This window comes from Chrysemys picta, chromosome 2 (genome assembly GCF_011386835.1).
Source record: "Chrysemys picta bellii isolate R12L10 chromosome 2, ASM1138683v2, whole genome shotgun sequence".
NCBI lineage: Eukaryota > Metazoa > Chordata > Testudines > Emydidae > Chrysemys > Chrysemys picta.
Genome location: NC_088792.1, coordinates 156,010,911 through 156,080,914, shown reverse-complemented (window position 1 = coordinate 156,080,914; position 70,004 = coordinate 156,010,911). Strand labels below are relative to the sequence as shown.

Genomic DNA, 70,004 nt, shown 5'->3' with positions numbered 1-70,004 from the left:
GACACAGTTGGGACCTGTCTACACTACAGGTCTGTCGTGCGTTTGTAATCTGCTGACCCCCACATGTTGTTCAGAGCCTATGGACAACACAGCTCCTAAAGGTACCTTTGTTCTGTGCTTATCCCCTATGTACCAGCAGGGCTGGACGGCCTTTCTCACTGTGCTCTGGGGAGCAGGTCCTGGGTACTAAGGGTCTGAAGAAGCTCTCAAGGACTAATTTTTTAAAATAATTGTTATCAATGAATTGGGAGAAAACATACAATCACTGCTGACAAGATTGGGGGGTGACAAAATACAGGCAGAGTGGTAATTCCTGATGGGGAGAGGGCAGTGATATACAGCGATCTGGCTCATTCGGCCAGCTGGACCCATTCAAAGAAAACAAGTTTGAGCAGAGCCCAATGCAAGGTCCTATACGTGGCAACAAGGCACGCCGGCTATACCTCCAGAATGGGGACGTGGATCCAGGAAAGCAGTGACTCTGAAAAGGATTTAGGGGCCAGCGTGGAGAAGCCACTCAACATGAGCTCCCAGTGTGATGCTGTGGTGAACAGGGCTAAAGCCATCATTAGACGTAGGAGCAGAGCCGTGAGTAGGATAGGGAGGTGACACAGCAGCAGTGAGACTGCTATTGGAATACTGCCTCTAGTCTTGGTGTCCTCCTTTGAAAAAGATGGTCCTAGAAATTGGAGCTGGGGCAGCAAAGAGCCACCAAATGTTCTGAGGGCTGGAGAAAAATGCCTTCTAGTGAGCTATTGAAAGAGCTCAACCTGTTTAGCTTATCAAAAGAAGATTGAAGGGGACTTCATTGAAGTGTTGAAGTGCCTTAATGGAGAGAAAATACTGGGTATTAAAGGGCTCTCTAGTCTAGCAGAGAAAGGCAGAACAAGACCCAATGGCTGGAAGGTGAAAAGAGACAAATTCCTATGACAAATAAGGCACAAATATTCAACAGCGAGGATGATTGAACACAGGAAGAAGCTACCAAGGAAAGTGGTGGATTCTCCATCTCTTGATGTCATTAATAAAGACTAGATGCCTTTCCGGAATGTGTTTGCCCCAAAAGTAGCTATTGTGGTAGACAGGAGGCCTGTGATATGCAGGGGGTCAGATTAGATGCTCTAACGGTCTCTGCTACCCATAAAGTCTACTCATTTCTGAGAAACCGAGTGTAGCATTGGGAGCAGCTTGTGATGTTTTACTGTCTAGCCGGCTTGCTTCCTAGAATGAACACTCATTGAGCGGGGTGATCCACAGGGAGTAGCTCAAACCTCCAAAGTGTCAGCCCTGTGGCAGGACATTAGCACTGCAGGGGAGGGGTGGGTGTGGCAGTGACATCACAAAGGCCTTTTGCAGGACCTCAGCCTATTGGCCAAAGGTGCAGGGGAGGTGGTGACCTCACAGAGGGATGCTGACATCAGCCAGGCAGGACAGGGGCGCAGGGCCAGGGAAACCTCAGAGACCCCTGTGGCTTTGCTTCAGCAAGTCCCCTTCTCGAGATCTCTCTTTGAGGTCTGAGAGAATATTTGGGTTCATGTATGTGAGCACCAGGAGGAACCTCTTTTGAGTTTTCTCCTTTCTTTTTCCTGATTTCACTAGAAAACTGACGTCCCTGTTTAGAAGGTAAGAGCCTCCGAGAGGTTTGGAACCTGTTGAGTCTGATGCATCTGGCGCCAGCTGAATTTTAGGCATGGAAAACACTAGCTTAAGGTGGCCAAATTTTATTCCCCACCTGGGATTTTGTCCCTTAGAATCTCTGGGGACATTAAGGTTTGTCCTTTTTCTTTTACCTTTTCCTCCATCCCTCCCTCCTTTCTCTTCATCTCTTACTTATTTTGTCCTTTCCCCGTTCCCCTCCCACCACCAGGAGGGGGGGGTGTGTGTGTCGTGGGGGGTGCTCTACAACTCCCACTGTGGGAGGTCCACCGAAAAATGTGGCGTTGAAATAGTGCTCAGACAGTGATCCCCAGCGGTGACCTGGGCCATCCTTTGGGCTCTCTGGTGAGAACCCTCATCCCCCCACCCCTCGGTCTCTACCCTGATTGGCTGAGCAGGGGGTTATTGACAGGGAGGAGACTCAGGTCCCTGTTGTTTTCTTTTAAGACCAAGTAAATAGTCATAACCAGTCATATGTTCAACAAATTTTGCTGCTTCTCTGCAGTTCATTATTTTCTCTACCATTCCAGTTCTCCTAAAATACTTGCTGAATAATTACTATGAACTCTTGCTGGTCTGGAACTCACTTGAGAACACTTTATTCAGGTCATTCAATGTCTGAAATTCAAGATCCGATGGTTAGTTTGAAAATCAGGGCTCTTGGGTCCTATTCCCAACTCTGCCACGGACTGGCTGTGTGACCTAAGACAAGTCAATTCTCCTTTCTCAGCCTTAGCTTCTCCCTCTTTCAAGTAGGGATAACAATCCGCTCCTACCTACCTCCCGACAGGTGGAGAATGGGGATCTATTGGAGAGTGTCACTAGGAGCAGTGCATAAGATGAGGTGTCCTATCACGTTTACTCAGATCAGATTAGGACATAATAGAATGGCTGAAATAGTCTATTTTATTTGTATTTTATTATGTTGCAATTGTTAAGAGCAGCAACTACTTAGCTCAGACTGAAACATCTCATCTAATTTTTGAGATCTAAGTGTCTCCTCTTTGTGTAGCTCAAACCTCCAAAGTGTCTGCCCTGTGGCAGGACATTAGCACTGCAGGGGAGGAGTGGGTGTGGCAGTGACATCACAAAGGGCTTTTGCAGGATCTCAGCCTATTGGTCAAAGGTGCTGGGGAGGTGGTGACCTCACAGAGAGATGCTGACATCAGCCAGGCAGAACAGGGGTGCAGGGCCAGGGAAACCTCAGAGTCCCCTGTAGCTTTGCTTCAGCAAGTCTCCTTCTCGAGGTCTCTCTTTGAGGACTGAGAGAGTATTAGGGGTCACGTACGTGAGCGCCAGGAGGAACCTCTTTTGAGTTTTCTCTTTTCTTTTTCCTGATTTTACTAGAAAACAGACGTCCCTGTTTAGAAGGTAAGAGCCTCCGAGAGGTTTGGAACCTGTTCAGTTTGATGCATCTGGCGCCAGCTGAATTCTAGGCATGGAAAACACTAGCTTAAGGTGGTCGAATTTTATTCCCCACCTGGGATTTTGTCCCTTAGAATCACTGGGGACATTAGGGTTTGTCCTTTTTCTTTTACCTTTTCCTCCATCCCTCCCTCCTTTCTCTTCATCTCTTACATCTTCTGTCCTTTCCTCTGTTCCCCTCCCACCACCAGGAGGACTCTGTGTGTGTGTCGTGGGGGGTGCTCTGCAGTGGGAACAGGGACAATTCTCCAACTTTGGGCAGTCAAGAGCCTGGGTGAGATAAGGGGCTTTAAAGCCCTTTGTAAAGGAGAAAGGGGAGTTTCACGGTGTTGAGCACCAAGGAATTCTAAACTTTGCTAAAACATCTAGTCTGCAGAAACCAGAAATGGTTGGGGCCACATTGTAACCATTGTCTTTTTTAAAGCCCATTGAGGGATGTGAGTCCCACCCTTTTAGGTATCTGGGGTGCTGGGAGAAGAGAAGAGGTGCCTGTCTCCATTTTATGGCCTCAACAAACTACGTGCTGTGCCCCAGTTCTCGTCAGAGATCCCTGAAAAAGAACGTCTTCCCATCCATTAACATACCTGGAAAGATACTGGAACTCCTTATTAAACAATCAGTTTGTCAGCACCTACAGGACAATTTGGTTCTTAGGACTAGTGAGCATGGACTTGTCAAGAACAAATCATTCCAAACCAATCCTAGCTCCTTCTTTGGCAGGGTTACGGGCCTAGTGGAGGTGGGTAAACAGTAGATGTGATCCATCTTGGTGTTAATAAGGACATTCTCACAAACAAACTAGGGAGATGTGGTCTAGATGCAATTAGTATAATATGTGTGCACAGATGGTTGAAAGCCCGTACTCCAACAGCCCAGAACCAAACACTCCTCCTCCTGGGCAGTGCGCTCTGACCTCTAATGGTCAGATGCTGCTTAGCACTGTCAGAGCAGCTTTTGCTGGGGGATTCTCCCAGCACTTTCCAATAGTGGGAAAGTATGAAATCCCCATTTGACTGCTGGGGACAGAGCCTAGAGCGGGGAGCAACTAGCCCAAAGTCCCACAGGTCAATAGGAAACCAGCAATGTCCAGTGTGGCCCGAATCTCACACGCTCCTTTGTCTCCTTTGGGTCTCACAGGAGCTCATTGAGGAGCTGCCTGATAACTCTCCACCCGGCGCCGTCCTCGCTAACTCCCTGATTGCTGTGGGCAACCTCAGGTACCGAGACCCTCCGGCCCGGTTCCCCTAACCCCAGTGCTGCTCAGGCCCAGGGCTGGGAGTCACTGCCCCTCCCACTCCCACTCCCAGGTCACCGCCCAAGGGTGGCTCCTCTGGCAGAGGTGCAGGGAAGGGTCACTCTCTCCTGGCTGGGCTGTTCTTTTCACTCCAGTAACATTGCAACGGCTTTGGGGAGAGGCTCACTCCCAGGATCAGATACAGGAGGGGCAGCAGGGTGCAGGGAACAGGTGCTATTCCTGCCCTGCCACTGTCTGTCTGAGAAACCTTGGCCTTGTCATTCCCTGGCTCGGTGCCTCAGTTTCCCTTCTTGCCAGCCTGTGCCTATTTCCCTGCAGTTTAACCTGCGTGTTGGTGCCAGTCCCATCCCCGCACTGCACAGTCTAATACCGGCTCCTCTCTCTTCCAGCACCATGACACCTGCTGTGGAGCCAGAGCTGGAGACCCACCTCCTTCGAGCTGCCCTGCACGCCGTCTTCACCCTGGGCATGGAGAAGGACACCGCCCAAGTGCAGGTAGATCAGCTAAAGTCATGGATTGAAGAGCCAGCTGTCATCCTGCCATGAGTCCTTGCTAATTGCCTGCAGTGGGATGTGAAGGAGAGAGGCCAGGATATGTGTTTGGGGGTCACACCAGTGCTTCCCAGAGACCCCACTTCCCATCCTGTGGCAAGTTTAGCCCCAGTTTCCCTAACTCTGACCCATGGCTCTCCCTTGCTTTCAGGATCTGCCTAGAGTCTTGCCAGACCTCCTGGACGCCATGCTGGGGAACCTGCTGGCAGAGTCCCCAGACACCGACAGGCTCCAGTACATCTTGGAGGTGAGCCCGATGAGAGGGGTGGGGGCAATTTTACCTTCACTCTTAGATCCATTTTCCAGTCTGTCCTCCTAGCCGGGCCCCCAGTGGGCATCCTTGGTCAGGGCAGTCAGTGCAATGCCTCCTTTCCCCACAGCACATTAACTACTGGATCGTGTCCAGGGTGCCGCGAGAGAGAGCCAGGGCCGTTAAGAGCAGCACGGCCCTGCTCAGATTCACCATCACCCTCCCTGAGTTTGACGTAAGTGATCTCTGACCCCAGCTTCCTGACTCCAGGGGTAGGTGATCTGGCTCTGACGGGCTGTAGGATCTGCTGCTGCAGGGGCTGTGGGTTAGGAGTGTTCCTCTTGGGAAGGCAGAGTCAGAGCAGAGAGTGAGCCTGGCTTGAGTCAAGTTCTTCTTGTCCTAGTTAAGTGGTGACTCTGGGCTTTTAAGGGGACTGTGCTCCAGGTTCATGCCTCCCTGTCATCCTGGAGCAGCTGGGGAAGCAAGTCCTCATGGAGGGCCCTGTCCACAGCCCTGTGCTGCAGGCTTCCTTGGGGGCAGAGGAAATTAAGGGTCTGGCTCTAGCTCCTATCCTCTAGCATCTCCTGCAGAGGGGCTGAGGGGAAGGAGAGTCCTGGCCCGGGGGGACTGGGAGCTAACAGGAAAATGCTGATGGAGTCTCCTCTCCCTCTCCCGTCCATTAGAACTCAGCGGAATTCCCCAGGATGGGTCACCACATGGCACAGCTGACTCTGTCCGTCAGTGACCCAGCCAAGGACATCAGCCGGCAGGCCAGGGATGGGGTTTACCGGCTCTACCAGCTGCTGCTGCACCAGAGGGATAAGGAACCCAGCTGGGAAATGGCACCCGCTAGAAGAGTGAGACTGGGACCCCAGCCAATTTCTCTCAGACTGACCCCGGCTGGAGGATGAGTCTCTCTATCTCTTTCTGTGTTCCACACCACGCCCTGCAATTCTGTTGGGCCAGGCACGCAGCGAGGACTCTGCCCACTGTGCAGCCACCAATGGGATTGGAAGGACACAAGCCCTGCAACCAGAAGGACAAATGTGTGTGTCTCTCTCTCCCTGTCACCTACTCCCTCCTGGGGGAAACCCAGCAGCTGATGGGGGAAAAGTTGAGCAGCTGCATTAGACTCAGGAGATTGGGGCGGGGCCCAGGCCTCATTCCCATCCTGTGGCCATTCGCTGGCCTGGCACAAGGAGCCTGGTGGGGAATGAAAGGGAGAGCAGGTGCTCCTGGGAAGGGAGATGAATTCACCTCCATGAGCAGGAGCGAGCCAGCTTGTCTCCGGAGCAGCTCCACCCAGCTCTTTAGCCAGGTTAATTAATGACAAGCTTTGCCGCATCCCAGACTTATGTTCTTAGGACAGGGTGCTATCGCTCTTGGGAAGGGCAGGAGAGTCCCCCAAGTGCCCTCTGCGAGACTCTCCTGTCCCACAGGGCCGCACCCAATTCCTAGTGGTCTGGTGTCTGTGTCACCCGAGCCACCACCCAGAGTTGCTCCCATCACTGGCAGCCTGGGAGGCCAAGGACTGACGGGTGATGGCGTCTGACCAGGCAAGGCTGAGGCACATGGGCAGGGGACGCTTGTCCTGCTGCTGGCAAGGCTGGACCCCTTCTGGAGAGAACAGGAGGATTCAGTCAGCAGTAGGGTTACCATGTCTAATAAATAAAAAAAGAGGACCCTCCATGGGCCCTGGCCCCGCCCATTTCCCCACCCCTAGCCCCGCCCCAACTCCACCCCTTCCCCGCCCTAACTCAGCCCCCTCCTTCCTCCCACTCCCAGCCATGGGGAAAGGGCTGCCCCAGCGCTACCGGCTTCACGGTTTGCCGGGCAGCCCCCAGACCCTGCGCCCCCGGCTGGCGCTTCCCCAGCGCAGCTGGAGCCCGGGAAGGGAAGTGCCTGGCCCGTGGCTCGGGGTCCGGAGGCAGGGGGGGCTGCCCGAAGCCAGTAGCGCTGGCTCGGGCAGCTCGGCTCTTAAAGTCTGAGAGGGGAGGAGCGGAGCAGCTCAGCTGGAGCCCGGGAAGGGAAGTGCCTGGCCAGCGGCTGGGGGTCCGGAGGCAGGGGGGGCTGCCCGAAGCCGGTAGCGCTGGCTCGGGCAGCTCGGCTCTTAAAGTCTGAGAGGGGAGGAGCAGAGCAGAGCAGCCGCGGGAGGGGAAGTGCCCGGCCGGCATTTTCCCGGACATGTTTGGCTTTTCGGCAATTCCCCCCGGACGGGCGTTTGATTGCCGAAAAGCAGGACATGTCCGGGAAAAACCGGACGTATGGTAACCCTAGTCAGCAGGGGCTGCCGATCCGTCCCATTCACCAGGGCTGCCATCCTGCGGCTTCAGCATTAGTGGCTGGGGTGACTTGGGGAAAGGTCTCAACCTCCCCACATCCCACTTCACTGCTGCCAGAATCCCTCCTGCTCCCCCCGCTACAGTCCCCTCCCTACCCAACCTGGGTGGGGCTGGAGGAGAGGGGTCTGAGAACTTGAGCTGTGGATTGGAGGTGGAACAGCTGTCAGGGGCACTGACGGGGAAGTGGCAGGAGCTCCCCGTACAAGGAGGGGGGTTGCCACTGGAGGTCACTAGGAAGGACAAGAAGACTCCATCCTGGGAGTCAGGAGGGGGAATCCATCCCTCAGAGGTGGGCAGGGGCTGGGTGGAAATGCTGCTGGTTCCAGGGGCCGTTAATCCCCCCTGATTCCTCGGAGGCGTCTGAGTCTCAGACAGGTTCTCGTTCCCTTGCAGCAGGAGGACGACACGGCCAATGTGATGCGCCAGCTCCGTATCATGCGGCACTTGCGCCAGGTTCCCGAGGCGCTGCAGGGCCTGTGCCTCTGAGGCCACCAGCAACTCCCGCTCTCTGCTGCAGGTACTGCTCTGGCTCTCTGTAAATGGGGAGCTAGTGGAAGGGGAAATGGAGCCCCCTGGCACTCACAGAAACCCTCTCCCCTCTCTGTGGAGCAGGGTCCTTTCCTCTGCCCCCAAATTCCTTCATCTGGGACAGGAGCTCTTTCTCTCACACCCATTCCCCTCCCCCCTTTCCTTGATCTACCCCCATCCCATTCCCCCTGCGCCCAGGCAGAGCTCTGCCTGCCCCATATGGTGCAGAAAGGCCTGTGATATGCAGGGGGTCAGATTAGATGCTCTAACGGTCTCTTCTGCCCATAAAGTCTACTCATTTCTGAGAAACCGAGTGTAGCATTGGGAGCAGCCTCTGCTGTTTTACTGTCTAGCCGGCTTGCTTCCTAGAATGAACACTCATTGAGCGGGGTGATCCACAGAGAGTAGCTCTGTGACATACTGGTGGAGGGTCTGCAAGGTCCATGGCCACCCCAGCCACCTCCACCTTGCCTGCCTCATGGGGGTTTGTGTCAGAGGACACCTTCTCCTTCTCCTTTCTTTCTAACTTCTTAGGGCCCTGGCCCCTCGTTCAGCCACTCAGCAATTTCCTAAGCAGGCCGTGTCTTTTGATGTGGCCTGCTTCTCTGCCCCCAAAACAAAGAACTCTTGCTCCCATCTTGGCCTTAGGCCACGCTTGTACACTTTCTCATGCCCTTCTCCCTGGGCTAACCTTCTCAGCACAGCCCAGGCATGCTCTCCTTCTCTGCTCTTTTTGTCCATGGGCATAGCAGATCCTGGGTTGATTTCCCTTTGCAGGATCTCTCACAGGTATTGCTGCTGCTGCATCTGTAGCTCCACCTGCACTTCCTTCTGCGTCTGTTGGTTTTCTAGGAGCTGCAGGAGAAACCCCTAGATCTGTTTTGGCTGCTTAGCCAGTCCCTGGAACTGAAGTGGGAAATCCAGCGACCAGCTTGGTCCCTTGATACACCTGCTTGGGGGAGGGATAGCTCAGTGGTTTGAGCATTGGCCTGCTACACCCGGGGTTGTGAGCTCTATCCTTGAGGGGGCCATTTAGGGATCAGGGCAAAAAACTGTCTGGGGATTGGTTCTGCTTTTAGCAGGGGGTTGGACTAGATGACCTCCGGAGGTCCCTTCCAACCCTGATATTCTATGATTCCTTCAGCAACCAAGACTTCCCTCACGGATCACAGGGGGAACTCAATCCTGCCAACTATGCTAATCATAAATGAATCTACTCATCGTTAGGTGCCCCCCGGCGGCCAGGCATGGCATCACAGCCCTCTCGCTGGGCTAGCGTCCCCCATCCATGGTCGCTCCAGCACCACGGCAGTTTCTCTGCCTGGTAACTCCGGCCAGGTCACCACCTTTAGTCCACCCTTCTGGGGCCCAGCTTGCCTCACACTAAAAGTCCAAAGAGGTCTTTCCACAGACAGAAGTCCTTCTGCCATCGCTGGGGCACTTGCTCAGCCTGTAGCCCCCTTGCTGGGCTTGGGAACCCTCTCCAGGTGCGTGTACGCCGCCTCCTCTGGGGCCGGTAGGGGAACCCAGTCCCACCCTGACATTGATAGCAGCCCAGGGCCCTGGACCCAACAGCTAGGTCTGCTCCTTTCTCTTTGCTGCACTTTTCCAACCTCTCTTCTCAAGTTCCCCTCCAGGCTTTCCTTGCTGCTCTGAACTTCCTACCTCGTTCTCAATCCTGTTGCTACCCCGGTTGGGCTGTATCACCACTGAAGTCTGGCTCTTTAGGGGGGCGGATATGGTGCCTCTCAGTTCGGGCTCATTCTGTAATCAGCTTTCTGTGAGTGCCAGGGGGCTCCATTTCCCCTTCCACTAGCTCCCAATTTACAGAGAGCGAGAGCAGTACCTCCAGCAGGGAGCGGGAGTTGCTGGTGGCCTCAGAGGCACAGGCCCTGCAGCGCCTCGGGCACCTGGTGCAAGTGCCGCATGATACGGAGCTGGCGCATCACATTGGCCGTGACGTCCTCCTGCTGCAAGGGAACGAGAACCTGTCTGAGACTCAGACGCCTCCGAGGAATCAGGGGGGATTAACGGCCCCTGGAACCAGCAGCATTTCCACCCAGCCCCTGCCCACCTCTGAGGGATGGATTCCCCCTCCTGACTCCCAGGATGGAGTCTTCTTGTCCTTCCTAGTGACCTCCAGTGGCAACCCCCCTCCTTGTACGGGGAGCTCCTGCCACTTCCCCGTCAGTGCCCCTGACAGCTGTTCCACCTCCAATCCACAGCTCAAGTTCTCAGACCCCTCTCCTCCAGCCCCACCCAGGTTGGGTAGGGAGGGGACTGTAGCGGGGGGGCAGGAGGGATTCTGGCAGCAGTGAAGTGGGATGTGGGGAGGTTGAGACCTTTCCCCAAGTCACCCCAGCCACTAATGCTGAAGCCGCAGGATGCAGCCCTGGTGAATGGGACGGATCGGCAGCCCCTGCTGACTGAATCCTCCTGTTCTCTCCAGCAGCGCCGGCTTTAGGAAGGACGGGGCCCAAATCGATCATTTTTGGCGGGGCCCCGGCAGGGATGACTAACAAAAAAAATAATGGAAAAAAAAGCCTTTCATTTCTTCCATGTATTATTTACTTTCCATAACTATATAAAAAATAAAATTATATATTCTGTACATTGCATCATATATGCTGTTGATCGGTTATTAATGAGCTCCGTTTCTCGTGTGTGGTCCCCGCCACTCCCTGGGGGTGTGCTAGGGTGACCAGATGTCCTGATTTTATAGGGACAGTCCCGATTTTTGGGTCTTTTTCTTATAGGATCCTATTATCCCCCACCCCCTGTCCCGATTTTTCACACTTGCTGTCTGGTCACCCTAGTGGTGTGCACATGTGTGGGTCCCAGCTGCTCCCTGCCCCCCTCATTGAAGCAGGTGTGCAGGGTTACTGCCCTGGGAACTGCAGGGCACCAGTGGACATGGGGCTGGCTGGAGGCTGGGCAGGGGCTCACTGGAGGTAGGGTCTGGCTGCAGGCAGGGCAAGGGGTGCGGGGCTGGCTGGAGACAGGGGTGTGTGGGGCTGGCTGGCTTTGGGCAGGGCCGCAGGGGGGTGCGGCAGGGGTTGCCTGGAGACAGGGCAGGGGGTGCGGCAGAGGCTGGCTGTGGGCAGGGGGTGCAGGGCTGGCTGCAGGCAGGGCAGGGGGGCGGGGCTGGTGCGGGCAGAACAGGGGTGGCGGGGCTGGAGGTAGGGCAGGGGTGCAGCAGGGGCTGGCTGCGGACAGGGGGTGCAGGGCTGGCTGCAGACGGGGCTGGCTGCGGGCAGGGCAGGCGGTGCGGGGCTGGTGCGGGGACGGGGTGCAGCAGAGGCAGCTTTAAATAGCCCCCGAGTCCCCCGCTATCCCAGGGCTCTGGGGGCTATTTAAAGGGCTCAGGGCTCCCCTGCTTCTACCGCCCCGGCCCTTTAAATAGCCGCGGGAGCCCTGGGGAAGCAGCGGGGCTCCAGTGGCTATTTAAAGGGCCAGGGCGGTAGAGGCAGCGGGAGTCCCAGACTTTTTAAATAGCCCCCAGAGCCCCGCAGCCCTACCCCAGGGCTCCAGCAGTGGGGGTCTGGTGGCAATTTAAAGGGCCTGGGGCTCCGGCCCCTGCTGGGAGCCCTAGGTCCTTTAAATTGCCCCCTGGGGAAGCCGGACCACCCTGGTACAGCGCACTGGCTCTTGCCGGTACACCGTACCGGGGCTTGGGCCTGGGGCCCGATTCAGGGGAATTGGTTGAATTGGCCTAAAGTCGGCCCTGGTGGGGGTATGGCCACAGAGCCGCAGGGAGGGGAACCCTGAGGTGTGGGGGCTGGGTGGGTACTGGGAGTTCCTCCTGAAGGGACGGGGGTTGGCCAAGGTCACTCAGCCCCGGGGTGTGGGAGGGGGACAGGCTGAGGGCACTCAGAGCCCCAGGAAGTGGGGGGGGGCTGAGGGGAGGGACTGGCCAGGGGCACTCAGAGCTCTCGGGGGGGCTGTCCGGGAGGAGGGCACTCACAGCCCCAGGAGGTGTGGGGGGAGGAGCACACAGGATTTCAGGAATTCCCTGGCAGTGAAGAGCTGCTGGCGGCAGGGAGGAGCCAGCCGTGACAATCCCTACTTGGGATCCCTGGCTGGGCTAGAGGGTATGGGGGCCTGTGGCCAAGCTGCAGCGGAAGGTGACCTGAAGAAAATGCCTCGGCCTCCAGCTAGGAAGGGCCTGGGCCAGACAATGACCCACCACGCAGTGTCCCAGCTCCCTGCCCCACACCTGTGGGGCACGGCCCCTCCTCTGTAGGGAGGTTAGCATGTACCTTAGTGCTGCTTCCTCCATCCCCAAAGGCCTCTCCCAGCCAGTCTCTGGCAACCCCTGCCGTTCAGTATGCACATTACCCTGCTGTGACATTGTGATGTTATTGACATAAACTGGGACCGTATAGATCATTGTTGCAACCAAGGTCCTGTAGTGGCACCCAAATCTTGTATAAAGGGGGTCAAATGGGGTGTCTAGGACAAGGTTATGGTTTACTGGTTATGATTATGCTGTCTATATGTGTGTATCAGTTTTGTAGTCGAAGTTATGAATATTGGCTCTATACTGTCTGTATGGCAAACTTATGCTATGCTTCTGGGTGACATCCCAGACAAGCTGAGATTAGCTCTGCCTAGCCTGCTTGATGGCCCATTAAGGACCATCAGCTATACAATGGACCCATTGAGAGAAGGCAGATACGCCTTGTAACTCAGCAAAGTATGCAGGGACTGGCCCATGTGACTCCAGGCTCCATCTTGCTGTAATTTTCCACAGTAAGAACAAAGAGGTGTTCTTACACCTGGAAAAGACTATATAAGGCTGATGCCTCATCTCCATCGGGTCTTCAATCCTGCTTCTTACCTCTGGAGGAACTTTGCCGCAAACTGAAGCTCTGAACAAAGGACTGAGGACCCATCCCGGCTGGGGATGTATTCCAGAGACTTGATTTGAACCTGCAGTTTATTCCATCGCCGCTGCAAGCCTGAACCAAGAACTTTGCCATTACTGTATGTAATTGATTCCACTTAACCAATCCTAACTCTCATCTCTATCTTTTCCTTTTATGAATAAACCTTTAGATTTTAGATTCTAAAGGATTGGCAGCAGCGTGATTTGTGGGTAAGATCTGATTTGTATATTGACCTGGGTCTGGGGCTTGGTCCTTTGGGATCAGGAGAACCTTTTTCTTTTACTGGGGTATTGGTTTTCATAACCATTTGTCCCCATAACGAGTGGCACTGGTGGTAATAATGGGAAACTGGAGTATCTAAGGAGATTGCTTGTGAGACTTGCGGTTAGCCAGTGGGATGAGACCGAAGTCTTAGTCTGGCTGGTTTGGTTGGCCTTAGAGGTGGAAAAACCCCAGCCTTGGGCTGTAACTGCCCTGTTTTAGCAATTTGTCCTGAGTTGGCACTCTCAGTTGGGTTCCGCCAGAACCGCATTGTCACAGTGGCGTAGTCGGCAGGATCCACAGAACCAGGTCAATTAAGCTTTGGGTCAGAACCCCACGCTGTCCAAATTTGAATTTTGGGATTGAGAGTTTTGTTGGTTAAGGAGCTGCTGCAATGGCTGAGCAAAGAGCATATGAGGGACTTGGCAAAAAAGCCCTGGAAAATTTGTGTTCAGAAAAGAGGATAAGCTTTAGAAAGAAAGCTACAAAGGAAGAACTGAGAAATCTGTTAATAGCCAGTGATCAGGGGGCAAGAGCACAGCCCTTACCTGAGGCTGCAGAAGATGCAGAAAAAATTAGGATGCAAAGGGTGACAAGTAAACTGCAATTTGAGCATGAACAGAAGCTAGCAGAGCTTCGATTGCTGGAGAAGCAAAAAATAGCAGAGTTAGAAAGAGAGAGAGAGAAAGAGGCTGCTGAGAGAGAGAAAGAGGCTGCTGAGAGAGAGAAAGAAGCTGATCAAAGAAAGAAGGAGGCTGATGAGAGAGAAGAGAGAGCTCGTAAGGGACGTCTAGAGCTGCTCGCTGCTGAGCAGGAGACTCACAGGATGGAACAGGAGACGGCCAGACTTCAGCTCCAAGTAATGGAAGAGCGGAGAAAGTCATCCCCACCTGGTACTCCACTCCCCCCCCGCCATGAGAAAAACTGGGAAAGGATGTGTCCCATTTACAATGATACTGAGGATATAGAGGAGTTTTTGTCTACCTTTGAACGCCTCTGCAATCTGTACCAGATCCCTGAGGGTCAGCGAATGCCTGTCCTGCTGACCAGACTAACTGGAAAAGCCAGGGAGGTATTTAATGACTTGGGGGAACAAGAAGCCTTAGATTATGAGCGGTTTAAGGATTCTGTGTTAAGGCGGTTCAAGGTTACTCCTGAATCTTACAGAGTTAAGTTTAGAGAGTTTAAAATGTCTAAGGATTGTACTTTTGTAGAATGTGCTCATAAGCTGATGGGTTTTGTTAAAAAGTGGGTTGTGGGAGCTAAGGCGCATGGGAGTTTTGAAAAACTGCTGGATTTAATAACTTTGGAACAGTTCTTAGACATTGTGCCTGACCATGTGAGAGCAGCTGTGTGTGACAGGGACCCTGAGTCAGTCCTACGGGCAGCAGAGATTGCGGATGCCCATACCCAAAACAGGGCTCGAGAAGGATGTAAAACCCCGGGGAAAACTAATCACCATTCTCCCCAGTTCAAGAGGAGGGAAGGATTTAAAAATAAACCTGACTCTTCTAAAGGAGTTCAAGGGGGCCCGGAGGGTAGGAACTCACATCCCAGGATGGAACAGGTTACATGCTATCACTGTGGTATCCTGGGCCACATGAGACCAGACTGCCCGACACTGAAGGGCAGCCCAAAACCAGCAAACCCAAATGCCACGGCCAATGCTAACCCTGTTGTTGTAAACTCACAGGCAAGCCACACAGAGCCCAGCATTGGTGCCCTGTGCGCAAATGCTGTTTCTGTGGTCTCTGAAGAATTTGACCTTAAAACTCACATTAAAGCTAAATATGGGGGAAATAACGCAGAGTTTATTAGCAGTGCAGAAGTGAATGGAGTGAGGTGTATGGCATGGAGGGACACCGCAGCAGATATCACTTTGGTTAAAGCAAGTCTTGTCAGGAAGGAAGATTATTTGCCTGGTGAAGATGTAACTGTTGTAGCCTTATCTAAGTATTTTGTCAGGGTGCCTTTGGCTAAAATCCACCTGAAATGGAAGGGATTGGAGGGCACCATGGTTGTGGGAGTAAAAGACATAATCCCTAAGGATATTATGATTGGAAATGATATTAAAGCTATGGTCAGTCAAGTTAATACAAACCAGGCACAAGAGAGGATTGATCCTAAGGTTGTGCCTATGGAGGGTTTCTCCAAAAGTTTGTCTTTGGAAAGTAGCTGTTTGGCTGTAAATGAAGTTTCTGAATGTCTATCTAATGTCTCAGAAGTAAATCTGGAATTAGATCAAGCGAAGGGAGAGGAGGACAAGGAGATTTTGAATGAGCCTAGGCAGTCTTGTGAGCTGATGGCTTTATCTAGTCAGCAGTTTGGAAAGGCAAGGAGAGTGAAAGATGAGTGTCCCTGTACCTTATCTGTTTCCTGTGCGAAGAATAGTGACAGTGAAGGAAATGTGCCTATGTCTGTCAGGGGTATTGACTTGCCTATGGAGGAAGCTACCCCAGTCTCCAAGCAGTTGTCTGTGAACAGCCCAGTGTGCTGGGACAAGGGAAATGAAATCCCAAACTGTATGTCTAGTAAAGGAAAATGTGTCTCCAACTCTTCTTTGTCTGTGGAGCAGACAGAAGGTGCCTTTCGGCCTGTGATGGTTGAGAGTAATTTAGTTGTCTCAGAGTTGGTTCTGAATTCAACTAAAGCCCAGGAAGGGAATGGTCCTAAGTTTGCATCTGTTGGGGAGAATGGCACCGTAACTAGGTTGCATCCAGTTAGTGTCTTAGCAAAATCCCAGAGACCAGACAATTCTGGTGCTTGTATTTTGCCTGTTGCTCATGTGTGGTTGGAGAAGGGTGTAGCAACCCTGTCTGATCAGGGTGATACCCTAGCCAGGGCACAAGGAGAGCAGAAAGGTAATTTGGTTGTGGTACCTATGGACAGTTTAACAACTTGTAGCAAAAAGGAAAAAATTCCTAAGCTTGTGTGTGGCAAAGAAAAGGGAAATATTTCTAACCTTTTATCTAGGAAGTCTACTGGTTCGCCTGAAAGGGGATTGTGTAGAGATCTGCCTAATGGGCCAAAGGTAATCCTGAATGCAAGTAAGACCCAGACAGAGTCTGTTGTTGCTCAGGAAAGTGTTCCTTTAGAGCAAGCCCTAGGTGAAGAGGGTAAGGGCAGAATTTCTGTGAGGGGTGAATTGCTGCTTAGAAAAGCTCCTGGGGAAAGGAATCCTCATGGTAATCGGTGCAAGCAGTTCCCTGCAACTGAAGGGTGTGAGAGTGATTTAATCAAGGAAGTTTCAGTTCCTAGCAGCCAAAAATTGTCTGTTGTGGATGGATCCACTGACTTGCCTTTTAAAAGATCCAGTGTGGGTAGCTTTGAGAAGGTCTCAGAGGAAGTAAAAGTTGTTAAGGAATTGAGGCAGCCCTATAACCAAGTGGCTGTGTGGGGCCAACTTGTTGGGGAGACAATGGTGTTGGAACAGGAATGTCTCCTTTCTGATTCTTTAGATGAGCAGTCTGGGCTTCAGGGTTTGAGGACAGATTTGGTTACTGATGTGTCAGAGCAGAGCAGTTTTATGGCTAAATGCTTGAGAATGCGGGGGAGAGCGAGCAAACGCTCACCCTCAGACTCTTTGGATTTGTGTGGTATCTCTTTAAGACAGAGTCCAGCCTTGGAAATGATAGCAGTTACGAATATGAAAACTGGTGGACTGGCTCTGGTCTGGGGTAGTGCAAATTACTTGCCTGGCTGGGAAAGGAAGGACTTGCTAATAGCTGTTAGCACAGAGGGCCCACCCCATCAGCCAGTGAATTCTGTTAAGCAAGAAAAATCAGGGTTTAATCCTGCTGGACAAGGGGGAAAGAGAAAACTGAATTTTGCAAAGGAAAGCCACAGGTTAACCCTAAAATGCCCAAACTCCAATGGTATTGAGCCAAAGGTGTGGCATGACAAACATGACTGTAGATGAACACTTGCAATGAACTTGTTGTTATTGCTAAATTTTGTAATGAATGGGTTGCTATTGCCACAAACTGTAAAAATGTACAATGTGCCTAATCTTTTGGAGAATCCCTTGAACATGTTAAAAGGAATACATGAAAACACGCGTTATGTTAAAAGGCCTTGTTACACTGGTGTTTCACAGTTCATGCCTATAAACAATATGGGAACTTTTCACAGGGGAAAAGACATTCCAGACCTAATGTGCTGTATGAAAAGGAAGACTGAGGCACACTACCATATTGCTTTCATGGCTAAATGCCAAGATTCCTGTACTATAAAGAACATTAATATCTGCATTTATTCGATGTTAATTGGGTTCCAAACATTTGCCCGAGCTTGTATGGATAAAGTAACGGTTTTCTTTAGCTCTTGGCAAGATCACATGAGACATACAGGAACAATGCTGCCGAAGCAGATCCAATCCACTATTGTTCTAACTAAGTTTTACCTTGAGTTTGTAAAGAGGTTCAATCATGTGGTTGAACATGATTTTGATAAACCATTTCTGTTATACACTGGTATGGCTTCTAACCCAATATTAGCTGTAGTGAGACAGAACCCAGGATGGGGAGCTCTTGGGATGCAGTCAGTGATGTTTGTGTCATCCCTTCCTGCATCAATTTTGCGTTGGGGGTGTGATGTTATTGACATAAACTGGGACCGTATAGATCATTGTTGCAACCAAGGTCCTGTAGTGGCACCCAAATCTTGTATAAAGGGGGTCAAATGGGGTGTCTAGGACAAGGTTATGGTTTACTGGTTATGATTATGCTGTCTATATGTGTGTATCAGTTTTGTAGTCGAAGTTATGAATATTGGCTCTATACTGTCTGTATGGCAAACTTATGCTATGCTTCTGGGTGACATCCCAGACAAGCTGAGATTAGCTCTGCCTAGCCTGCTTGATGGCCCATTAAGGACCATCAGCTATACAATGGACCCATTGAGAGAAGGCAGATACGCCTTGTAACTCAGCAAAGTATGCAGGGATTGGCCCATGTGACTCCAGGCTCCATCTTGCTGTAATTTTCCACAGTAAGAACAAAGAGGTGTTCTTACACCTGGAAAAGACTATATAAGGCTGATGCCTCATCTCCATCGGGTCTTCAATCCTGCTTCTTACCTCTGGAGGAACTTTGCTACAAACTGAAGCTCTGAACAAAGGACTGAGGACCCATCCCGGCTGGGGATGTATTCCAGAGACTTGTTTTGAACCTGCAGTTTATTCCATCGCCGCTGCAAGCCTGAACCAAGAACTTTGCCATTACTGTATGTAATTGATTCCACTTAACCAATCCTAACTCTCATCTCTATCTTTTCCTTTTATGAATAAACCTTTAGATTTTAGATTCTAAAGGATTGGCAGCAGCGTGATTTGTGGGTAAGATCTGATTTGTATATTGACCTGGGTCTGGGGCTTGGTCCTTTGGGATCAGGAGAACCTTTTTCTTTTACTGGGGTATTGGTTTTCATAACCATTTGTCCCCATAACGAGTGGCACTGGTGGTAATAATGGGAAACTGGAGTATCTAAGGAGATTGCTTGTGAGACTTGCGGTTAGCCAGTGGGATGAGACCGAAGTCTTAGTCTGGCTGGTTTGGTTGGCCTTAGAGGTGGAAAAACCCCAGCCTTGGGCTGTAACTGCCCTGTTTTAGCAATTTGTCCTGAGTTGGCACTCTCAGTTGGGTTCCGCCAGAACCGCATTGTCACAGACATACCGGGGGGGGGGGGGAACTCCTCGGGGATGGGGGGGCTGTCACACAGCTGGGCAATTTTACCCGGCTGGGCAGGAGTGACTGTCTCCCTGGAGCTGGGGTCTCAGCCCAGGTGTCTCTCTGCCCTTCCCCCCAGTAGCGCCCCACATTGAGTTCCAGCCCCACATTCACACCCACAAGTGCTGGTGGGTTCCAATCCCAGCTGAACACGCCCACCCGGCCCTAGTGCGGAGCAGAAGGGCCCAGCGCTGCCCCACAGACCCTCTGGCTCTCCGAGCCCGCTCTTACCCATCACCGCAGCACGTCTGGCCCATGCTGAATGCTGCTGCTCTGTGCAGAGAGGCTGGCACTTCTCGCTCCTGCCGTACGAGGAGCAGGTGCTGCTACCGACTGCTCCCCCTAACCCCCGCCCTGCTGCGCTCTGGGGATGCTGCCCTGCTGTGGAGCTCTCAGGTATCTTGAACTGGAATTTGTTTGGAGAGAAACTGCTAAGGAGCCTTATCAGCCCCGAGCAGAGAGTACCTGGGAGCCTGCCTGGGTCGGGCGGGTCTGGTACAGCCTCCCCGCAGATAAGGCTCTTCCCTGGACCTGCCACCCATTGGAATCTGGAACGATTCCCTCCGAGGTAACACCCGGGGCAGCCAGGGCAGGGCAGGGTACGGCCTGCTCCCCTGGAGCGTTAGGGCTTTCAGGAGTCAGAGGTGCCAGCAGAGCAGGTTGTACGTTAAAGCAACGAAGGCAGTTGGGGGGCAGAGGAATTGGGTGCTTTGCCATTGCACTTGATCAGCTCAATTTGAAAATTCTTTCAAAGGAAATCCAGATGTATACATCTGACTGGGGTACATGTACACACATACACACTCACACTCACATGTGCACACACTCATGTGCACATACACGTACACGCATACATACACACATGTACACATACACATATGTACAGATGTACACATACACGTACACACGCTGTCCCTGGAGCGCCCCAGGATGCGACTGACGGGGTGGCTGGCTATTATGGAGGCAGAAGGGGGTTGGGAGAAAATAATCAAGAAGAACTTTTGCTGAAAATGCAAACCTAAGCTGGAAATCTGTGCAGGGCTGGGTCAGCGAAAATGATCTTTTGAGCTGTTCTTATTAACCGTGGTCCTGTACTTCCTGGTTTGCGTCGGACCCAGGCAGGAGACTGGGCTGCTCTCAGCTGTAGAAGCCATTGGAATGAGCCAGGTCGGAATGAGCCAGGCCCTCAGAGCCTTCTGCCACCAATCGCCCCAGCAGTCACTGATCCACACCAAACCACGTCCTTCCAGTCAGGCAGTTTCATATGCACACGTCAAACCCTTGGTTTGCCACTCAGACACCACGGTGATGGGCACAGTAAGGACCGAGAGACGCTAAACAGGCAGACAGACAAGGAAATAGTGGCCCTGCCTACAGGTGTGTGTGTGGTGCAAACGGATGAACACCAGTTGCTGGCTGAAGGCACAACCTTAATTCCTGCATCTCCTGTCTGTCAGCTATCGTTCGCTTGGCAGCCTGAGCTCCAATTTCTAACCCAGCGTTTTGCTCTGGCCTATTGTGGTTCTCATGTCCGGGGGCGCCTTGGCCCCTGGTATCAGGAGCGGTGCTAAGGAGGCTGCTTTTCAAAGGTCCTTAAGTAGGGTTGCCAACTTTCTACTTGCACAAAACCAAACGCCCTTGACCCAACCCCTTTCATGCCCTTCCCCAAGGCCCCACCCCCACTCACTCCAGCCCAGCCCACCTCTCTCAGTCGTTCGCTCTCACACCCTCACTCACTTTCACTGGGCTGGAGCTGGGGGTTGGAGTGCAGGGAGGGGTGAGGGCTCCGGTGGGGATGCGGGCTCTGGGATTGGGCTGGAGATTAGGGGGTTGGGGTGCCAGAGGGGGATCCGGGCTGGGACAGAGGGTTGGGGTGCGGACTCTGGGAGGGAGTTTGGGTGCGGGAGGGGGCTCAGGGCTGGGGCAGGGGGTTGGGGTGCCGGGTGTGAGGTCTGGGAGGGAATTTGGGTGTGGGAGGGGGTTCCGACCTGGGGCAGGGTTTCTGGGTGCGAGCTCCGGCCAGGCGGCGCTTACCTCAGCCAGCTCTTGGTCAATGGCACACCGGTGCTAATGCAGGCTCCTGACCCCTGGTCTCCCTCCGCTGGCAGGCTCTGAGCAAGGCCTGCCCAGAGAACATGGATGACGAGCTCTCGATCCTGCTGACAGCACCCCCCAGCACAGACAAACTCCAGCACATCTTGGAGGTGAGCAGAATGGGGAGGGGCCGCAGGGGTTTTACCTTAGCCCTGGGGACTCCTAGAAAGAAGAGACTGGAAAATCCATATTTCTATTAGATCCTTCCGAGTATGCATTGGTGATATAAACTCACTGGGTGATCTGGGGGTAACTCACTTCCCCCTTACGGCATCAGTCTTCTCCACTATCAAATCTACACTGGGGAAGAAGGACAGAAGCCCCGACAATCACCTTCCCCTCTGGGTGTCTGGTCCTGGGAGCCGAAACCAACTGGACTATCTGCCCCATCTCCTAAACTGCCCTGTCTTTCCCTCCTAGGGCCTTGTCCTTAGTGCTCAGCCTGGCCCCTTCCCAGCTTGTCCCTGACCTTTAAAGGACTCTCCAAGCCCCTCCCATGCCTGCTTCCCTTGGGGTCTCTCTCCTGGCTGAGTACAGGCTGCCCTTCTATCTCTCAGCAGGCCTGGGTCCTAGTCACAGGCTGCGTCTTGTCACGTGACCCCCACACTTATTCCCTTCACCCTAGGGACCTGCATCACCTGGGCCAGGTGCAGTTGAGCTCCAACCCCTTTCCCTGCCATCTCACCCTGGGACAGGTTGAAACTGGTAACCTGTGGGTAACAGTAACTGGTTGCTCCCAAAGGTGCTGAAGACACAATGGAAGAGGAAATCCTTTGGCCTGGATTGAAATTATTCCGACTGAAAGTGAATGAGAGAAAATAGGTCCAGAGTTCTCTTCCTAGCAGCAGAAAATGTAGCGATTGATAGAGGTTCAGGTCAGAAAGGACCATTATGTGCATCTAGTCGCCCCTCCTGTATAACTCAGGGCTAGAATGTGACCACGTGGTTCCTTCAGCCAACCATAGCATGGGACTGAGTCAGAGCACGTCTTTTGGAACGACATCCACATGCAGGAGAGCCAGCTGGCTACCAGAAAATCTCTCTTCTGCAGTGACGTGGGGTTAAGGGACACGGGGGAAAAGATATGGCGGCTGTGACTAAACTTAGAGCAGCAAGGCCAGGAAAACCAGGGTTAGGTCCCAGGCCTGGCTATCAGATCTGCTGTTTTCTATTCCTGGCTTTGGGACCATGAGCGAGTCTCTGCACCGCTGGGTGCCTCGGTTTCCCAAGCTATCAAGGAGCTAATCAAGGTTTTGTTTCTTCTCCCCATTTTACAGGGTGGGAAACCGAGACACAGTTGGGACCTGTCTACACTACAGGTCTGTCGTGCGTTTGTAATCTGCTGACCCCCACATGTTGTTCAGAGCCTATGGACAACACAGCTCCTAAAGGTACGTTTGTTCTGTGCTTATCCCCTCTGTACCAGCAGGGCTGGACAGCATTTCTCACTGTGATGTGGGGAGCAGGTCCTGGGTACTAAGGGTCTGAAGAAGCTCTCAAGGACTAATTTTTTAAAATAATTGTTATCAATGAATTGGGAGAAAACATACAATCACTGCGGATAAGATTGAGGGGTGACAAAATACAGGCAGAGTGGTAATTCCTGATGGGGAGAGGGCAGTGATACAGAGCGATCTGGCTCATTCGGCCAGCTGGACCCATTCAAAGAAAACAAGTTTGAGCAGAGCCCAATGCAAGGTCCTATACGTGGCAACAAGGCACGCCGGCCACACCTCCAGAATGTGGACGTGGATCCAGGAAAGCAGTGACTCTGAAAAGGATTTAGGGGCCAGAGTGGAGAAGCCACTCAACATGAGCTCCCAGTGTGATGCTGTGGTGAACAGGGCTAAAGCCATCATTAGACGTAGGAGCAGAGCCGTGAGTAGGATAGGGAGGTGACACAGCAGCAGTGAGACTGCTATTGGAATACTGCCTCCAGTCTTGGTGTCCTCCTTTGAAAAAGATGGTCCTAGAAATTGGAGCTGGGGCAGCAAAGAGCCATGAAATGTTCTGAGGGCTGGAGAAAAATGCCTTCTAGTGAGCTATGGAAAGAGCTCAACCTGTTTAGCTTATCAAAAGAAGATTGAAGGGGACTTCATTGAAGTGTTGAAGTGCCTTAATGGAGAGAAAATACTGGGTATTAAAGGGCTCTCTAGTCTAGCAGAGAAAGGCAGAACAAGACCCAATGGCTGGAAGGTGAAAAGAGACAAATTCCTATGACAAATAAGGCACAAATATTCAACAGCGAGGATGATTGACCACAGGAAGAAGCTACCAAGGAAAGTGGTGGATTCTCCATCTCTTGATGTCATTAATAAAGACTAGATGCCTTTCCGGAATGTGTTTGCCCCAAAAGTAGCTATTGTGGTAGACAGGAGGCCTGTGATATGCAGGGGGTCAGATTAGATGCTCTAACGGTCTCTGCTGCCCATAAAGTCTACTCATTTCTGAGAAACCGAGTGTAGCATTGGGAGCAGCTTGTGATGTTTTACTGTCTAGCCGGCTTGCTTTCTAGAATGAACACTCATTGAGTGGGGTGATCCACAGGGAGTAGCTCAAACCTCCAGAGTGTCAGCCCTGTGGCAGGACATTAGCACTGCAGGGGAGGAGTGTGTGTGGCAGTGACATCACAAAGGCCTTTTGCAGAACCTCAGCCTATTGGCCAAAGGTGCAGGGGAGGTGGTGACCTCACAGAGGGATGCTGACATCAGCCAGGCAGGACAGGGGCGCAGGGCCAGGGAAACCTCAGAGACCCCTGTGGCTTTGCTTCAGCAAGTCCCCTTCTCGAGATCTCTCTTTGAGGTCTGAGAGAGTATTTGGGTTCATGTATGTGAGCACCAGGAGGAACCTCTTTTGAGTTTTCGCTTTTCTTTTTCCTGATTTCACTAGAAAACTGACGTCCCTGTTTAGAAGGTAAGAGCCTCCGAGAGGTTTGGAACCTGTTGAGTCTGATGCATCTGGTGCCAGCTGAATTTTAGGCATGGAAAACACTAGCTTAAGGTGGCCAAATTTTATTCCCCACCTGGGATTTTATCCCTTAGAATCTCTGGGGACATTAAGGTTTGTCCTTTTTGTTTTACCTTTTCCTCCATCCCTCCCTCCTTTCTCTTCATCTCTTACTTCTTTTGTCCTTTCCCCGTTCCCCTCCCACCACCAGGAGGGGTGTGTGTGTGTCGTGGGGGGTGCTCTACAACTCCCATTGTGGGAGGTCCACCGAAAAATGTGGCGTTGAAATAGTGCTCAGACAGTGATCCCCAGCGGTGACCTGGGCCATCCTTTGGGCTCTCTGGTGAGAACCCTCATCCCCCCACCCCTCGGTCTCTACCTTGATTGGCTGAGCAGGGGGTTATTGACAGGGAGGAGACTCAGGTCCCTGTTGTTTTCTTTTAAGACCAAGTAAATAGTCATAACCAGTCATATGTTCAACAAATTTTGCTGCTTCTCTGCAGTTCATTATTTTCTCTACCATTCCAGTTCTCCTAAAATACTTGCTGAATAATTACTATGAACTCTTGCTGGTCTGGAACTCACTTGAGAACACTTTATTCAGGTCATTCAATGTCTGAAATTCAAGATCTGATGGTTAGTTTGAAAATCAGGGCTCTTGGGTCCTATTCCCAACTCTGCCACGGACTGGCTGTGTGACCTAAGACAAGTCAATTCTCCTTTCTCAGCCTTAGCTTCTCCCTCTTTCAAGTAGGGATAACAATCCGCTCCTACCTACCTCCCGACAGGTGGAGGATGGGGATCTATTGGAGAGTGTCACTAGGAGCAGTGCATAAGATGAGGTGTCCTATCACGTTTACTCAGATCAGATTAGGACATAATAGAATGGCTGAAATAGTCTATTTTATTTGTATTTTATTATGTTGCAATTGTTAAGAGCAGCAACTACTTAGCTCAGACTGAAACATCTCATCTAATTTTTGAGATCTAAGTGTCTCTTCTTTGTGTAGCTCAAACCTCCAAAGTATCTGCCCTGTGGCAGGACATTAGCACTGCAGGGGAGGAGTGGGTGTGGCAGTGACATCACAAAGGGCTTTTGCAGGATCTCAGCCTATTGGTCAAAGGTGCTGGGGAGGTGGTGACCTCACAGAGAGATGCTGACATCAGCCAGGCAGGACAGGGGCGCAGGGCCAGGGAAACCTCAGAGTCCCCTGTAGCTTTGCTTCAGCAAGTCTCCTTCTCGAGATCTCTCTTTGAGGACTGAGAGAGTATTAAGGGTCACGTACGTGAGCGCCAGGAGGAACCTCTTTTGAGTTTTCTCTTTTCTTTTTCCTGATTTTACTAGAAAACAGACGTCCCTGTTTAGAAGGTAAGAGCCTCCGAGAGGTTTGGAACCTGTTGAGTCTGATGCATCTGGCGCCAGCTGAATTCTAGGCATGGAAAACACTAGCTTAAGGTGGTCGAATTTTATTCCCCACCTGGGATTTTGTCCCTTAGAATCACTGGGGACATTAGGGTTTGTCCTTTTTGTTTTACCTTTTCCTCCATCCCTCCCTCCTTTCTCTTCATCTCTTACGTCTTCTGTCCTTTCCTCTGTTCCCCTCCCACCACCAGGAGGACTCTGTGTGTGTGTCGTGGGGGGTGCTCTGCAGTGGGAACAGGGACAATTCTCCAACTTTGGGCAGTCGAGAGCCTGGGTGAGATAAGGGGCGTTAAAGCCCTTTGTAAAGGAGAAAGGGGAGTTTCACGGTGTTGAGCACCAAGGAATTCTAAACTTTGCTAAAACATCTAGTCTGCAGAAACCAGAAATGGTTGGGGCCACATTGTAACCATTGTCTTTTTTAAAGCCCATTGAGGGATGTGAGTCCCACCCTTTTAGGTATCTGGGGTGCTGGGAGAAGAGAAGAGGTGCCTGTCTCCATTTTATGGCCTCAACAAACTACGTGCTGTGCCCCAGTTCTCGTCAGAGATCCCTGAAAAAGAACGTCTTCCCATCCATTAACATACCTGGAAAGATACTGGAACTCCTTATTAAACAATCAGTTTGTCAGCACCTACAGGACAATTTGGTTCTTAGGACTAGTGAGCATGGACTTGTCAAGAACAAATCATTCCAAACCAATCCTAGCTCCTTCTTTGGCAGGGTTACGGGCCTAGTGGAGGTGGGTAAACAGTAGATGTGATCCATCTTGGTGTTAATAAGGACATTCTCACAAACAAACTAGGGAGATGTGGTCTAGATGCAATTAGTATAATATGTGTGCACAGATGGTTGAAAGCCCGTACTCCAACAGCCCAGAACCAAACACTCCTCCTCCTGGGCAGTGTGCTCTGACCTCTAATGGTCAGATGCTGCTTAGCACTGTCAGAGCAGCTTTTGCTGGGGGATTCTCCCAGCACTTTCCAATAGTGGGAAAGTATGAAATCCCCATTTGACTGCTGGGGACAGAGCCTAGAGCGGGGAGCAACTTGCCCAAAGTCCCACAGGTCAATAGGAAACCAGCAATGTCCAGTGTGGCCCGAATCTCACACGCTCCTTTGTCTCCTTTGGGTCTCACAGGAGCTCATTGAGGAGCTGCCTGATAACTCTCCACCCGGCGCCGTCCTCGCTAACTCCCTGATTGCTGTGGGCAACCTCAGGTACCGAGACCCTCCGGCCCGGTTCCCCTAACCCCAGTGCTGCTCAGGCCCAGGGCTGGGAGTCACTGCCCCTCCCACTCCCACTCCCAGGTCACCGCCCAAGGGTGGCTCCTCTGGCAGAGGTGCGGGGAAGGGTCACTCTCTCCTGGCTGGGCTGTTCTTTTCACTCCAGTAACATTGCAACGGCTTTGGGGAGAGGCTCACTCCCAGGATCAGATACAGGAGGGGCAGCAGGGTGCAGGGAACAGGTGCTATTCCTGCCCTGCCACTGTCTGTCTGAGAAACCTTGGCCTTGTCATTCCCTGGCTCGGTGCCTCAGTTTCCCTTCTTGCCAGCCTGTGCCTATTTCCCTGCAGTTTAACCTGCGTGTTGGTGCCAGTCCCATCCCCGCACTGCACAGTCTAATACCGGCTCCTCTCTCTTCCAGCACCATGACACCTGCTGTGGAGCCAGAGCTGGAGACCCACCTCCTTCGAGCTGCCCTGCACGCCGTCTTCACCCTGGGCATGGAGAAGGACACCGCCCAAGTGCAGGTAGATCAGCTAAAGTCATGGATTGAAGAGCCAGCTGTCATCCTGCCATGAGTCCTTGCTAATTGCCTGCAGTGGGATGTGAAGGAGAGAGGCCAGGATATGTGTTTGGGGGTCACACCAGTGCTTCCCAGAGACCCCACTTCCCATCCTGTGGCAAGTTTAGCCCCAGTTTCCCTAACTCTGACCCATGGCTCTCCCTTGCTTTCAGGATCTGCCTAGGGTCTTGCCAGACCTCCTGGACGCCATGCTGGGGAACCTACTGGCAGAGTCCCCAGACACCAACAGGCTCCAGTACATCTTGGAGGTGAGCCCGATGAGAGGGGTGGGGGCAATTTTACCTTCACTCTTAGATCCATTTTCCAGTCTGTCCTCCTAGCCGGGCCCCCAGTGGGCATCCTTGGTCAGGGCAGTCAGTGCAATGCCTCCTTTCCCCACAGCACATTAACTACTGGATCGTGTCCAGGGTGCCGCGAGAGAGAACCAGGGCCGTTAAGAGCAGCACGGCCCTGCTCAGATTCACCATCACCCTCCCTGAGTTTGACGTAAGTGACCTCTGACCCCAGCTTCCTGACTCCAGGGGTAGGTGGGCTGGCTCCGACGGGCTGTAGGATCTGCTGCTGCAGGGGCTGTGGGTTAGGAGTGTTCCTCTTGGGGAGGCAGAGTCAGAGCAGAGAGTGAGCCTGGCTTGAGTCAAGTTCTTCTTGTCCTAGTTAAGTGGTGACTCTGGGCTTTTAAGGGGACTGTGCTCCAGGTTCATGCCTCCCTGTCATCCTGGAGCAGCTGGGGAAGCAAGTCCTCATGGAGGGCCCTGTCCACAGCCCTGTGCTCCAGGCTTCCTTGGGGGCAGAGGAAATTAAGGGTCTGGCTCTAGCTCCTATCCTCTAGCATCTCCTGCAGAGGGGCTAAGGGGAAGGAGAGTCCTGGCCCGGGGGGACTGGGAGCTAACAGGAAAATGCTGATGGAGTCCCCTCTCCCTCTCCCGTCCATTAGAACACAGCGGAATTCCCCAGGATGGGTCACCACATGGCACAGCTGGCTCTGTCCGTCAGTGACCCAGCCAAGGACATCAGCCGGCAGGCCAGAGAGGGGGTTTACCGGCTCTACCAGCTGCTGCTGCACCAGAGGGGTAAGGAACCCAGCTGGGAAATGGCACCCGCTAGAAGAGTGAGACTGGGACCCCAGCCAATTTCTCAAAGACTGACCCCGGCTGGAGGATGAGTCTCTCTATCTCTTTCTGTGTTCCACACCACGCCCTGCAATTCTGTTGGGCCAGGCATGCAGCGAGGACTCTGCCCACTGTGCAGCCACCAATGGGATTGGAAGGACACAAGCCCTGCAACCAGAAGGACAAATGTGTGTGTCTCTCTCCCTGTCACCTACTCCCTCCTGGGGGAAACCCAGCAGCTGATGGGGGACAAGGTGAGCAGCTGCATTAGACTCAGGAGATTGGGGCGGGGCCCAGGCCTCATTCCCATCCTGTGGCCATTCGCTGGCCTGGCACAAGGAGCCTGGTGGGGAATGAAAGGGAGAGCAGGTGCTCCTGGGAAGGGAGATGAATTCACCTCCAGGAGCAGGAGCGAGCCAGCTTGTCCCCGGAGCAGCTCCACCCAGCTCTTTAGCCAGGCTAATTAATGACAAGCTTTGCCTCATCCCAGACTTACGTTCCTAGGACAGGGTGCTATCGCTCTTGGGAAGGGCAGGAGAGTCCCCCAAGTGCCCTCTGCGAGACTCATCTGTCCCACAGGGCCGCACCCAATTCCTAGTGGTCTGGTGTCTGTGTCACCCGAGCCACCACCCAGAGTTGCTCCCATCACTGGCAGCCTGGGAGGCCAAGGACTGACGGGTGATGGCATCTGACCAGGCAGGGCTGAGGCACATGGGCAGGGGACGCTTGTCCTGCTGCTGGCAAGGCTGGACCCGTTCTGGAGAGAACAGGAGGATTCAGTCAGCAGTAGGGTTACCATGTCTAATAAATAAAAAAAGAGGACCCTCCACGGGCCCTGGCCCCGCCCATTTCCCCACCCCTAGCCCTGCCCCAACTCCGCCCCTTCCCCGCCCTAACTCAGCCCCCTCCTCCCTCCCACTCCCAGCCATGGGGAAAGGGCTGCCCCAGCACTACCGGCTTCACGGTTTGCCGGGCAGCCCCCAGACCCTGCACCCCCGGCCGGTGCTTCCCCAGCGCAGCTGGAGCCCGGGAAGGGAAGTGCCTGGCCCCTAGCTCGGGGTCCGGAGGCAGGGGGGGCTGCCCGAAGCCAGTAGCGCTGGCTCGGGCAGCTCGGCTCTTAAAGTCTGAGAGGGGAGGAGCGGAGCAGAGCAGCCGTGGGAGGGGAAGTGCCCGGCCAGCATTTTCCCGGACATGTTTGACTTTTCGGCAATTCCCCCCGGACGGGGGTTTGAAGAGAGATTTTCTGGTAGCCAGCTGGCTCTCCTGCATGTGGATCTCGTTCCAAAAGACGTGCTCTGGCTCAGTCCCATGCTATGGTTGGCTGAAGGAACCACTTGGTGACGTTCTAGGCCCTGAGTTATACAGGAGGGGCGACTAGATGCACATAATGGTCCTTTCTGACCTGAACCTCTATCAATCGCTACATTTTCTGCTGCTAGGAAGAGAACTCTGAACCTATTTTCTCTCATTCACTTTCAGTCGGAATAATTTCAATCCAGGCCAAAGGATTTCCTCTTCCATTGTGTCTTCAGCACCTTTGCGAGCAACCAGTTACTGTTACCCACAGGTTACCAGTTTCAACCTGTCCCTGGGTGAGATGGCCAGGAAAGGGGTTGGAGCTCAACTGCACCTGGCCCAGGTGATGCAGCTCCCTAGGGTGAAGGGAATAAGTGTGGGGGTCACGTGACAAGACGCAGCCTGTGACTAGGACCCAGGCCTGCTGAGAGATAGAAGGGCAGGCTGTGCTCAGCCAGGAGAGAGACCCCAAGGGAAGCAGGCATGGGAGGGGCTTGGAGAGTCCTTTAAAGGTCAGGGACAAGCTGGGAAGGGGCCAGGCTGAGCACTAAGGACAAGGCCCTAGGAGGGAAAGACAGGGCAGTTTAGGAGATGGGGCAGATAGTCCAGTTGGTTTCGGCTCCCAGGACCAGACACCCAGAGGTGAAGGTGGTTGTCGGGGCTTCTGTCCTTCTTCCCCAGTGTAGATTTGATAGTGGAGAAGACTGATGCCGTAAGGGGGAAGTGAGTTACCCCCAGATCACCCAGTGAGTTTATATCACGACCAGGCGACCATCTTTTAGTCCCACTCCTTCCTGGGTCACGCTCATCCCAAACTAAAAGTCAAAAAATGTCTTTAACTGAAACAAGATCCTCTGTCCCTTGGGGGCTTTTCCTCAGCCTGACTTTGGCTCGGCCTGCCCTTGCTGGCCTTGGTAGCCCCAACGCCCTGTACCCAACAGCTAGGCCTGCTCCTGTACCTTTGTTGCGGTTTCCCCTGGTTTCCCCTCAGCTGGAGCTCACTCTGTAATCCATTTGGCCTAGCTCCAGGCTTTATAGCCCACAGGCCAAGCCCCCCGTTATATACCCTCCTCCTTAGAACCTGGCCCACACGGGGGCAAGTTCTATTCTTCTCCAAGCTTCATCCCTCCTCATCTCATCGCTGTCACCGGCTGCACGCTTGTACAGCCTGTGCGCAGTGTCTGCAGCTCCACTGCCAGCTCGCTCGGGGCAAACCTTCTCTTCTGCAGTATCCCGACGCTCTTCCTGCAGCCACTCAGTCTCATGAACAGCTGCTTGCAGAGCCTGTTCTGAAGCCTTTAGCGTCTTCTGTTGCCTTTTTGCTACTGCCGCTGCATATGCCAAAACCTTTTCGGTCAGGGTCTGAGAACCCGCCATGGACTGCTCCAACCTTGTGTTTGTCCCTCCTCCAGTCTGCTTCATAGCAGCCCAGGGCCCTGGACCCAACAGCTAGGTCTGCTCCTTTCTCTTTGCTGCACTTTTCCAACCTCTCTTCTCAAGTTCCCCTCCAGGCTTTCCTTGCTGCTCTGAACTTCCTACCTCGTTCTCAATCCTGTTGCTACCCCAGCTGGGCTGTATCACCACTGAAGTCTGGCTCTTTAGGGGGGCGGATATGGTGCCTCTCAGTTCGGGCTCATTCTGTAATCAGCTTTCTGTGAGTGCCAGGGGGCTCCATTTCCCCTTCCACTAGCTCCCCATTTACAGAGAGCCAGAGCAGTACCTGCAGCAGGGAGCGGGAGTTGCTGGTGGCCTCAGAGGCACAGGCCCTGCAGCGCCTCAGGCACCTGGCGCAAGTGCCGCATGATACGGAGCTGGCGCATCACATTGGCCGTGACGTCCTCCTGCTGCAAGGGAACGAGAACCTGTCTGAGACTCAGACGCCTCCGAGGAATCAGGGGGGATTAACGGCCCCTGGAACCAGCAGCATTTCCACCCAGCCCCTTCCCACCTCTGAGGGATGGATTCCCCCTCCTGACTCCCAGGATGGAATCTTATTGTCCTTCCTAGTGACCTCCAGTGGCAACCCCCCTCCTTGTACGGGGAGCTCCTGCCACTTCCCCCGTCAGTGCCCCTGACAGCTGTTCCACCTCCAATCCACAGCTCAAGTTCTCAGACCCCTCTCCTCCAGCCCCACCCAGGTTGGGTAGGGAGGGAACTGTAGCGGGGGGGTCAGGAGGGATTCTGGCAGCAGTGAAGTGGGATGTGGGGAGGTTGAGACCTTTCCCCAAGTCACCCCAGCCACTAATGCTGAAGCCGCAGGATGGCAGTGTTGTACTTAAAGTACTGCACAGGATCTTTTCAGGGGGAATAAGGCAGAATGCCACATTTATTAGTAATACATGTATTCATTAACACTGTATTATATGCATATAATATATTACACTTACACTCACACACACACACAAACACACTCCGTCTTGTTGTTACCAATTAGTTGCTCCCCTTAACTTCACTGGCCAGGTGAGTTAGATGGGGGAGGGGGTGGAGCCGGGCTTCTGCCGATCCGGATCGATGCTCCCATGTTGACAAGACGAGACCCGGGGTCCTCTGCGAGACACCTCACTTTTATAGCAGCTTTCCTCTTATGCAAATCTATACCAGATTCAAACTCTGTGTCTGTGTCCATTGGTCCTTTGTGCTGCTTTCTTTTGAGTGTTGTCCCAATGCTGCAAAGAGGGTGTTTCCAAAAGAAGGTGCTTGCTTCTAACCCCGGAGGCCGTTGGTATGTCTGCTTGTCTTTAATGAGCCCACTTGACACGTTTTATTGTCCTTGGGTCTGGCTCCCAGCCCCTCTCCAACAGTTGAGGCTGTCTGGAGGTGCTGCCTTCCATGCCTTGCTCATCCACACCTCATTCATTCAACAGGGCAATTGATTAAGAGTGGTGGAGGGGAGAGAGCTCTTGTTCTACTGCTAGCAAACAGAAATTTTTCTTCTATCTTATTCTATCCTTAGGGGCTATAATATTATACCAAGGGCAATGCAAAGTTTCTAAATGAGGCTTTGATACAAAGTTCCATGAAAACAGAGGTCACACGTGGGTAGACCCACCACAAGGTTATATGAAGAGGCACAATGTAAAGTCATATGAAAATTATCAGAGATTTATCTACAGCAGTCCTGGTGAATGGGACGGATCGGCAGCCCCTGCTGACTGAATCCTCCTGTTCTCTCCAGCAGCGCGGGCTTTAGGAAGGGCGGGGCCCAATTCGAACATTTTTGGCGGGGCCCCGGCAGGGATGACTAACAAAAAAAATAATGGAAAAAAAAGCCTTTCATTTCTTCCATGTATTATTTACTTTCCATAACTATATAAAAAATAAAATTATATATTCTGTACATTGCATCATATATGCTGTTGATCGGTTATTAATGAGCTCCGTTTCACGTGTGTGGGTCCCCGCCACTCCCTGGGGGTGTGCTAGGGTGACCAGATGTCCTGATTTTATAGGGACAGTCCCGATTTTTGGGTCTTTTTCTTATAGGATCCTATTATCCCCCACCCCCTGTCCCGATTTTTCACACTTGCTGTCTGGTCACCCTAGTGGTGTGCACATGTGTGGGTCCCAGCTGCTCCCTGCCCCCCTCATTGAAGCAGGTGTGCAGGGTTACTGCCCTGGGAACTGCAGGGCACCAGTGGACATGGGGCTGGCTGGAGGCTGGGCAGGGGCTCACTGGAGGTAGGGTCTGGCTGCAGGCAGGGCAAGGGGTGCGGGGCTGGCTGGAGACAGGGGTGTGTGGGGCTGGCTGGCTTTGGGCAGGGCTGCAGGGGGGTGCGGCAGGGGTTGCCTGGAGACAGGGCAGGGGGTGCGGCGGAGGCTGGCTGTGGGCAGGGGGTGCAGGGCTGGCTGCAGGCAGGGCAGGGGGGCGGGGCTGGTGCGGGCAGAACAGGGGTGGCGGGGCTGGAGGTAGGGCAGGGGTGCAGCAGGGGCTGGCTGCGGACAGGGGGTGCAGGGCTGGCTGGAGACGGAGCTGGCTGCGGGCAGGGCAGGCGGTGCGGGAACGGGGTGCAGCAGAGGCAGCTTTAAATAGCCCCCGAGTCCCCCGCTATCCCAGGGCTCTGGGGGCTATTTAAAGGGCCCAGGGCTCCCCTGCTTCTACCGCCCCGGCCCTTTAAATAGCCGCGGGAGCCCTGGGGAAGCAGCGGGGCTCCAGTGGCTATTTAAAGAGCCGGGGCGGTAGAGGCAGCAGGAGTCCCGGACTTTTTAAATAGCCCCCAGAGCCCCGCAGCCCTACCCCAGGGCTCCAGCAGTGGGGGTCTGGTGGCAATTTAAAGGGCCTGGGGCTCCGGCCCCTGCTGGGAGCCCTAGGTCCTTTAAATTGCCCCCTGGGGAAGCCGAGCCACCCTGGTACAGCGCACAGGCTCTTGCCGGTACACCGTACCGGGGCTTGGGCTCGGGGCCCGATTCAGGGGAATTGGTTGAATTGGCCTAAAGCCGGCCCTGGTGGGGGTATGGCCACAGAGCCGCAGGGAGGGGAACCCTGAGGTGTGGGGGCTGGGTGGGTACTGGGAGTTCCTCCTGAAGGGACGGGGGTTGGCCAAGGTCACTCAGCCCCGGGGTGTGGAAGGGGGACAGGCTGAGGGCACTCAGAGCCCCAGGAAGTGGGGGGGGCTGAGGGGAGGGACTGGCCAGGGGCACTCAGAGCTCGGGGGAGGGGCTGTCCGGGGGGGGGCACTCCAGCCCCAGGAGGTGTGGGGGGGAGGAGCACACAGGATTTCAGGAATTCCCTGGCAGTGAAGAGCTGCTGGCGGCAGGGAGGAGCCAGCCGTGACAATCCCCACTTGGGATCCCTGGCTGGGCTAGAGGGTTTGGGGGCCCGTGGCTAAGCTGCAGCGGAAGGTGACCTGAAGAAAATGCCTCGGCCTGCTGCTAGGAAGGGCCTGGGCCAGACAATGACCTACCACGCAGTGTCCCAGCTCCCTGCCCCACACCTGTGGGGCACGGCCCCTCCTCTGTAGGGAGGTTGACATGTACCTTAGTGCTGCTTCCTCCATCCCCAAAGGCCTCTCCCAGCCAGTCTCTGGCAACCCCTGCCCTTCAGTATGCACATTACCCTGCTGTGACATACCGGGGGGGGGGAACCCCTCTGGGATGGGGGGGCTGTCACACAGCTGGGCAATTTAACCCGGCTAGGCAGGAGTGACTGTCTCCCTGGAGCTGGGGTCTCAGCCCAGGTGTCTCTCTGCCCTTCCCCCCAGTAGCGCCCCACATTGAGTTCCAGCCCCACATTCACACCCACAAGTGCTGGTGGGTTCCAATCCCAGCTGAACACGCCCACCCGGCCCTAGTGCGGAGCAGAAGGGCCCAGCGCTGCCCCACAGACCCTCTGGCTCTCCGAGACCGCTCTTACCCATCACCGCAGCACGTCTGGCCCATGCTGAACGCTGCTGCTCTGTGCAGAGAGGCTGGCACTTCTCGCTCCTGCCGTACGAGGGGCAGGTGCTGCTACCGACTGCTCCCCCTAACCCCCGCCCTGCTGCGCTCTGGGGATGCTGCCCTGCTGTGGAGCTCTCAGGTGTCTTGAACTGGAATTTGTTTGGAGAGAAACTGCTAAGAAGCCCTATCAGCCCCGAGCAGAGAATACCTGGGAGCCTGCCTGGGTCGGGCGGGTCTGGTACAGCCTCCCCCCAGATAAGGCTCTTCCCTGGACCTGCCACCCATTGGAATCTGGAACGATTCCCTCCGAGGTAACACCCGGGGCAGCCAGGGCAGGGCAGGGTACGGCCTGCTCCCCTGGAGCGTTAGGGCTTTCAGGAGTCAGAGGTGCCAGCAGAGCAGGTTGTACGTTAAAGCAGCGAAGGCAGTTGGGGGGGGGGGGGCAGAGGAATTGGGTGCTTTGCCATTGCACTTGATCAGCTCAATTTGAAAATTCTTTCAAAGGAAATCCAGATGTATACATCTGACTGGGGTACATGTACACACATACACACGCACACTCACATGTGCACACACTCATGTGTACATACACGTACACGCATACATACGCACATGTACACATATACATATATACAGACGTACACATACACGCACACACGCTGTCCCTGGAGCGCCCCAGGATGTGACTGACAGGGTGGCTGGCTATTATGGAGGCAGAAGGGGGTTGGGAGAAAATAATCAAGAAGAACTTTTGCTGAAAATGCAAACCTAAACTGGAAATCTGTGGAGGGCTGGGTCAGCGAAAATGATCTTTTGAGCTGTTCTTATTAACCGTGGTCCTGTACTTCCTGGTTTGCGTCGGACCCAGGCAGGAGACTGGGCTGCTCTCAGCTGTAGAAGCCATTGGAATGAGCCAGGCCCTCAGAGCCTTCTGCCACCAATCGCCCCAGCAGTCACTGATCCAAACCAAAGCACGTCCTTCCAGTCAGGCAGTTTCATATGCACACGTCAAACCTTTGGTTTGCCACTCAGACACCACGGTGATGGGCACAGTATGGCCCGAGAGACGCTAAACAGGCAGACAGACAAGGAAATAGTGGCCCTGCCTACAGGTGTGTGTGTGGTGCAAACGGATGAACACCAGTTGCTGGCTGAAGGCACAACCTTAATTCCTGCATCTCCTGTCTGTCAGCTATCGTTCTCTTGGCAGCCTGAGCTCCGATTTCTAACGCAGCGTTTTGCTCTGGCCTATTGTGGTTCTCATGTCCGGGGGCGCCTTGGCCCCTGGTATCAGGAGCGGTGCTACGGAGGCTGCTTTTCAAAGGTCCTTAAGTAGGGTTGTCAACTTTCTACTTGCACAAAACCAAACGCCCTTGACCCAACCCCTTTCATGCCCTTCCCCAAGGCCCCACCCCCACTCACTCCAGCCCAGCCCACCTCTCTCAGTCGTTCGCTCTCACACCCTCACTCACTTTCACTGGGCTGGAGCTGGGGGTTGGATTGCAGGGAGGGGTGAGGGCTCCGGTGGGGATGCGGGTTCTGGGATTGGGCTGGAGATTAGGGGGTTGGGGTGCCAGAGGGAGATCCGGGCTGGGACAGAGGGTTGGGGTGCGGACTCTGGGAGGGAGTTTGGGTGCGGGAGGGGGCTCAGGGCTGGGGTAGGGGATTGGGGTGGGGGTGTGGGGTCTGGGAGGGATTAGGGTACAGGAGGGGGTTCCGACCTGGGGCAGGGGGTTGGGGTGCCGTGTGTGAGGTCTGGGAGGGAATTTGGGTGTGGGAGGGGGTTCCGACCTGGGGCAGGGTTTCTGGGTGCGAGCTCCGGCCAGGCGGCGCTTACCTCAGCCAGCTCTTGGTCAATGGCACACCGGTGCTAATGCAGGCTCCTGACCCCTGGTCTCCCTCCGCTGGCAGGCTCTGAGCAAGGCCTGCCCAGAGAACATGGAGAGAATATGAATGACGAGCTCTCGATCCTGCTGACAGCACCCCCTAGCACAGACAAACTCCAGCACATCTTGGAGGTGAGCAGAATGGGGAGGGGCTGCAGGGGTTTTACCTCAGCCCTGGGGACTCCTAGAAAGAAGAGACTGGAAAATCCATGTTTCTATTGGATCCTTCCGAGTATGCATTTGTGATATAAACTCACTGGGTGACCTTGGGGTAACTCACTTCCCCCTTACGGCATCAGTCTTCTCCACTATCAAATCTACACTGGGGAAGAAGGACAGAAGCCCCGACAATCACCTTCACCTCTGGGTGTCTGGTCCTGGGAGCCGAAACCAACTGGACTATCTGCCCCATCTCCTAAACTGCCCTGTCTTTCCCTCCTAGGGCCTTGTCCTTAGTGCTCAGCCTGGCCCCTTCCCAGCTTGTCCCTGACCTTTAAAGGACGCTCCAAGCCCCTCCCATGCCTGCTTCCCTTGGGGTCTCTCTCCTGGCTGAGTACAGGCTCCCCTTCTATCTCTCAGCAGGCCTGGGTCCTAGTCACAGGCTGCGTCTTGTCACGTGACCCCCACACTTATTCCCTTCACCCTAGGGAGCTGCATCACCTGGGCCAGGTGCAGTTGAGCTCCAACCCCTTTCCTGGCCATCTCACCCTGGGACAGGTTGAAACTGGTAACCTATGGGTAACAGTAACTGGTTGCTCCCAAAGGTGCTGAAGACACAATGGAAGAGGAAATCCTTTGGCCTGGATTGAAATTATTCCGACTGAAAGTGAATGAGAGAAAATAGGTTCAGAGTTCTCTTCCTAGCAGCAGAAAATGTAGCGATTGATAGAAGTTCAGGTCAGAAAGGACCATTATGTGCATCTAGTCGCCCCTCCTGTATAACTCAGGGCTAGAATGTGACCAAGTGGTTCCTTCAGCCAACCATAGCATGGGACTGAGTCAGAGCACGTCTTTTGGAACGACATCCACATGCAGGAGAGCCAGCTGGCTACCAGAAAATCTCTCTTCTGCAGTGACGTGGGGTTAAGGGACACGGGGGAAAAGACATGGCGGCTGTGACTAAACTTAGAGCAGCAAGGCCAGGAAAACCAGGGTTAGGTCCCAGGCCTGGCTATCAGATCTGCTGTTTTCTATTCCTGGCTTTGGGACCATGAGCGAGTCTCTGCACCGCTGGGTGCCTCGGTTTCCCCAGCTATCAAATGGAGCTAATCAAGGTTTTGTTTGTTCTCCCCATTTTACAGGGTGGGAAATCGAGACACAGTTGGGACCTGTCTACACTACAGGTCTGTCGTGCGTTTGTAATCTGCTGACCCCCACATGTTGTTCAGAGCCTATGGACAACACAGCTCCTAAAGGTACCTTTGTTCTGTGCTTATCCCCTATGTACCAGCAGGGCTGGACGGCCTTTCTCACTGTGCTCTGGGGAGCAGGTCCTGGGTACTAAGGGTCTGAAGAAGCTCTCAAGGACTAATTTTTTAAAATAATTGTTATCAATGAATTGGGAGAAAACATACAATCACTGCTGACAAGATTGGGGGGTGACAAAATACAGGCAGAGTGGTAATTCCTGATGGGGAGAGGGCAGTGATATACAGCGATCTGGCTCATTCGGCCAGCTGGACCCATTCAAAGAAAACAAGTTTGAGCAGAGCCCAATGCAAGGTCCTATACGTGGCAACAAGGCACGCCGGCTATACCTCCAGAATGGGGACGTGGATCCAGGAAAGCAGTGACTCTGAAAAGGATTTAGGGGCCAGCGTGGAGAAGCCACTCAACATGAGCTCCCAGTGTGATGCTGTGGTGAACAGGGCTAAAGCCATCATTAGACGTAGGAGCAGAGCCGTGAGTAGGATAGGGAGGTGACACAGCAGCAGTGAGACTGCTATTGGAATACTGCCTCTAGTCTTGGTGTCCTCCTTTGAAAAAGATGGTCCTAGAAATTGGAGCTGGGGCAGCAAAGAGCCACCAAATGTTCTGAGGGCTGGAGAAAAATGCCTTCTAGTGAGCTATTGAAAGAGCTCAACCTGTTTAGCTTATCAAAAGAAGATTGAAGGGGACTTCATTGAAGTGTTGAAGTGCCTTAATGGAGAGAAAATACTGGGTATTAAAGGGCTCTCTAGTCTAGCAGAGAAAGGCAGAACAAGACCCAATGGCTGGAAGGTGAAAAGAGACAAATTCCTATGACAAATAAGGCACAAATATTCAACAGCGAGGATGATTGAACACAGGAAGAAGCTACCAAGGAAAGTGGTGGATTCTCCATCTCTTGATGTCATTAATAAAGACTAGATGCCTTTCCGGAATGTGTTTGCCCCAAAAGTAGCTATTGTGGTAGACAGGAGGCCTGTGATATGCAGGGGGTCAGATTAGATGCTCTAACGGTCTCTGCTACCCATAAAGTCTACTCATTTCTGAGAAACCGAGTGTAGCATTGGGAGCAGCTTGTGATGTTTTACTGTCTAGCCGGCTTGCTTCCTAGAATGAACACTCATTGAGCGGGGTGATCCACAGGGAGTAGCTCAAACCTCCAAAGTGTCAGCCCTGTGGCAGGACATTAGCACTGCAGGGGAGGGGTGGGTGTGGCAGTGACATCACAAAGGCCTTTTGCAGGACCTCAGCCTATTGGCCAAAGGTGCAGGGGAGGTGGTGACCTCACAGAGGGATGCTGACATCAGCCAGGCAGGACAGGGGCGCAGGGCCAGGGAAACCTCAGAGACCCCTGTGGCTTTGCTTCAGCAAGTCCCCTTCTCGAGATCTCTCTTTGAGGTCTGAGAGAATATTTGGGTTCATGTATGTGAGCACCAGGAGGAACCTCTTTTGAGTTTTCTCCTTTCTTTTTCCTGATTTCACTAGAAAACTGACGTCCCTGTTTAGAAGGTAAGAGCCTCCGAGAGGTTTGGAACCTGTTGAGTCTGATGCATCTGGCGCCAGCTGAATTTTAGGCATGGAAAACACTAGCTTAAGGTGGCCAAATTTTATTCCCCACCTGGGATTTTGTCCCTTAGAATCTCTGGGGACATTAAGGTTTGTCCTTTTTCTTTTACCTTTTCCTCCATCCCTCCCTCCTTTCTCTTCATCTCTTACTTATTTTGTCCTTTCCCCGTTCCCCTCCCACCACCAGGAGGGGGGTGTGTGTGTGTCGTGGGGGGTGCTCTACAACTCCCACTGTGGGAGGTCCACCGAAAAATGTGGCGTTGAAATAGTGCTCAGACAGTGATCCCCAGCGGTGACCTGGGCCATCCTTTGGGCTCTCTGGTGAGAACCCTCATCCCCCCACCCCTCGGTCTCTACCCTGATTGGCTGAGCAGGGGGTTATTGACAGGGAGGAGACTCAGGTCCCTGTTGTTTTCTTTTAAGACCAAGTAAATAGTCATAACCAGTCATATGTTCAACAAATTTTGCTGCTTCTCTGCAGTTCATTATTTTCTCTACCATTCCAGTTCTCCTAAAATACTTGCTGAATAATTACTATGAACTCTTGCTGGTCTGGAACTCACTTGAGAACACTTTATTCAGGTCATTCAATGTCTGAAATTCAAGATCCGATGGTTAGTTTGAAAATCAGGGCTCTTGGGTCCTATTCCCAACTCTGCCACGGACTGGCTGTGTGACCTAAGACAAGTCAATTCTCCTTTCTCAGCCTTAGCTTCTCCCTCTTTCAAGTAGGGATAACAATCCGCTCCTACCTACCTCCCGACAGGTGGAGAATGGGGATCTATTGGAGAGTGTCACTAGGAGCAGTGCATAAGATGAGGTGTCCTATCACGTTTACTCAGATCAGATTAGGACATAATAGAATGGCTGAAATAGTCTATTTTATTTGTATTTTATTATGTTGCAATTGTTAAGAGCAGCAACTACTTAGCTCAGACTGAAACATCTCATCTAATTTTTGAGATCTAAGTGTCTCCTCTTTGTGTAGCTCAAACCTCCAAAGTGTCTGCCCTGTGGCAGGACATTAGCACTGCAGGGGAGGAGTGGGTGTGGCAGTGACATCACAAAGGGCTTTTGCAGGATCTCAGCCTATTGGTCAAAGGTGCTGGGGAGGTGGTGACCTCACAGAGAGATGCTGACATCAGCCAGGCAGAACAGGGGTGCAGGGCCAGGGAAACCTCAGAGTCCCCTGTAGCTTTGCTTCAGCAAGTCTCCTTCTCGAGGTCTCTCTTTGAGGACTGAGAGAGTATTAGGGGTCACGTACGTGAGCGCCAGGAGGAACCTCTTTTGAGTTTTCTCTTTTCTTTTTCCTGATTTTACTAGAAAACAGACGTCCCTGTTTAGAAGGTAAGAGCCTCCGAGAGGTTTGGAACCTGTTCAGTTTGATGCATCTGGCGCCAGCTGAATTCTAGGCATGGAAAACACTAGCTTAAGGTGGTCGAATTTTATTCCCCACCTGGGATTTTGTCCCTTAGAATCACTGGGGACATTAGGGTTTGTCCTTTTTCTTTTACCTTTTCCTCCATCCCTCCCTCCTTTCTCTTCATCTCTTACATCTTCTGTCCTTTCCTCTGTTCCCCTCCCACCACCAGGAGGACTCTGTGTGTGTGTCGTGGGGGGTGCTCTGCAGTGGGAACAGGGACAATTCTCCAACTTTGGGCAGTCAAGAGCCTGGGTGAGATAAGGGGCTTTAAAGCCCTTTGTAAAGGAGAAAGGGGAGTTTCACGGTGTTGAGCACCAAGGAATTCTAAACTTTGCTAAAACATCTAGTCTGCAGAAACCAGAAATGGTTGGGGCCACATTGTAACCATTGTCTTTTTTAAAGCCCATTGAGGGATGTGAGTCCCACCCTTTTAGGTATCTGGGGTGCTGGGAGAAGAGAAGAGGTGCCTGTCTCCATTTTATGGCCTCAACAAACTACGTGCTGTGCCCCAGTTCTCGTCAGAGATCCCTGAAAAAGAACGTCTTCCCATCCATTAACATACCTGGAAAGATACTGGAACTCCTTATTAAACAATCAGTTTGTCAGCACCTACAGGACAATTTGGTTCTTAGGACTAGTGAGCATGGACTTGTCAAGAACAAATCATTCCAAACCAATCCTAGCTCCTTCTTTGGCAGGGTTACGGGCCTAGTGGAGGTGGGTAAACAGTAGATGTGATCCATCTTGGTGTTAATAAGGACATTCTCACAAACAAACTAGGGAGATGTGGTCTAGATGCAATTAGTATAATATGTGTGCACAGATGGTTGAAAGCCCGTACTCCAACAGCCCAGAACCAAACACTCCTCCTCCTGGGCAGTGCGCTCTGACCTCTAATGGTCAGATGCTGCTTAGCACTGTCAGAGCAGCTTTTGCTGGGGGATTCTCCCAGCACTTTCCAATAGTGGGAAAGTATGAAATCCCCATTTGACTGCTGGGGACAGAGCCTAGAGCGGGGAGCAACTAGCCCAAAGTCCCACAGGTCAATAGGAAACCAGCAATGTCCAGTGTGGCCCGAATCTCACACGCTCCTTTGTCTCCTTTGGGTCTCACAGGAGCTCATTGAGGAGCTGCCTGATAACTCTCCACCCGGCGCCGTCCTCGCTAACTCCCTGATTGCTGTGGGCAACCTCAGGTACCGAGACCCTCCGGCCCGGTTCCCCTAACCCCAGTGCTGCTCAGGCCCAGGGCTGGGAGTCACTGCCCCTCCCACTCCCACTCCCAGGTCACCGCCCAAGGGTGGCTCCTCTGGCAGAGGTGCAGGGAAGGGTCACTCTCTCCTGGCTGGGCTGTTCTTTTCACTCCAGTAACATTGCAACGGCTTTGGGGAGAGGCTCACTCCCAGGATCAGATACAGGAGGGGCAGCAGGGTGCAGGGAACAGGTGCTATTCCTGCCCTGCCACTGTCTGTCTGAGAAACCTTGGCCTTGTCATTCCCTGGCTCGGTGCCTCAGTTTCCCTTCTTGCCAGCCTGTGCCTATTTCCCTGCAGTTTAACCTGCGTGTTGGTGCCAGTCCCATCCCCGCACTGCACAGTCTAATACCGGCTCCTCTCTCTTCCAGCACCATGACACCTGCTGTGGAGCCAGAGCTGGAGACCCACCTCCTTCGAGCTGCCCTGCACGCCGTCTTCACCCTGGGCATGGAGAAGGACACCGCCCAAGTGCAGGTAGATCAGCTAAAGTCATGGATTGAAGAGCCAGCTGTCATCCTGCCATGAGTCCTTGCTAATTGCCTGCAGTGGGATGTGAAGGAGAGAGGCCAGGATATGTGTTTGGGGGTCACACCAGTGCTTCCCAGAGACCCCACTTCCCATCCTGTGGCAAGTTTAGCCCCAGTTTCCCTAACTCTGACCCATGGCTCTCCCTTGCTTTCAGGATCTGCCTAGAGTCTTGCCAGACCTCCTGGATGCCATGCTGGGGAACCTGCTGGCAGAGTCCCCAGACACCGACAGGCTCCAGTACATCTTGGAGGTGAGCCCGATGAGAGGGGTGGGGGCAATTTTACCTTCACTCTTAGATCCATTTTCCAGTCTGTCCTCCTAGCCGGGCCCCCAGTGGGCATCCTTGGTCAGGGCAGTCAGTGCAATGCCTCCTTTCCCCACAGCACATTAACTACTGGATCGTGTCCAGGGTGCCGCGAGAGAGAGCCAGGGCCGTTAAGAGCAGCACGGCCCTGCTCAGATTCACCATCACCCTCCCTGAGTTTGACGTAAGTGATCTCTGACCCCAGCTTCCTGACTCCAGGGGTAGGTGATCTGGCTCTGACGGGCTGTAGGATCTGCTGCTGCAGGGGCTGTGGGTTAGGAGTGTTCCTCTTGGGTAGGGTTACCATATTTCAGCAAGAAAAAAAGAGGACGGGAGGAGCCCCGCCCTAGCCCCGCCCCTGCCCCTCCCACTTCCCGCCCCCCCAGAACCCCCAACCCTCCCCCCGTTCCTTGTCCCCTGACTGCCCCCTCCTGGGACCCCTGCCCCTAACTGCCCCCCAGGACTCCACTCCCTATCTAAGCCTCCCTGCCTCTTGTCCCCTGACTGCCCCAACCCTTATCCACACCCCCACCCCCAGACAGACCCCTGGGACTCCCACGCCCCATCCAACCACTCCCCACCCCCTGACAGCCCCCCCCAGAACTCCCAACCCATCTAAACCCCTCTGCTCCCTGTCCCCTGACTGCTCCGATCCATCTCCCCACCCCTGCCACCTGACAGCCCCCCCCAGAACTCCCAAACACTCCCCCCCTGCTCCTTGTCCCCTGACTGCCCCCTCCTGGGACCCCTGCTCCTAACTGCCCTCCAGAACCCCACCCCCTACCTAAGACTCCCTGTTCCTTGTCCCCTAACTGCCCCCTCCTAAGACCCCCCCCCAACTGCCCCCCAGGACCCTACCCCCTACCTGTACCCTGACTGCCCAAAACTTTCTCCACTACCCCCAAAAAGCCCCCCCCCGTTTCTTGACCTCCACCTCCAGAACCTTCCTGCCCCCTGACCTCCTTACCCTGCTGCTCAGAACAGAGTGTTGGGCTCTGTGCAGCCGAGCCGGACACGTGGCTGAGCTCCCCAGCACAACAAAACCTGGTCCCTGGCCCTGCACAACAAAACCCGGTCTGGCCCTGCACAGTGCTGCTGGACTGGGCTGCAAGGGAGCTGCTGGCTCAGAATGCAGGGCGGATCCGGCTCCTCTACAGCTGCTCCTGAATCCAGCCCGGGACTTCCCTGCAGCCCTCCCAGCCACTCGCTCTGCTAATCCCGGACATTGTGAGTGCTTTACAAATTCCCCCCGGACGCTATTTTTAGCACACAAAAGGAGGACATGTCCGGGTAAATCCGGACGAATGGTAACCCTACTCTTGGGGAGGCAGAGTCAGAGCAGAGAGTGAGCCTGGCTTGAGTCAAGTTCTTCTTGTCCTAGTTAAGTGGTGACTCTGGGCTTTTAAGGGGACTGTGCTCCAGGTTCATGCCTCCCTGTCATCCTGGAGCAGCTGGGGAAGCAAGTCCTCATGGAGGGCCCTGTCCACAGCCCTGTGCTCCAGGCTTCCTTGGGGGCAGAGGAAATTAAGTGTCTGGCTCTAGCTCCTATCCTCTAGCATCTCCTGCAGAGGGGCTAAGGGGAAGGAGAGTCCTGGCCCGGGGGGGGACTGGGAGCTAACAGGAAAATGCTGATGGAGTCCCCTCTCCCTCTCCCGTCCATTAGAACACAGCGGAATTCCCCAGGATGGGTCACCACATGGCACAGCTGGCTCTGTCCGTCAGTGACCCAGCCAAGGACATCAGCCGGCAGGCCAGAGAGGGGGTTTACCGGCTCTACCAGCTGCTGCTGCACCAGAGGGGTAAGGAACCCAGCTGGGAAATGGCACCCGCTAGAAGAGTGAGACTGGGACCCCAGCCAATTTCTCAAAGACTGACCCCGGCTGGAGGATGAGTCTCTCTATCTCTTTCTGTGTTCCACACCACGCCCTGCAATTCTGTTGGGCCAGGCATGCAGCGAGGACTCTGCCCACTGTGCAGCCACCAATGGGATTGGAAGGACACAAGCCCTGCAACCAGAAGGACAAATGTGTGTGTCTCTCTCCCTGTCACCTACTCCCTCCTGGGGGAAACCCAGCAGCTGATGGGGGACAAGGTGAGCAGCTGCATTAGACTCAGGAGATTGGGGCGGGGCCCAGGCCTCATTCCCATCCTGTGGCCATTCGCTGGCCTGGCACAAGGAGCCTGGTGGGGAATGAAAGGGAGAGCAGGTGCTCCTGGGAAGGGAGATGAATTCACCTCCATGAGCAGGAGCGAGCCAGCTTGTCCCCGGAGCAGCTCCACCCAGCTCTTTAGCCAGGCTAATTAATGACAAGCTTTGCCTCATCCCAGACTTACGTTCCTAGGACAGGGTGCTATCGCTCTTGGGAAGGGCAGGAGAGTCCCCCAAGTGCCCTCTGCGAGATTCTCCTGTCCCACAGGGCCGCACCCAATTCCTAGTGGTCTGGTGTCTGTGTCACCCGAGCCACCACCCAGAGTTGCTCCCATCACTGGCAGCCTGGGAGGCCAAGGACTGACGGGTGATGGCATCTGACCAGGCAGGGCTGAGGCACATGGGTAGGGGACGCTTGTCCTGCTGCTGGCAAGGCTGGACCCGTTCTGGAGAGAACAGGAGGATTCAGTCAGCAGTAGGGTTACCATGTCTAATAAATAAAAAAAGAGGACCCTCCACGGGCCCTGGCCCCGCCCATTTCCCCACCCCTAGCCCTGCCCCAACTCCGCCCCTTCCCCGCCCTAACTCAGCCCCCTCCTCCCTCCCACTCCCAGCCATGGGGAAAGGGCTGCCCCAGCACTACCGGCTTCACGGTTTGCCGGGCAGCCCCCAGACCCTGCGCCCCCGGCCGGTGCTTCCCCAGCGCAGCTGGAGCCCGGGAAGGGAAGTGCCTGGCCGGCGGCTGGGGGTCCGGAGGCAGGGGGGGCTGCCCGAAGCCGGTAGCGCTGGCTCGGGCAGCTCGGCTCTTAAAGTCTGAGAGGGGAGGAGCGGAGCAGAGCAGCCGCGGGAGGGGAAGTGCCCGGCCAGCATTTTCCCGGACATGTTTGACTTTTCGGCAATTCCCCCCGGACGGGGGTTTGATTGCCGAAAAGCAGGACATGTCCGGGAAAAACAGGACGTATGGTAACCCTAGTCAGCAGGGGCTGCCGATCCGTCCCATTCACCAGGGCTGCCATCCTGCGGCTTCAGCATTAGTGGCTGGGGTGACTTGGGGAAAGGTCTCAACCTCCCCACATCCCACTTCACTGCTGCCAGAATCCCTCCTGCCCCCCCGCTACAGTCCCCTCCTTACCCAACCTGGGTGGGGCTGAAGGAGAGGGGTCTGAGAACTTGAGCTGTGGATTGGAGGTGGAACAGCTGTCAGGGGCACTGACGGGGAAGTGGCAGGAGCTCCCCGTACAAGGAGGGGGGTTGCCACTGGAGGTCACTAGGAAGGACAACAAGACTCCATCCTCAGGGTCAGGAGGGGGAATCCATCCCTCAGAGGTGGGCAGGGGCTGGGTCGAAATGCTGCTGGTTCCAGGGGCCGTTAATCCCCCCTGATTCCTCGGAGGCGTCTGAGTCTCAGACAGGTTCTCGTTCCCTTGCAGCAGGAGGACGACACGGCCAATGTGATGCGCCAGCTCCGTATCATGCGGCACTTGCGCCAGGTGCCCGAGGCGCTGCAGGGCCTGTGCCTCTGAGGCCACCAGCAACTCCCGCTCTCTGCTGCAGGTACTGCTCTGGCTCTCTGTAAATGGGGAGCTAGTGGAAGGGGAAATGGAGCCCCCTGGCACTCACAGAAACACTCTCCCCTCTCTGTGGAGCAGGGTCCTTTCCTCTGCCCCCAAATTCCTTCATCTGGGACAGGAGCTCTTTCCCTCACACCCATTCCCCTCCCCCCTTTCCTTGATCTACTCCCATCCCATTCCCCCTGCGCCCAGGCAGAGCTCTGCCTGCCCCATATGGTGCAGAAAGGCCTGTGATATGCTGGGGGTCAGATTAGATGCTCTAACGGTCTCTTCTGCCCATAAAGTCTACTCATTTCTGAGAAACCGAGTGTAGCATTGGGAGCAGCCTCTGCTGTTTTACTGTCTAGCCGGCTTGCTTCCTAGAATGAACACTCATTGAGCGGGGTGATCCACAGGGAGTAGCTCAAACCTCCAAAGGGTCTGGCCTGCGGGAGGACATTAACACTGCAGGGGAGGGGTGGGTGTGACAGTGACATCACAAAGGCCTTTTCCAGGACCTGAGACTATTGGTCAAAGGTGCAGGGGAGGTGGTGACCTCACAGAGAGATGCTGACATCAGCCAGGCAGGACAGGAGCGCAGGGCCAGGGAAACCTCTGAGTCCCCTGTAGCTTTCCTTCAGCAAGTCTCCTCGAGGTCTCTCTTTGAGAACTGAGAGAGTATTAGGGGTCATGTACGTGAGCGCCAGGAGGAACCTCTTTTGAGTTTTCTCCTTTCTTTTTCCTGATTTTACTAGAAAACAGACGTCCCTGTTTAGAAGGTCAGAGCCTCCGAGAGGTTTGGAACCTGTTCAGTCTGATCCATCTGTTCCACAAGTTCTTCAGTCCAATCCACTTCCCTATCTAATTTCCTTAATTTTTTAAAGTTAGCCCTTTTGAAAAAAAAAAACCCTAGTCACAGATCTATTTTTGTTTACCCTTCCATTTAGTTTAAACTGAATTAGCTCATGATCGCTCAAACCGAGGCTGTCCCCTACAACCATTTCTTCTAAGAGATCCTCACTACTCACCAAAACCAAATCTAAAATGGCATCCCCTCTTGTTGGTTCAGCAACTACTTGGTGAAGGAATCCATCAGCTATCACATCTAGGAAAATCTGAGCCCTATTATATTACTAGCACTTGTCCTCCAGTCTATATCTGGGAAGTTAAAGTCTCCCATGATCACACAATTCCCATTAGTATTTACTTCATTAAAAACATTGAAGAGGTCTCTATCCCTATCCAAATCAGACTCTTGTTCTAACAGACAGCAAACCCCCCCCCCCCCCGCCCCGAAAGGCAGAGATAGAGCCCAGGAATTGAGATGGTGGGGAAATTTCATTGAAACCGTTTCTGACTGAAAATCCTATTCAAACTAAACCTGTTTGTTTCTTGAAATCATAACAAGTGGCAATGAAAATTCTTTGTCACAATGTGTTAACTTGTCTCGTGGCACTCAAAGAGGAGACACTTAGATCTCAAAAATTAGATAAGATGCTTCAGTCTGAGCTGAGTAGTTGCTGCTCTTAACAATTGCAAAATAATACAATACAAATAAAATAAACTATTTCAGCCATTCTATTATGTCCTAATCTGATCTGAGTAAACATGATAGGATACCTCATCTTATGCACTGCTCCTAGTGACACTCTCCAATAGACCCAGCAGTCCTTATTTCCAGGCCCCTTCACTAACCACTGCTGCACACTCCCTCCCACAGCTGGCAATTACAACCAGGCCCTCATGTCCGGTCCCCCTGCTTTGAGAGGGAGTGTGCTCCGCTGGAGTGATTGGAGCAGGGAACTGGGAGTCAGGACTATTGGGTTCCATTGCTGGTTTCCTATTGACCTGTGGGACTTGGGGTAAGTTGCTGCCCCCTCTAGGCTCTGTCCCCAGCAGTCAAATGGGGATTTCATACTTTCCCACTATTGGAAAGTGCTGGGAGAATCCCCCAGCAAAAGCTGCTCTGACAGTGCTAAGCAGCATCTACTGTTTACCCACCTCCTAACCCTGCCAAAGAAGGAGCTAGGATTGGTCTGGAATGATTTGTTCTTGACAAGTCCATGCTCACTAGTCCTAAGAACCAAATTGTCCTGCAGGTGCTGACAAACTGATTGTTTAATAAGCAGAGGCTGCTCCCAATGCTACACTCGGTTTCTCAGAAATGAGTAGACTTTATGGGCAGCAGAGACTGTTAGAGCATCTAATCTGACCCCCCGCATATCACAGGCCTCCTGTCTACCACAATAGCTACTTTGGGGGCAAACACATTCCGGAAAGGCATCTAGTCTTTATTAAATGACATCAAGAGATGGAGAATCGACTACTTTCCATGGTAGCTTCTTCCTGTGGTCAATCATCCTCGCTGTTGAATATTTGTGCCTTATTTGTCATAGGAATTTGTCTCTTTTCACCTTCCAGCCATTGGGTCTTGTTCTGCCTTTCTCTGCTCGATTAAAGAGCCCTTTAATACCCAATATTTTCCCTCCATTAAGGCATTTCAACACTTCAGTGAAGTCACCTTTCAATCTTCTTTTCATAAGCTAAACAGGTTGAGCTCTTTCAATAGCTCACTAGAAGGCATTTTTCTCCAGCCCTCAGAACATTTGGTGGCTCTTTGCTGCCCCAGCTCCAATTTCTAGGACCATCTTTTTCAAAGGAGGACACCAAGACTGGAGGCAGTATTCCAATAGCAGTCTCACTGCTGCTGTATCACCTCCCTATCCTACTCACGGCTCTGCTCCTACGTCTAATGATGGCTTTAGCCCTGTTCACCACAGCATCACACTGGGAGCTCATGTTGAGTGGCTTCTCCACTCTGGCCCCTAAATCCTTTTCAGAGTTACTGCTTTCCTGGATCCACGTCCCCATTCTGGAGGTGTGGCCGGCGTGCCTTGTGGCTACGTATAGGACCTTGCATTGGGCTCTGCTCAAACTTGTTTTCTTTGAATGGGTCCAGCTGGCCGAATGAGCCAGATCGCTGTATATCACTGCCCTCTCGCCATCAGGAATTACCACTCTGCCTGTATTTTGTCACCCCCCAATCTTATCCGCAGTGATTGTATGTTTTCTCCCAATTCATTGATAACAATTATTTTAAAAAATTAGTCCTTGAGAGCTTCTTCAGACCCTTAGTACCCAGGACCTGCTCCCCAGAGCACAGTGAGAAAGGCCGTCCAGCCCTGCTGGTACATAGGGGATAAGCACAGAACAAAGGTACCTTTAGGAGCTGTGTTGTCCATAGGCTCTGAACAACATGTGGGGGTCAGCAGATTACAAATGCACAACAGACCTGTAGTGTAGACTGGTCCCAACTGTGTCTCGGTTTCCCACCCTGCTCTAAGTTTAATCACAGCCGCCATGTCTTTTCCCCCGTGTCCCTTAACCCCACGTCACTGCAGAAGAGAGATTTTCTGGTAGCCAGCTGGCTCTCCTGCATGTGGATGTCGTTCCAAAAGACGTGCTCTGGCTCAGTCCCATGCTATGGTTGGCTGAAGGAACCACTTGGTGACGTTCTAGGCCCTGAGTTATACAGGAGGGGCGACTAGATGCACATAATGGTCCTTTCTGACCTGAACCTCTATCAATCGCTACATTTTCTGCTGCTAGGAAGAGAACTCTGAACCTATTTTCTCTCATTCACTTTCAGTCGGAATAATTTCAATCCAGGCCAAAGGATTTCCTCTTCCATTGTGTCTTCAGCACCTTTGCGAGCAACCAGTTACTGTTACCCACAGGTTACCAGTTTCAACCTGTCCCTGGGTGAGATGGCCAGGAAAGGGGTTGGAGCTCAACTGCACCTGGCCCAGGTGATGCAGCTCCCTAGGGTGAAGGGAATAAGTGTGGGGGTCACGTGACAAGACGCAGCCTGTGACTAGGACCCAGGCCTGCTGAGAGATAGAAGGGCAGGCTGTGCTCAGCCAGGAGAGAGACCCCAAGGGAAGCAGGCATGGGAGGGGCTTGGAGAGTCCTTTAAAGGTCAGGGACAAGCTGGGAAGGGGCCAGGCTGAGCACTAAGGACAAGGCCCTAGGAGGGAAAGACAGGGCAGTTTAGGAGATGGGGTAGATAGTCCAGTTGGTTTCGGCTCCCAGGACCAGACACCCAGAGGTGAAGGTGGTTGTCGGGGCTTCTGTCCTTCTTCCCCAGTGTAGATTTGATAGTGGAGAAGACTGATGCCGTAAGGGGGAAGTGAGTTACCCCAAGATCACCCAGTGAGTTTATATCACCAATGCATACTCGGAAGGATCCAATAGAAACATGGATTTTCCAGTCTCTTCTTTCTAGGAGTCCCCAGGGCTAAGGTAAAACCCCTGCGGCCCCTCCCCATTCTGCTCACCTCCAAGATGTGCTGGAGTTTGTCTGTGCTGGGGGGTGCTGTCAGCAGGATCGAGAGCTCGTCATCCATGTTCTCGGCGCAGGCCTTGCTCAGAGCCTGCCAGCGGAGGGAGACCAGGGGTCAGGATTATGGAACCTGGGGTGACTCGTGCCAGGATGACAGCAGGCTCTGTAGTCCTTGCCCAGAGAAGCTCTCTGCAGAGGGCCTGGTGCACAGCAGTGTAGGGAACAGCCAAGCTGCTAGGGATGGGAGCTGGGCTTCCTGGCAGAGTCCAGCACCCAAAGCCCAGCATCTGCAAGGAAGGGATTCCCCACAGAGGGGCAACATCATCTCCCACATACAGGGAGTCTCCCCCTGACACTTGATTCATCCTATGGCCTGTTCCCATCTCTACCCACCACACTCCCAACTCAGCAGCTCCAGCTACCGAAGGGAGCACGAAGCAGAGGCCTTCCTGCTCCTGGGACAGAGGAGTAGGTTGATGATCTACCTGGATGTGAGCGTTGGCCTTCCCCATGCCCAGGGTCTAGACTCCATTCAGGGCAGCGCACAGGAACTGCGATTCCTATTCTGGATCTAGTGGCAGCTTCAGTTTGCTGGCAGGAGACTGTACATGAGACCTTGCAGTTGCGGGGGTGACACAGGCACTAACATGTGCATGGGAGTTTGAGCAACAGGGCAGAGACCTGTGTGGGGCAAGGAGGGCAGGGATTTGGGAAGCAAGAGCAGAGGATCAAACCCTTTCTTAATGTGGGTCGGGATGATCCCCATTTCAAAGATAGAGAAAGTGAGGCAGCAGGTGGGAGAGTGATCTCGCCAGGATCACGTTACCGCTCAGTGGCAGGACTGCAAACAACCCATTCCCTGATCTCCTCACTGGACGCTGCTGCCCCTCCTGTATGACCCCTCCAGCCATCCTCGCCCACAGGCCATCCCCACCACTCTCCAATACCAGGCTGTTTCCACAATGGAAGCGGGCTTGTAACAGAGGTCACTCACCGATAGGTGCCCCTTCCTTCAAGGCCTGGGGTCACAGATTTCTTGGGCTAGCACGCCCGCCAGCAGGTTTTTGGCTGGGAACTCAGCCCTTCGACCAGGCGACCATCTTTTAGTCCCACTCCTTCCTGGGTCACGCTCATCCCAAACTAAAAGTCAAAAAATGTCTTTAACTGAAACAAGATCCTCTGTCCCTTGGGGGCTTTTCCTCAGCCTGACTTTGGCTCGGCCTGCCCTTGCTGGCCTTGGTAGCCCTTTCTATGGCCCTGTACATCCCCTTCCTTAGAGACCGTGGGAGAACCAGTCCTACCCTGGATTCTAGGTTCTGCCCCAACGCCCTGTACCCAACAGCTAGGCCTGCTCCTGTACCTTTGTTGCGGTTTCCCCTGGTTTCCCCTCAGCTGGAGCTCACTCTGTAATCCATTTGGCCTAGCTCCAGGCTTTATAGCCCACAGGCCAAGCCCCCCGTTATATACCCTCCTCCTTAGAACCTGGCCCACACGGGGGCAAGTTCTATTCTTCTCCAAGCTTCATCCCTCCTCATCTCATCGCTGTCACCGGCTGCACGCTTGTACAGCCTGTGCGCAGTGTCTGCAGCTCCACTGCCAGCTCGCTCGGGGCAAACCTTCTCTTCTGCAGTATCCCGACGCTCTTCCTGCAGCCACTCAGTCTCATGAACAGCTGCTTGCAGAGCCTGTTCTGAAGCCTTTAGCGTCTTCTGTTGCCTTTTTGCTACTGCCGCTGCATATGCCAAAACCTTTTCGGTCAGGGTCTGAGAACCCGCCATGGACTGCTCCACCCTTGTGTTTGTCCCTCCTCCAGTCTGCTTCATAGCAGCCCAGGGCCCTGGACCCAACAGCTAGGTCTGCTCCTTTCTCTTTGCTGCACTTTTCCAACCTCTCTTCTCAAGTTCCCCTCCAGGCTTTCCTTGCTGCTCTGAACTTCCTACCTCGTTCTCAATCCTGTTGCTACCCCAGCTGGGCTGTATCACCACTGAAGTCTGGCTCTTTAGGGGGCGGATATGGTGCCTCTCAGTTCGGGCTCATTCTGTAATCAGCTTTCTGTGAGTGCCAGGGGGCTCCATTTCCCCTTCCACTAGCTCCCCATTTACAGAGAGCCAGAGCAGTACCTGCAGCAGGGAGCGGGAGTTGCTGGTGGCCTCAGAGGCACAGGCCCTGCAGCGCCTCAGGCACCTGGCGCAAGTGCCGCATGATACGGAGCTGGCGCATCACATTGGCCGTGACGTCCTCCTGCTGCAAGGGAACGAGAACCTGTCTCAGACTCAGACGCCTCCGAGGAATCAGGGGGGATTAACGGCCCTTGGAACCAGCAGCATTTCCACCCAGCCCCTTCCCACCTCTGAGGGATGGATTCCCCCTCCTGACTCCCAGGATGGAATCTTGTTGTCCTTCCCAGTGACCTCCAGTGGCAACCCCCCTCCTTGTACGGGGAGCTCCTGCCACTTCCCCCATCAGTGCCCCTGACAGCTGTTCCACCTCCAATCCACAGCTCAAGTTCTCAGACCCCTCTCCTCCAGCCCCACCCAGGTTGGGTAGGGAGGGAACTGTAGCGGGGGGGTCAGGAGGGATTCTGGCAGCAGTGAAGTGGGATGTGGGGAGGTTGAGACCTTTCCCCAAGTCACCCCAGCCACTAATGCTGAAGCCGCAGGATGGCAGCCCTGGTGAATGGGACGGATCGGCAGCCCCTGCTGACTGAATCCTCCTGTTCTCTCCAGCAGCGCTCTGTCTTAGGAAGGGCGGAGCCCAATTCGAACATTTTTGGCGGGGCCCCGGCAGGGATGACTTAGAAAAAAAAATAATGTAAAAAAAAGCCTTTCATTTCTTCCATGTATTATTTACTTTCCATAACTATATAAATAATAAAATTATATATTCTGTACATTGCATCATATATGCTGTTGATCGGTTATTAATGAGCTCCGTTTCACGTGTGTGGGTCCCTGCCACTCCCTGGGGGTGTGCTAGGGTGACCAGATGTCCTGATTTTATAGGGACAGTCCCGATTTTTGGGTCTTTTTCTTATAGGATCCTATTATCCCCCACCCCCTGTCCCGATTTTTCATACTTGCTGTCTGGTCACCCTAGTGGTGAGCTATAAAAGCCACCCTGCCCTTAAAGAGTCTAAAGATGCTATACGGCCCCTTTGACGATCCTATTCATACACCTCAGCCGCTAAACAAAACGCTGGGGGGGCGGCGGGGGAGAGAGATGGGCCTTCTGCAGCAAAATCCAGATTTCAGGTTGCAATAGGTGGCGTAGGCAGGTTAATAACCAGCCTCCAGGGAACTGTAATGATACCCCAGAGGGTGAGAACATAAGAACATCAGAATGGCCGTACTGGGTCAGACCAAAGGTCCATCCAGCCCAGTATCCTGTCTACTGACAGTGGCCAATGCCAGGTGCCCCAGAGGGAGTGAACCTAACAGGTAATGATCAAGTGATCTCTCTCCTGCCATCCATCTCCACCCTCTGACAAACAGAGGCTAGGGACACCATTCCTTACCCGTCCTGGCTAATAGCCATTAATGGACTTAATGCAGAAGGGCGGTATGGATGGACTATGTAGAAGCTGTGACTATGTATGGAGGCATAACTATAATGTGGAGATGCAGAGCAGCTTTCATTGCACGGGATCCCGAGGCATTTTACAAACGGTCTGTATAAAACTCACTATACCCACAAGAGAAGTCCGACCACCTCTTCCAGGGGGGATGGGACATAGCAGGCGTTTAACAGCACCATAGTTAACCTCAGGTAAGCAAGCATGCAGCATGCAGGTGGAATGTAAGCTAGGGTGACCAGATAGTAAGTGTGAAAAAAAGGGATGGGGGTAGAGGGGGTAATAGGCACCCATATAAGACAAAGCACCAAATATTAGGACTGTCCCTTTAAAATCGGGACATCTGGTCATCCTAATGGAGTGCAAACCTCCAAATTAGATGCTACGTTCCCATGCTTGGAGAGAGTCCCAAGGATCACGACTTTGGTTTTATGCCCGTCTGAAAGATGGAACATCAGAATGGAGCTGCCACATGCTCCTGGTAGAGCGCCCCTTGCTGGAGTGTTTGGGCACCACGTGCTTTAAGCTGCCTGAGTCTGAGCAGAGTTCAGGCACTGCCTCTGTTTGAACGCAGAGGGTGTCTCTATGCAAACTCTTGGGGTGCACATGCTCTGTCTAGCATCCCTTTCTGGGAGTGGAGACCCCACAGTCCAAGTGCCTAGGCACAGAGACTAGCGCCAGCTCCCCGGTCGCGTAAGCACACCCTTTCCAGAGCCCCAACCCTGGAGATCCTCACCCCTGTAGCTGAACCACGTAAGACAGAAGCTTTGCAAAAAGGGCTTCTAAAGCAGCTACTCTTTACTTTAGACAGGACACAAGATATACAGCTCCAGACCCAACAATCACCTTCCCTCCCTCAGTTCCCTCCCCACTCTCAAGTGTTTTTGGGCCAGGCCAGAGTCTTTTAAGGAATTCAGGGTCCCTCCCCCCTACAGCTCATGGCTTCTCTGAATCATGGAATCTCACTCTTTTCTCCTGCCAATTTCCTTTGCCCTTGGTCGGCCCCCGCATCCTTTGTTTTTCCTGGGAGCCCCCTCCTCACCCTGTCTCTGGTGCCCTACACCCCAGCCCCCTGCACAGAAGTTAGAGAAAACTGACCCTCCTCATTTCAGGGTGCTCCCATATGAATGGGAGCCATTCAGGTTAACGACTCTCCATTGTCTCTGCTCTGGGAGAGATGAGGGTGGAGCCCACGTACACCAGCGAACTCCCTTACACAACAATTTCATAAAGATCAGCCAGAATTCTGAAGTTGCACCTAGATTCCCCAAAGCGTCCCATCGGCACTGGCTCAGTGCTGACCCAGAGGGAAGAGCGCCACCTATTGACTCACCACCACCACTTCTGGCGGCACCCTGGGCTTTCCTTGGCGCTCTCCCATCCAATACTAGCGACAGTAGAACCTCAGAGTTACGAACACCAGAGTTATGAACTGACCTGTCCACCGCACACCTCATTTGGAACTGAAAGCAATTGGACAGCAGCAGAGACACACACACGCACAAAATCAACTACAGAACCGTACAGTATTGTGTTAAACGTAGACTACTACAAATAAATAAATAAATAAAGGGAAAGCGGCATTTTTCTTCTGCATAGTAAAATTTCAAAGCTGTATGACGACCATGTTCCTTTGTGAACTTTTGAAAGAACAGCCATAATGTTTTGTTCCGAGTTATGAACATTTCAGAGTTATGAACAACCTCCATTCCTGGACTCCCAATCCTGCATCCCTTGCAACAAGGTCACAGGCAGGGCTACCTGTTCTGGGCGAGTAGATCTCTGGACCCAAAGCTTGGTAAGCAGCATGGACATGTGGGCACGGTTGTGGTGGCGTAAAACTGCCCATTCCCAGCAGACTCGTCCTGTCCCCCAGCTGTGCAGAACAGAAGTACTCTGCTGACACCTCCTCTGGGCCTGTATGATATCCTCAACTGATTAGAATTGCACCTGGCTGCCAAACTCTCTAAACCTAATGGTGAACCTCCTCTTCCCCCGCCCACCCCGATTAGCTCCCCAGGGCAGCAGCTAAAGCTTTGCAGACAGTGACAGCCTGTTATACAAGACTTAGGCATTGTTTCCTTTCTGATCTCTCTCTCTCTCTCTCTCTCTCTCTCTCTCTCTCTCTCTCTCTCGACAGGTTGGCATCTCTCTCTCTCTCTCTCTCTCTCTCTCGGCAGGTTGGCATCACAAAGCAGGCACCAGGCTGCAGAGCGGAGATAACAGAGACCATTAATTCCATCAGGGCTGGGACGACAGCTCATTAGCGGCCGGAGAGGAGACTAATGGTTCCCTTTGTTCCTGCCATTTCCTTCCCTGAGCAGTGACCTTTCTGGAAGAAAGCCCCTGGCTTGGGGAACGCCACCCCCTTTGAGAGAGCATCTCAAATTTAATGGTGTACCATTAAATCGCTGCCTTCCCCCAGGACACCTTCCCCCCCAGAGCTGCTCTCCCAGCCTTGTGAAGAGTCCAGGGCCCTGTCTGTGCGAAGCCCCATCTCCTCTAGCCAGAAGGAGCAGCTCAGTAACTCGGCTCAGGAAAGCTCCCTGCAGCGGGTTCCCAGCTTTGTGACTCATCCCACACAGCATTTCAGGACAGACTGAGCATTGCTTCCCCCTGGCACTACATTGAAACGGTCTCTGATTTGCAGAGCACGCGGCTGCCTCTCCGTGGGTGCAGGCTCTGGGACAGAGTTTGGGGGCCGGAGAAGGGGTGGTGGGTGCTGGGGGGGAGGGGACTGCCATCACATGTGGCTTCCTTCCTCCCCTGCTGCCCCTCACCATAGCCTCGGTGGGGGATGGGGCTGCCCCTTGCCCAGTGTTTGCAGGAGTGGTGGCTGCGGGGAAACCCAGTCAAACTCTGGTTTTACTCTTTCGTTGATGGGTCACTTTAACCCCTTACAAACCGCTTCCCACCTCTCTCACCCCCCTTTTCTACTGGGCTTGTTTGATCTTTTCGGTGGAGCCAGATGAAAACCACAAACCCCAGCGAGAGCAACAGGCTGGAAGACTAGACTGAACCCACCACCCACCCAGTCTAGTCCATCCCAGAGCCCAGGACTGAGGGCAAATGTCCCCCCACCCCCGGGCCACGTGCTTCCACTCCTGGCCTCTCCTAGCGCCGCCAGAGATTCTGTGTGGCTGCATCAGGTGGGATTTCAACCGGACCCCCCCCGCTAAATTCACCCCTGTTTTGTGACCACTCTGCACCAAGAGCCCCTTCCTTCCCTACCCTAGAGCTGCTGGATGGCTAGAAAGCTGAGCTGGGCGTTTGATCGATCTGGAATGTTATCGTGCCCCCCCCCCAAAAAAAACCTTAATGTCCACACAGCTTGGGGGGGGGATATTCCTCCCCCCCAAGCCAGTCTATTTTATTGTTGTAGGGCAAATGAAGGAGCCAGAGTTTAATGGAAATATTCAGCCCCTACAGCAGTCTTGCAGCAGGGGAAGCAGAGTTGATGGGAAGGGAACTGGTTTGGATAGGAGCCCCCCGTCCCCCTCCTTTGCAAAATAATTTGGGGAGGGGAATCAGATCACTACGTGCCTCAGTTTCCCCTCTCTCGGGGGAGAAGGGAGAGATAAAAGTCTCAGCCTGCCGTGTTGCAGACCTTTCGCATTCTCCCCTCCTGATGTATTTGATTTCCTCCTCCAAACCTCCCTGTCTCTCTCTCTCTCACCTGGAATTCACAGCACTAAGTACTGGCTCGGGGCTTTCTTCCTATAGGGTTACCATTCGTCCGGATTTACCCGGACATGTCCTCCTTTTGTGTGCTAAAAATAGCGTCCGGGGGGAATTTGTAAAGCACTCACAATGTCCGGGATTAGCAGAGCGAGTGGCTGGGAGGGCTGCAGGGAAGTCCCGGGCTGGATTCAGGAGCAGCTGTAGAGGAGCCGGATCCGCCCTGCATTCTGAGCCAGCAGCTCCCTTGCAGCCCAGTCCAGCAGCACTGTGCAGGGCCAGACCGGGTTTTGTTGTGCAGGGCCAGGGACCAGGTTTTGTTGTGCTGGGGAGCTCAGCCACGTGTCCGGCTCGGCTGCACAGAGCCCAACACTCTGTTCTGAGCAGCAGGGTAAGGAGGTCAGGGGGCAGGAAGGTTCTGGAGGTGGAGGTCAAGAAACGGGGGGGGCTTTTTGGGGGTAGTGGAGAAAGTTTTGGGCAGTCAGGGTACAGGTAGGGGGTAGGGTCCTGGGGGGCAGTTGGGGGGGGTCTTAGGAGGGGGCAGTTAGGGGACAAGGAACAGGGAGTCTTAGGTAGGGGGTGGGGTTCTGGAGGGCAGTTAGGAGCAGGGGTCCCAGGAGGGGGCAGTCAGGGGACAAGGAGCAGGGGGGGAGTGTTTGGGAGTTCTGGGGGGGGCTGTCAGGTGGCAGGGGTGGGGAGATGGATCGGAGCAGTCAGGGGACAGGGAGCAGAGGGGTTTAGATGGGTTGGGAGTTCTGGGGGGGGGCTGTCAGGGGGTGGGGAGTGGTTGGATGGGGTGTGGGAGTCCCAGGGGTCTGTCTGGGGGTGGGGGTGTGGATAAGGGTTGGGGCAGTCAGGGGACAAGAGGCAGGGAGGCTTAGATAGGGAGTGGAGTCCTGGGGGGCAGTTAGGGGCAGGGGTCCCAGGAGGGGGCAGTCAGGGGACAAGGAACGGGGGGAGGGTTGGGGGTTCTGGGGGGGCGGGAAGTGGGAGGGGCAGGGGCGGGGCTAGGGCGGGGCTCCTCCCGTCCTCTTTTTTTCTTGCTGAAATATGGTAACCCTAGGGTTACATGATCCAGAGTTTAGTTTTGAAACAGACGCAGGCAGGCACAACTCACCCTCAAACAGCAACACCACCGAAAACCACAAAATCAACCCAATATTACACACCTAGGGGGAATCACGGGGTCAAACTCTCACCGACCGAAGCCCCAGCAGCTGCTAAGGTGAGTGAGGTCCACTGCAGAGATTCCTGTCTCCCACCGGACCGGAAGCCCCCTCGGTGTCTCCTCCAGGTGAGTGCTGGGGGGAGGGGAGGGGAAGGCTGCAAAGCACATGTGCCTTCTCCTCCCCTCCCCCCTCCTGACCTGCAACAGCCGCTGCTGCCTCTGCCTCAGGCCCCTGCCGGCCAGCGTCTCTCGCTGCCTAGCAGCAACAGCTGCTGCTTCCGGGAGAGCCACAGAGCTTTGCTTCAGGCAGGGACACTGCCCGATCTGCACGGGGCCCTCTTAGGGGCGGGGCCCAATTCAGGGGAATCAGTGGAATCGGCCTAAAGCCGGCCCTGCTAAGTAGGATCTGAGAGTCAGATTGACCAAGGCATAAAAAGATACAGCTAGGCACCTAGTTCAAAAGCACCAAAGCAGGTTAGGTGTCCAACTCCTATTGAAATTCCCACTAGACCCCTAGCTGCATCTTTAGACACCTAAATACCTTTGAAAATCTGGCCCTGAACTCCTTTGTAAGCAGGGCTCTACTTAAGACAGGTGATATGTAGACTGATTTGTAGCCTAGGATGGTCACCTGCATGTGCCTTCTGACCAGAAAATGAACAAACCATCAATTCAAATTAAAAATGAAAATTGGTTGGATGGCATTGGCAAGGCCTTTTATGTGCTTTCTGAACACGTTGGTACCATAGATTTTTTTTTTCCACCAGCAAGATTGCAGAAGGAAGTGAGTGTTGAAGACAGAGAATGCACGATGCAAGTGTTGAGAGGCACAGGCTACTAGCAGCATGTGGCAGGGGAATAATTCACCTCGGGAACAGAAACAGTCCATTGTGATTTGGCTGATGCATCACACAATAAAATTAGCAAATTATGACAAGCGAATGCTTAAAGCAACAGTCACAGCAGAGTTTGTGAACAATCTTAGACCAACTTATATCCTCTTCAACCATTCTTTGAATGATTTCAAGTAGCTCAGCTGTTCAACATTGGACAATCTGCAAATAGTTCTCTACCACTAGCTCATCCAACTCTCCAGCTATGTATAGTTCTACCCCTTCTACAGCTGGGTAAATTGAGGAACAGATTAAATGACTCACCTGAGATCATACAGTAAGTCAGTGGCTAGAAGTTGTCTCCCATACCCTGCGCTCTAACTAGTAGACATCCCCTTTATAAGCTGTTGCTAATCATGTACAATTATATTCACCTCTCTAAGTGCTGGGGTCAGAACCAAATCAAATGTGGGTGGATTCCAACATATTCTTAAGGGTAATTCTAAAGAAGAATAGTTAGGATAATTCTGTATTTCTCACATTAAATATTGTTGGGCAAAAACAATTCCTCTATAATCTAGTGGTTTGGCTACTGGCTTGGGTTCTGGAAGATGTGGCTGCAAATCCCCCCCCTGCCTGTGTTAAGATGATGTCCAGGGCAGCCCAGATGGGTGGGCCCTGATCTTTGGGGTATAGGAATGGGGGAAGCTCAGTCACTGTTAATTAAAGTGGAACAGCTTCCACAGAAGTGTTATTTGTGCCAGCCCTTGTCTAAAGCTTCCTTGGTAGTCTAGTGGTTAGGCTACGTGCCCGGAGTGTGGGATCAAATCTTCGCTGGTATATTCTGTCATTACCTTTTCTGGTAGAGTGACAGAGGCTGGGGACCTTCCATCTTGCCTCTAGAAACTGTTCTGCTTTAAATAGCTGAGCAAGCTAGTCAACATAGCTTCTGCCTTTTGGGCAGGTGAGCTCCCCTCCACCAGCAGGAGAAGCCCTCCCATCGGTTTTGGTAGTATCTACAGTGAAGCCCTACAGCAGCACTGCTGTTGCCTTTTAAGTGCAGACATAGCCTCAGTTCATTTCCCAGCTCTGCATGCCTGCTCCATCAGCATTGTCTGGAGTGCCCCTGCTCATTTGCCCCATTGTAAAGACAGGTCCTGACCTGGAAAGGGGTGGCTTTATTCACCAAACAGCACCACAATTGTACCCCACATGCTATTTTGGGTCCTCCTCTAGCATACCAATGCTCAAACCAATCTGGCTCTGCATTTTAAAATGAACCGCAGGTCTTTTGCCAGGAGGGGAAGGACACCCTTGACCATGACCCCAAGTTTGCACCACAAATTGTAGCCCACGGCCTTTTACTAACACACATTTCCAAGCTCATTTGACTGTCTGAACTTTAGAGCACTTTGTCAGTTTACCTTTGAAAAGAAATGCTACGGCAGCCTTTGTATGACTCTTGCATTGGTTGACATTCCACGCAGCACCTCTTTGTAGACCCATAGTGATGTCTAACAGTGCATGGATTATGGGGTTGTGGAGCTGGGGAAGGCTAGTGAAATATGTCCTAAGATCAAGAACGGAATATGAGCTATGGTGTGTCGGTAATCTAACTGCATGATGGCATTTATAATCCTGCTCCCATTACCTACAGTCTGAGTAGTTTTGAGGGCAAAGAGCAGAGAAACAGTCATACATTAAAGAGGATACGATTGTCTAGGAGGTAGGAATGTCTCTGCCTGTTGATGGCTTTTTAAATTAGGACCATTATTTTGCATTCATGGCATGGGCAACCCTCATTAACTCTCTGGTTATTCAAGATTCATTAGCTGAATCAAATAGTCCTTGCTCAGTACCAATTTAAAGGTACGTAACTGCAGTCCAGCCCAACTGAAGCTTTTTCAGAGAGATCAGCCTATGTCTTATGGGTAGCTTTATTGCACTGCCATAAGAAGCACGCATTGCTGGCTAATGTGCGGTGTTAAGTTGTTTGCTAAGGAGAACAAAACAAGTGAGAAACTGCCATCAACACTAGTCTCCTTCAGGCAGCCCCTGAAATATGCAAATTGTCAGTCCTACATATGGACTCATGCAACAGTTAGGTATCGTCATAGGTCCCCTGTCAGCAGGGGAGGGTGACATATCATGGGACATATTCCTAATATGCTGCTCCCTGCTCCTGAAACCATCCTCACCTGTGCAACAAGGAGGTGCAAATGCTGCAGGGAACATTTGGTGTGCTCTGATGCATGCAGCTGTGACAGTGATGAGCATAGCAACAGAGCATTGAACACCGCAGAGAGAGATTCTGGGTGGGAGTAGAGATGTTTCAACTGACATACTTTTTTTTTTTTTTTTTTTTTAAGAGTAATTATAGCTCGAAGGGATGTTACGTTCGACAGTCAATAGTTATACCTAGGAGTTGTCACGCTGTCTGGTATGGCTTACAATGGAGAGTCCCAGGCTTAGATCAGACAGTCAGAAAGCAGGGCAGACACCCCAAACTGGTGGTGTATTCTATTAGATTTCACCAAGCTAGTAACAAATGCGCACTCTGGAATTATTATATTAGCCTTACCATGGAGCCAACAACAGTCCCCGAGGCTCTCCAGCCCCTCTTTACTACCCAAACTGGATTTTGTGATGAAAGGTTATTAAAATAAAAAAAAAATCATCTCACATTACGTTACTCCCAACCCCAAAGGGTCAGTCACTTACCCCAGGTCAATGGATACTCTGGATCTCACACCAAAGACAACCCTGACGATCAGTTTCTGTAACTAAAGGTTTGTTAGGTAAGAAAACAAAATGAGAGTTCGAGAGGTTAAAGAAGGTAAAATACATTAACAGCTCAGCCAAAGTTTGTAAGTCCAATAGGATAGCAGAGATGTAGTAATCTGCTAGTTTTTCATAAGTATCTCAGGGTTCCCTAGAGTAGCTCCAAGGATCTCTGGCCAATAGCTCAGCATTGCACCCTGTCAGAATCCATCAGTCCACAGATAAAGGATCATGCCCTAGATCCATTCTTTTACAGCTGTCTTTCCTGGAAGGCAATCTGGCAAGTTTCTCCATCACAGGATGGGCTTTTCCTCTGTTGACTAACCACAGACTGGGTCTGAAGGATGGGAAATCCTCAATGCAATAATCCATTGCTTTGAAGTTAACATGCTGCTTCATTTACAGTTCCAAACCTCCAATCCCATTACAGATATTTACATAATGAATTTAGTTACAACAATCCAAACAGTTTTCATGAAGTTTAAGCATCTAGTAAATACATCTCTAGGGATAATATAAGTACAGGGTATGTATATAATGTAACTAGATGTAATGTGATAGGAAAAAAACATCTCCTTTTGATGTACTTTAGCAATTAAATGCTAAAAGGTGTGTGTTCAAGCCAATTCCCTTGTTATTCATTCAGCAAGCGAATTGCCCTGTTGCTCTACCCTGAGCTAGCAATCTATTAAACAGCATCACAGGGGTTACATCAGAGTATGTACTTTGTTATTCACATGAGACATTCAAAAGAGACATTCTGCAGTCCTTCTACTAAGAATCATTACTGTTGTATAATCAGTTTACACGTATTGTCATTGTATTCAGTGACAGTAAGATAATTACAGTTGTACCATGTGTGCTTTAGACTTATGGCTCCGGTCAAGCAGACATCAACATATATTTTATAATTAGGGGTTAGGGGTCTTATCTGCATAACTTCATAAAATACACAGAAAAAAACATTTCCCAAATCAGTCCATTCTACAAATGACAAATATTTTCACATCTCCAGGATACAACAAGGTCTAGATAATTCCTAGTCCTGCCGTAAGCATAGGGGACTGGACTAGATGACCTCTCGAGGTCCCTTCCAGTCCTATGATTAAGTTCATACTGTCATGTAACTACAGACTTTTGCTTTAACCAAAGGCAAACAAACTAAAGGAAAATGCATAAAGTATATCACCTGCAGCTAAATATTTCCCACTGTGTACTATTTTGAGAACATAGGTGCATCATCAATTGTATTTAGAAGATTTCTGCCAATTTTTATCAAAAGTAGATATTTCTGTTTCTACAAGTTTTGGCCCTTTGAGATTGATTTTTTCAGTTTGGATGCTCAACAACATTTAAACATCACACGATAGAGGAAAAACTGCCCCACTTCCAGTATCTACATCTATGCTGCTGGTGACCACTAGCTATGTGCCTAAGGGTAGCAGCGTAATTTTTCTAATTTATGGGTTACCCCTTATTGCCCAAAATGGGACCAGGCTGGGAGGCTAGTTCCTTGAGTTAAATTTCCTACCCCTATGGCAATAACAGTTGAATATATTTTTACTTCATCTGCTGAGTTTGGCTGATGGGCAGCCAGCGGGGAATTAGGACCAGTCACTTCAATTCAGTCTGATTTGTTGACGGATCAATTTGATTTAGGTCAATTTTGTGTCAAGCCACCGGGGGATAAGAACACAGCTGACGGCTGCAGGCAGCCGCTATACAGATTCCTGCCACCAGCCAAGCTCAACTTTCTACCCACTCTCTCTTTTCCATGCTGGCATGAAATCCATCCTGCATAATAGCCCTGTGGTGTTTATTTGAGCTAAAAATAAAACCGCAGCACATGCCTCTCAAATGGACCACATTGAGGGACATCATGATTTTAGTCCCAAAGGGCCAGATTTCTCAAAGGTATTTAGTTGACAAAAGATGCAGCTGCGCACGACCAACAGATTATAGTCTAAGACTGTAATCTCTTCGGCACCAGGATGCCTCTTACTACGTGAAGAATCAGCACATGGGGCCCTGATCTCAGTAAGTTCTTTAAGCACTGCTGTAATGCATAGAATTTTTATATAGCTATAAAAATAATGCATGTACGTAATTAATGTGCAAGATTTTAATGTATTCGGAGATAGATGAAAGGTAGTAGATGCAGTAAACACAAGGTTATTATTAGGTATTAGCGTTAACTTCACAAGGAGCCTGCTCCTATTGTCTAAGTACATCAGTGTCATACCGGCAATGGTTCAAGAGACTGCTAGAATATAAACTCAGAGGCTGGGCCTGCCTCCTACTATGTGTTTATACGGCACCTACCACAATGGAGCCCTGATCTAGGTTGGGGCCTCTAGATGCTCTTGTAATACAAATAATCAAACATCAGCCATCAATGTACAATTGGAATTCTGCAAACAAAACAAAACACTGGAATATCCTGAAGGATATTGGTAAAGTGAGAGATGGGCAGTAACTTATGGCTGATAAATGTCTAATACAGGGCCGGCTCCAGGCACCAGCTTCTCAAGCAGGTGCTTGGGGCGGCCGCTCCGGAGAGGGGCGGCAGGTCCAGGTATTCGGTGGCAATTCCGCGGACGGTCCCTCACTCTGCCTGGGAGTGAAGGACCTCCGGCCGAATTGCCACCGCAGATCACGATCGCGGCTTTTTTTAGATTGCGATCGTGGCTGCTTTTTTTGTTTGTTTGTTTTGGCTGCTTGGGGCGGCCAAAACCCTGGAGCCAGCCCTGGTCTAATATATACTTAGAGCCTGGTCCCAAGCCCATGGAAGTCAATGGAAAGACTTCCCACTGAGTTTCCCTTAGTGCTGTCAGTAGAGTACAACTCTTACAAATATTGGCACTGAAGCAATATTGCTGTTATAACCTTAGCCTAATTGTAACATTGTATAGGACTTCTTTCCCCACAAACAGCCAGTCAAAGAAGTCTACGGGATGCTCACCTGAAATGCTGTCAAACTCAATTACTTCCAAATCTCCTTTAAAACTGACTTGGTCATAATAGGGTGTGTTATTATGGAGTTAAAGGGGTCAGGGTAAGTACCAAGGGCTAATAAATCAATTTATCGAGCTTACATGAATGAAAGGGATACTAGCAGTAAGACAGTGTGTGTCCATTATGGACCAGATTAAGCAAAGGATCTCATGCATCCTTGGGTAAGCCAGTAAATTGCAACCTGTTGCTCATTCTTTCTTGAAAGTGAGGGTGTATAAACTCCCCTTACGGGCTGATCTAGTAACTCTTGGTTAAATTCTTGTTACAGTTATTCTTATTGAAAGGAGAAGTGATAGTTGCAGGTTTAAAAACAAAAGACCAAAACATGAGTGGTAACAGCCATGAATCAGATTGTTCAAGACTTAGGGAGCCATTTATGTGAAAGGATTGAAGTCAGGGATAAATTGGATAAGAGTAGTGTAATGTTCAGAGTTCAATTTTCTATGGAAATATATTATTGTGTTATTACTGCTTGACTTTAGTCAGCAATGATTTACATTTTATGGTTCCAATCAGAATCAGATGAAAACTGGGGAATGTGGCAGACTTTAAATAAGTCACAACAGTTTAGGCTCCTGAGAGGTGTCATACTTTGGTCTGATTCTGGCCATTGGTCTTGCAGGGGAGGGGGGTGGTTTGTGTTTAGTGGCCTTTGATATGAAGGAAATCTGGCGGTCCCTTCTGGCCTTAAACTCTACATCATAGGAGTATCAAACAGCAGTTTGGGACAGAATGTGAACTCTACCTGTGAAAAGTTCTTTACCAGCTGAGCATGCAGAGGAATTTTAGATTGGTTGATTACCTCTCACAATGTTTGTAAAGTGCTTTGAGATTTAAATTATATTTATCTATATACACACTACCTAATTGGACTTGGACAGGGCACTGAATAAAACAGCTCTTCTCTTGTGAAATGGGCCACTGGATCTTTAACGTACACAGTTAGCAAACCAAGAGCCTGCATCTCTCATTCAAAATTTAGCACCTCTAATAATGTAGTGCCAGCTAGCATCTTACTGGGGTGTGACAGTGCTGCCCGTGGGAGCCAGCTGAGGTCACTCAGGGTGAACTGCAAACAGAACGGGGTAGACAAACCCCAAAAGCTGGTGGATATTCAATACTTAATTTACCAAACCAGCACAAAAACAACTTCTATATTCAGGGCCAGCTCTAGGCACCAGCCCTCCAAGCATGTGCTTGAGGCAGCACTTTCTAAGAGGTGGCACTCCGGCCCCCCTTTTTTATTTTTATTTTTTTTGCTTGGGGCAGCATTGCCGGGAGCCGGCCCTGGCCCAGCCACTCGCCCTGTCAGCACAAGCTGGGATCGGCACCCCCTGCCCAGCCCGGCGGCACCCTGTACAGCACTGCCCTGGGGAGACTCAGCACAGCAGCAGGACCCCATCTCCCTCCCTGCATCCCGGCTGCCGCTTCCCTTCCCCCCCCCCCGCCCCACTCCGGGAGCCCCTCTTATTGCTGCTGCAGCCCGGGCTGCAGCAGTGGCTAGAGGGGCTCCCGAAGTGTGTGAGGAGCGCGGAGAGAGAGAAGCAGCGCCCCCTGGAGCCGAGCCTGGGCTGTGGTGGCGGCGAGAGGGGCTCCCAGAGTCAGGGCCACCCCGGGGGGTGCAAGTGGGGCAATTTACCCCAGGCCCCGCAGGGGCACCCATGAGTATGTCCAAGGCTCCCCCCACCTCAGTCTTCCCCCGGCATCTCAGCCGGTAAGGGGGCGGGGCTGCAAGCTGCGGCCGAGCAGCGGGAACTCAGACCCTGGTGGAGACACCAGGCGGCTGCAGCGATGTTTGGGAGAGGGGTAAGCGGCATGGTAATCTCCCACAGCCCTGACCCCCAGCACTGAGCCCAGCCCCTCTGAGCTGGGTACCCCCCAATCCAGAGCCCAGCTCCCCACCCAGCCCTGGGCAACAGCAGCACCACCCCCAGGCAGCGACAGCCCATTGGCACCAACCATCACCCAGCAACAGCCCATTATGTAATTGCAAATGTATACATACCATTAAAGCATTTAATGTTTTTAAATAATTTATTTAGTGTATTTTCAAATTACAAATTAATTTTTGAATTTCACTAGTTTTTTTTACATTTCCAAATACATGTTACTATAGTATTGCAACTTTTTTATGGAAGGGTCCCCCAAAATTGCTTTGCCCCAGGCCCCCTGAATTCTCTGGGCAGCCTTGCCCAGAGTGTGTGAGGAGCCGGGGAGGGAGGGAAGCAGGGTCCCCTGGAGCCAAGCCCAGGCGGTGGTGAGAGGGGCTCCCGGAATGTGTGAAGAGGTGAGCGGCCAGCTGGGCTTGTTGGTGCTGAGCTGGTAGCCCCGCAGCCGGAGATCCTTGCCTTCCTGCCCGCCGGTGCTGGGCCAGGACGCCGTGAGGCTGAAGAGCAGCAGGTCTGGGGGGCTCTCCAGGTCCTCAGTTGCCAGCATGTCAGGGTTGAGGGCGGTGAGCACAAACTGATCCACCTTGGTCACCAGCAGCGCCACGAAGCCCAGGGAGTGGGCCATGTTCTCCCCGCAGCCGCACCGCCACCTAGAAGTACTCCCACTCCGCGCTGCCCAGCAGCTCCACCCGGATGGGGACAGAGTCACGGCTGGGCCAGGGCTTGGCTGCCGTGTGCTGGTAGCGGATCCCATGTTTGGGGGGGAGCCCAGTGCTGGGGTGGCGGGGGGGGGGGGGGAAGAGAGAGCCCAGTGCTGGGGCAGCAGGGGGTGCAGGTGGGGGGGCAGCCAAAAATGTTTTTGCTTGGGGCAGCAAAAAACCTAGTGTGACGGGTTGGATCACAGAAACCCCCTTGGGAGCTGCCACCCGATGTGCAAAGACTACCCCTGCTTCTGTTTTCCCTGCCAGCTTAGGACTCCAGCACCCTGTCTTGCTGAGCCAGACACTCCCGTCTGGCTCCAGACACAGACCCAGGGTCTGAATCACTTGTCCCAAAGCTGCAAGTTTACCCGAAAACAGCTCACAGTAGTGCGCTTGTCTTTAGCACTCAGATGCCCAACTCCCAATGGGGTCTAAACCCAAATAAATCCGTTTTACCCTGCATAAAGCTTATGCAGGGCAAACTCAGAAATTGTTCGCCCTCTATAACACTGATAGAGAGATATGCACAGTTGTTTGCTCTCCCAGGTATTAATACATACTCTGAGTAAATACTAAATAAAAAGTGATTTTATTAAATACAGACAGTAGGATTTAAGTGGTTCAAAGTAGTAACAGACAGAACAAAGTAAGTCACCAAGCAAAATAAAATAAAATGCGCAAATCTATGCCTAATCAAACTAAATACAGATAATCTCACCCTCAGAGATGTTTCAGTAAGTTTTTCTCAGACTGGACACCTTCCAGGCCTGGGCACAATTCTTTCCCCTGGTACAGCTCTTGTTGCAGCTCAGGTGGTAGCTAGGGGATTCTTCATGATGGCTTCCCTCTTTCTCTGTTCTCTTCCCCCCCTTTATATATCTTTTGCATAAGGCGGGAACTCTTTGTCTCTCTGGGTTTCCACCCCCCCTCACTGGAAAAGCACCAGGTTAAAGATGGATTCCAGTTCAGGTGACATGATCACATGTCACTGCAAGACTTCATTA

General features: G+C 52.5%; 1 protein-coding gene and 1 long non-coding RNA gene across 3 annotated transcripts; one reads left to right on the top strand and one right to left on the bottom strand.

The window, feature by feature from the left end:
- The first annotated feature begins 1,594 nt into the window (after window positions 1–1,594).
- Window positions 1,595–7,429, top strand: LOC135981546 (maestro heat-like repeat-containing protein family member 7). Its single transcript, XM_065584465.1, has 5 exons — window positions 1,595–4,298; window positions 4,726–4,831; window positions 5,040–5,135; window positions 5,269–5,373; window positions 5,822–7,429. Exons 1-5 carry the CDS (start codon window positions 4,078–4,080, stop codon window positions 6,047–6,049), a joined length of 756 nt encoding a protein of 251 aa, XP_065440537.1. The 5' UTR covers window positions 1,595–4,077; the 3' UTR covers window positions 6,050–7,429.
- A 24,266-nt stretch (window positions 7,430–31,695) lies between these two features.
- On the bottom strand, window positions 31,696–60,124 carry LOC135981545 (uncharacterized). Of its 2 annotated transcripts, none has more exons than XR_010598613.1 (5): window positions 59,783–60,124; window positions 52,359–52,504; window positions 36,772–36,859; window positions 34,909–35,083; window positions 31,696–32,799 (listed from the first exon to the last, which is right to left on the bottom strand). It is a non-coding gene; the product is annotated as an uncharacterized LOC135981545 (long non-coding RNA). The 2 variants fall into 2 exon arrangements; XR_010598612.1 differs by lacking the exon at window positions 36,772–36,859 and adding an exon at window positions 51,360–51,455 and having other exon boundaries at window positions 31,698–32,799.
- Window positions 60,125–70,004: the final 9,880 nt, after the last annotated feature.

Bases quoted from the DNA above. Each gene is read 5' to 3' on its own strand.
- LOC135981546 (XM_065584465.1), top strand. From the start codon at position 4,078: ATGAAATCCCCATTTGACTGCTGGGGACAGAGCCTAGAGCGGGGAGCA. The intron at 4,299-4,725 runs GTACCGAGACCC...TCTCTCTTCCAG, and splicing joins ATTGCTGTGGGCAACCTCAG to CACCATGACACCTGCTGTGG. The intron at 4,832-5,039 runs GTAGATCAGCTA...CCTTGCTTTCAG, and splicing joins AGGACACCGCCCAAGTGCAG to GATCTGCCTAGAGTCTTGCC.